General features: G+C 35.1%; 2 protein-coding genes across 3 annotated transcripts in view; both read right to left on the bottom strand.

The window, feature by feature from the left end:
- The window catches only part of TMEM236 (transmembrane protein 236), a 17495-nt gene extending 10452 nt beyond the window's left edge, over nt 1-7043 (bottom strand). Inside the window, exons 1-2 of the mRNA XM_044678924.1 lie at nt 6787-7043; nt 448-520 (exon numbers count right to left, since the gene is read on the bottom strand). Of these exons, the coding sequence (XP_044534859.1) occupies nt 448-520; nt 6787-7043 (330 nt within the window). The remainder of the gene's footprint in view (nt 1-447; nt 521-6786) is intronic.
- A 36261-nt stretch (nt 7044-43304) lies between these two features.
- On the bottom strand, nt 43305-69004 carry STAM (signal transducing adaptor molecule). Of its 2 annotated transcripts, XM_044677732.1 has the most exons (12): nt 68929-69004; nt 68751-68846; nt 67097-67243; nt 60818-60908; nt 55417-55609; nt 53918-54012; nt 51633-51721; nt 49605-49692; nt 48786-48840; nt 47803-47956; nt 45561-45736; nt 43305-44492 (listed from the first exon to the last, which is right to left on the bottom strand). In XM_044677732.1, exons 1-12 carry the CDS (start codon nt 68977-68979, stop codon nt 44267-44269), a joined length of 1461 nt encoding a protein of 486 aa, XP_044533667.1. In that variant the 5' UTR covers nt 68980-69004; the 3' UTR covers nt 43305-44266. The 2 variants fall into 2 exon arrangements, with proteins under 2 accessions (XP_044533667.1, XP_044533668.1); XM_044677733.1 differs by lacking the exon at nt 68751-68846 and having other exon boundaries at nt 68929-68994.
- Between the last annotated feature and the right edge of the window lie 3085 nt (nt 69005-72089).

Genomic DNA, 72089 nt, shown 5'->3' with positions numbered 1-72089 from the left:
TCAAATTTGGGTGATGCTGACAAATCATCTAACCTCCATGACCCTAGGTGTTTTGTTTTGTAAAAAAACAAATGTGATTAGACTAAATATAGCAAATAGGTACAAAAGTTCCCAATGCGAGGGAACAAGATTAAAATGTAATTTGGAAATGTTTGACAAAATAAAGGAAGCTACAGCATAGAATAATGGGAATTGTGGTTTTCTAAGTCAAAATCTGGCCCTTCTGTTTCTATTGAGTTTGACACCAATGGCCCAGATGACTTCCAAGATCTTTTCCCGATCAAACTGTAATTGGAAGGATTTTAGATCAGATTAGGAAAAGTAGTGTCCAAGGCAATATGGTGAGGGGGACATTGAGGCATAGTCAGAGCCTTGCAGCATCCCTTGGTAAGGTCCATATTCTCCAAGTCCAAAGTTAATCTAGACAAGAAAATCAGCCTTACATACCTCTGTGACTGCTATAGAAAATCCAAAGCATGGGAGTGTTGTGAATATTACACACATCATTAGAGGAGGTCTCCTAGCAAAGAAGAAAATAAGTGAATAAGCAAAAGCAATCATGTACAGGATGACCACTTCCTGTTGCATTTTGCTAATTCAAGAGCAGTTTTTCTAAGAAGTTCCTGTTTCCCTATTTCCATTTCCGAAATGTTTCAAAGTAGGGATGGAAACACACACACACACACACACACACACACACACACACACACACACACACACACAATGTGTTCTAGGAGAAAAAAGTGAAAGATTTCCAAAAAATGAACAAAATAAAATATATAAACATCACCCAGTAGAACTTTCAGCCTTACAATAAAAAATAATAAAAAATAAAAAAGTAAAGTGACATTCACTATTGCCATATTTAATAAACAAGAATCTTGGCCAAGAGTTCAGTAGTTGAGACCAACACAATTGAGGATGATTCTTGTAAGCTCACATGATTTGCTTCTGGCTCAAAAATTGATCTTTGGGGGAAATGTGTATTAATAATAAAATAGCAGATTAAGAACTATTTAAAAGTCAAAAAAACTGGTAAGCCAAAAGAATATTGGATTTGAAGTCAGAAGTTCTAAGTTCAAGTTCCAGATCTGGGTTTGTAGTTATTTGCTTTGCTAGATTACCTTGGCAAATCATGTCATTCCTCTAATCCTAAACTCTTTCAGTTGTTAAATAAACTTAATGATAATTATACTACTGGCTTATAGGGTTGTTGTGAGGGGAAAAAAGCCTTAAAAGCTGCAAATCAACAAGAATTTGATAATCAGCCAATTAACAAGTATTTATTAAGAACTTACTCTATGTCAGGTTGTAGGCTAGGCCCTGAAGATATAAAGATAAATATAAAGAAGATCGGAGATTTGGGTAAGAAAAAGCCTTTTTGGCCAGTTAGCCCAACTCTTTGCCTCCTATAGATTAGAAACTAAAGAAACCCAGGGAAAGGAAGTAATTTATTTGAGATCATGCAGGTATTATACAGTCAACAAGTCAACAATCATCTATTAAGCACCTAATATGTGCCAGGTGCTGTGCTAAGCATGGGGAGCTAGGTGGCACAGTAGATAGAGTACCAGTCCTGGAGTCAGGAAGACATCTTCCTGAGTTCCAATCTGGCCTCCAAGCTATGTGACCTTGGGCAAGTCACTTACTCCTATTTAATTCAGTTTCCTTATCTAAAAAATGAGCTGGAGAAGGAAATGGAGCATCACACTAGTTTTTTTGCCAAAAAAATCCCAAATGGGTTCCCAAGAATCAGACATGATTGAACAATAACAATAACATTGTGCAAATCATTGGAAGTACCAAGGCAAAAAACAGTTGCTGCCCTCAAGAGGCTCACAGTTGAACAGGGGAGGCATTATGCAAGGAAGTATGCCTAAATAAGGCATATACAGAATAAACTGGAGACAATCAACAGAGGATAGAGCCTAGAATTAAAGGGGAATAGGAAAAGTCTTTTTGGAGAGCTGAGATTTTAGCCGAGACTTGAAGAAAGCCAGGAGGCTGAAAGGAGAGAGAGCATTCTGGGCACAAGGGACAACTAGAGAAAGGGCCAGGAGCTGAGAGATGGATTGCCTTGTTCAAGAAACAACAAGGTCAGTGGCACTGGATCACAGAATACTTTGGGGGGAAAGGGGAAGAAGTCTGAAAGAGGTCGGGGCAAGTTGTGAAGGGCTTTGAATGAGGGGAAATTTTATATTTTATGCTGGAAATGATGGAGAACCATTGGAGTTTATTGAGCGGGGAGGAGGGTGACATGGTCAGACAGATGTACTTTCTGAAAATTGCTTTGACAGTTGAATGGAGAGAAACTTGTGTCAGGGAGATTAAACTGCCATCTATTGCAGGACTTAAAGAGATGAGGAACTGCCACACAGATTTAGTAATGTCAGAGTAGAGAAAGGGACATATGTGAGAAGTGTTATGAAGGTAAAATGGATGGTTCCTGGCAACAGATATTGTACTGAAAGAGAGTAAAGAGTCGAGGAGCTTTCAAGCCTGTGTGACTGGGAGGGATAGTCGTGCCCTCAACAATCATAAGGAAATTCAGAAAAGGGAAAGGTTGGGGAGAAAAGGATCAAGGGAGGATAATCAGTTTGTGTTATAGACATGTTAAGTTTAACATCTCTACATGAAATCCAATTTGAAATGTCTAATAGGAAGTTGGAGAGGTGAGAATGGAAGTCAGGAAAGAGATTAGAGATGGATAAATAAATCCGATAACCAGCTGCATAAAGATTATAATTAAATCTATGGGAGCTGATGAGATCACTAAGTGAATGAGGCCACCCCAATATTTCCCCCTTCTGAACTTCCCTATTGCTGCTGAGAAGAAAAGGAAATAGAGGCATCTGTTGTATATGGCATTCTAAAAGAGTGTAGTCACTAAAGAGGAATGGGAAGATAGCTGGAGGAGATGGATGGATCATATGAGGGTTTTTGTTTGTTTTTCGAGGATTGAGGGAGACCTGGGTTTGTTCGTGGTCATTATGAAAGCAGCCAATAGACAGGGGGAGATTGGAGAGCCAAAGCGGTGTGGAGTGGAAACTAGTTCCTCTGATTCCAAATCAATTGCTCTTTGCCCTCTAACCTCTCAAAGTCCCAACTACAAAACTGGGTAAATGTGAAATTTATCAAGAATTTTAGACAAGAATTTTCTTGAATGTGAAGGGGGCACAAAAATCTCCAAGATTTATTTATTGAGCAACTATTAGGATATTGGTGGGGGGAGTACTCTAATTTTGGCAGAGAACCTTTCCATTTAAACTGAAAACCAAAGTGGTTTACTACATTATGAGTTTCAGTTCTCCAAACTTGGCAAACTGTCTGACATCCACATGACTGCACAACCTGTTCCATATGCATGGAAATGTATTCTCTCCTCATCCTCACCTTGAGAATTCCCACCTTCCTTCAAGATTCCACTTAGGAGTCACCTCTTTTCTTATTAGTGCTTCCACAAATTATTTCTTTCTTACTTTTCTGTGTAAAACGTATACCTCGAGTTCTAGTAGAATATAAAGTCTTTGCCTTGTTTATAGTGAGTGCTTGTTCAATTGAATATAATAATAATTATTATTATTGTTATACAGTATTTTTTACAAAGCTCTTAAATTTAGTACCATACTTGATCCTCACAGCAACCATGACAGGCAGATATAATTATTTTCCCCATTTTACACTTAAGGAAATGGTCCAGGAGAAATTAGGTGACTTGTCCAGGGCCACACAAACAGTTTCTGAGGTAGGATTGAATTTGGGTCTTTCTGACTTGAAATCCAGGTGCTCAATCTACCAACAGTACCTAGCTATGAATTCAGTCTACATAAGGGAGTCGTGATTCTCTAAGGGGAAAGGACAGTTAAAGCACTGGGAAAATAATTATTCTTGTTTCCAGTGTGTGTTGTATCCTTTGGCAGCTATTACTTCTGCATCATCCTCATTTATACACCAGAACATTAAGACTAAGACATTTGACTTCCTGTTTATTTCTCCAAGTTCATGATCATACACAAAAGTACTCTATTGTTTCAAGGCAAATGTAATCCTGGGCAGCTTGGTGGTACAGTGGATAGAGTGCTGGGTGTGGAGGCAGAAAAGCTCATCTTCCCGAATTCAAATCTAGCCTCAAATACTTCCTAGCTGCGTGACCCTGGACAAGTCACTGAACCCTGTTTGCCCACAGTTTCTGTGACTGAAAAATAAGAAGGAAATGGCAAAATATACTCCAGTATCTCTGCCAGAGAAATCCCAAAGAGGGCCACAAAGAGTAAGACCATGATTGAAACATGAACACCAACAAATATTACCCAAAGTCATCATGCAAAAGTGACCCTTTTCTTGATTTTATATATTACCCATATACATATGTAAGATGCATATTATATATACATATATATATAAAGTCAAAGCAAAAGAGAGTCTAAGAGGTCACAGAATGGTTAGTAAGAGGCTATCGTGGGTGTTTTATTGTCCTTATAAACACGGAAATATCTTTCCAGCTATAAAGTCTCCAGTCACACCTAGCAATAGCAATGTGAAACTTGAAAATCCCAAGTATACTTCCTGGGATGGTCTTCTGAAACAAACGCTCTATTTAGAGGGCTGTCACAATGTCACTAAAGTCCAAAAGAGGCCTTTTGATCAGAAATGAAAGAAAAGCAAAAGTTGCCGGATCCCTGGCCAAGACAAGAAAGAAATAAAAGACGGCTATTTGAATTTCCTGCCTTCCTACTCTCTTCTGGAAATACCTAACCAGCTGCTTCATGATTGCTGATAAAAGGGAGTCACTGGCCTAAAAATCACTGTGATCTGGAAGTTTCTGAGTCTTTTTATTTTTTTCCAGGAATTTGAGTCAGACACTTACTGGGTGACCCTGGGCAAGTTACTCAACCCTATTTGCCTCAGTTTCTTCATCTGCAAAATGAGCTAGAAAAGGAAATGGCAAATCAGTCCAATATTTTTACCAAGAAAACCCTCAAAGGGGGGTCATGAAGAGTCAGACATGACCGAAAATGACTCAACAACAACAGACCTGTGGTATCATCAGTTTGTGGTGAGGAAGCTCCTTTCCTGATGCAAATTGGTACCTTATCAGCAAATTCTAATGTCAGAGAGTTAACTGGGGCACTGAAGTAAACTGATTTGTCTTCAGTGCCAAAGCCAAAATATGTGAGAGAGAGGGCTTAAAGCTAGAAATTCCTGGATCCAAAGTCAGACTTCCATCCCCTGTACTAGGCTGCCTCTCAACATTTTAATACTATTATTTAGTAGAATCTGCTCAGTCAATTCTCAACTCCAATAAGAAATGAGAGTATTGTCAATTCATGTTCATTCATATTTGTAATGTGTCCTTCTTAGGGAAAAGTTATACTTTAAAAAAAAATCTTTATCTTCTGTTTCTAAATCAATATTAAGTACTGATTCCATAAGACCAGTAAGGGCTAGGCAATGGGGTTTAAGTGACTTGCCCAGGGTTTCATAGCCAGTAGGCGTGTCTCAGGCCAGATTCGAAACCAGGACCTTCCATCTCCAGGCCTCCCTTTCTATCTACTGAGCCACCTAGAAGATGCCTTAGAAATGCTATACTTCCTTAATATGTACTGATTTCAAAATGTTGCTGTAACTGGGTAATAAAAGTAATGTGAATTTTAAAAGAAAGAAAAGACATCACTGAAACATTTAAAGACCCACAGAAAGAGCAGAAGGAAGTTCGTAAGGACACTGACAAAAAGAGTAGTTCTATTGCTACCATTTTAACCTTAATATATACTTTTAAAATGCACATAATAAAAATTCAGTTTCATATACACATTTTTAATGTTTTTTGTATATTGAAATGTTCACATTTGTTGATGTTTAAAATAGTAACAACTGGGGACAGCTGGGTGGCTCAGTGGATTGAGAGCCAGGCTTAGAAATGGGAGATCCTGGGTTTAAATGTGGCCACAGATACTTCCTAGCTGTGTGACCCTGGGCAAGTCACTTAACCCCCATTGCCTAGCCCTTACTGATCTTCTGCTTTGGAACAAATATACAGTATTGATTACAAGAAGGAAGGTAAGGTTTGTTTGTTTGTTTGTTTGTTTGTTTTGTTGTTGTTGTTTTTTAACCCTTAACTTCTGTGTATTAGCTCATAGGTGGAAGAATGGTAAGGGTAGGCAATGGGGGTCAAGTGACTTGCCCAGGGTCACACAGCTGGGAAGTGTCTGAGGCCAGCTTTGAACCCAGGACCTCCCATCTCTAGGACTGACTCTCAATCCACTGAGCTACCCAGCTGCCCCCGTAAGGTTTTTTTTGTTTTGTTTTGTTTTTTTAAAGAAGAAAGAGACAACTAGGTATTTTTCCAACATAACAAACCTTTTCTAAAATTTCAGTAGAATGAACTTTTACTTTGAAAAAAGTAGACAACACTAAATACCTGCTACTACATACTAGGCACTGAGCTAAACCTTTAGGTTGTAAAGAAAGGCAAAAGAACCAATACCCCCAATAACAAATCTTGACTCATAACTTGGTAGAAGCACTCCAAGAGTTTTCCACCCAACCTCCAGTTTCCTGGCAGGATATCATTAAAAAAAAAACAAACAAACCCTTACCTTCTGTCTTAGAATTGGCATAAGTATAGATTCCAAGGTAGGAGACAGGTCAGGGCTAGGGTCATACATCTAGGAAATGGCTGATGCCACATTTGAACCCAGAACCTCCTGTTTATATGCCTGATGCTCTGTCCACTGAGCCACCTACCTGCCCCACTAGTGGAATATCTTACCTGGAAACACTTACCATTGTTTTATTTTGGAGCGGAGATGATGCTTTTTGTGTAGCAGAACTTTTACAGGAACCCAAACCAGCAATGCCACCAATGCCACGTAAGCTATGGAAATGGACACGACAAGCCAATAAAACGTCTTCTCATTGGAATTCTTTGTCCTTTGGTAGGCAAAGGCAAACTGTTCTGCCACCACGAGTGTTGGGACACAAAAAGCAGCAAATTCTAAGACTTCATAAACCAAGAGTTTGATTAATTTTCCGGAGACCATTCTGAAACAGGCACCTCTTAGAAGAAAAAGCTTTTCCTCTAGATAATCAGTAATACATATAGAGATACTGTTCTGAACTATGGTCACGTTCTTTGCTAGGGTGCATACACACCACTGATTTTTTATTCTTTTATTGACCTTTATAGGGTTCAATGATCTCACTACTTAACCACAAGGTATCTATGAAAGTGATTGCCAAGATTACTTACCTATGAGTCGCGTAAGGCATGATTTTTGCACAGTATTCTTTTGTATTGGTCAAAAATATTTATTAGCACTTATTATTACTGTTAAATAGTATGGTATCTATAAATAAAACTTACCAAGTTCTTAGGACAATAATTAGCTATCCCACACAAATGTCTTTTGTTTGTTTGTTTTTTTTAATTTTGTGGATTTTATTTTTTTTTACATTTTAACATTTAATAATATTTATTTTTTAGAAAAGTTAACATGGTTACATGGTTCATGCTCTTACTTTCCCCTTCACCCACCCCCACCCCCCGACCTCTCCCCCATAGTTGATGCGCATTTCCACTGGTTTTAACATGTATCATTGATCAAGACCTATTTCCAAATTGTTGATAGTTGCATTGGTGTGGTAGTTTCGGGTCTACATTCCCAATTATGTCCACCTCAATCCATGTGTTCAAGCAGTTGTTTTTCTTCTGTTTCCACTCCTTCAGTTTTTCCTTTGAATGTGGGTAGCATTCTTTTCCATAAATCCCTCAGAATTGTCTTGGGTCACTGCATTGCTGCTAGTACAGAAGTCCATTACATGCTATTTTACCACAGTATATCAGTCTCTGTGTACAACGTTCTTCTGGCTTTGCTTCTTTCACTCTGCATCAATTCCTGGAGGTCTTTCCAGTTCACATGGAATTCCTCCAGTTTATTATTCCTTTGAACACAATAGTATTCCATCACCAGCATATACCACAATTTGTTCAGCCATTCCCCAATTGAAGGACATACCCTCATTTGCCAATTTTTTGCCACCACAAAAAGGGCGGTTATAAATATTTTCATACAAGTCTGTTTATCTATGATCTCTTTGGGGGTACAAACCCAACAATGGTATGGCTGGATCAAAGGGCAGGCATTCTTTTATAGCCCTTTGAGCATAGTTCCAAATTGCCATCCGGAATGACTGGATCAGTTCACAACTCCACCAACAATGCATTAATGTCCCAGTTTTGCCACATTCCCTCCAGCATTCATTACTCTCCCCTTCTTTCATTTTAGCCAATCTGCTAGGTGTGAAGTGATACCTCAGAGTTGTTTTGATTTGCATTTCTCTAATTATTAGAGATTTAGAACACTTTCTCATGTGCTTATTGATACTTTTGATTTCTTTACCTGAAAACTGCCTATTCATGTCTCTTGCCCATTTATCAATTGGGGAATGGCTTGATTTTTTTTATACAATTGGTTTAACTCCTTATGTATTTGGGTAATTAGACCCCTGTCAGAGTTTTTTGTTATAAAGATTTTTTTCCCAACTTGTTGTTTCCCTTCTGATTTTGGCTGCATTGTTTTTGTTTGTACAAAAGCTTTTTAGTTTGATATAATCAAAATCATTTATTTTGCATTTTGTAATTTTCTCTAACTCTTCCTTGGTTTTAAAATCTTTCCTTTCTCAGAGATCTTAAAAGTAAACTATTTTATGTTTACTTAACTTATTTATAGTTTCCCTCTTTATATTCAAGTCATTCACCCATTCTGAATTTATCTTGGTGTAGGGTGTGAGATGTTGATTTAAACCTAATCTCTCCCATATTGTTTTCCAAATTTCCCAACAGTTTTTGTCAAATAGTGGATTTTTGTCCCAAAAGTTGGGCTCTTTGGGTTTATGATACACTGTCTTGCTGATGTCACTTACCCCAAATCTATTCCACTGATTGTCCCTTCTGTCTCTTAGCCAGTACCATATTGTTTTGATGACTGCTGCTGTATAGTATAGCTTAATATCTGGTACTGCTAGGCCCCCTTCCTTCACATTTTTTTTCATTATTTCTCTTGATATTCTTGACCTTTTGTTAGTCCAAATGAAATTTGTTATAGTTTTTTTCTAATTCAGTAAAAAAAGTTTTTTTTGGCAGTTTGATAGGTATGGCGCTAAATAGGTAAAATAATTTGGGTAGAATGGTCATTTTTATTATGTTAGCTCATCCTACCCATGAGCACTCAACGTTTTTCCAATTGTTTAGATCTAGTGTTAATTGTTAGGAAAGTGTTTTGTAGTGGTTTTCGTATAATTCCTGTGTTTATTTTGGTAGACAGATTCCTAAGTATTTTCTGTTGTCTAGGGTGATTTTAAATGGTGTTTCTCTTTCTACTTCTTGTTGCTGTGATGTGTTGGAAATATATAGATATGCTGATGATTTATGTGCATTTATTTTGTATACTGCAACTTTGCTAAAGTTTTTGATTATTTCTACAAGCTTCTTAGTTGATTCTCTAGGATTTTTAAAGTAGACCATCATATCATCTGCAAAGAGTGATAGCTTAGTCTCCTCATTGCCTATTCTGATACCTTCAAATTTCTTTTTCTTCTCTACTTGCTACTGCTAGTGTTTCTAGTACAATGTTAAATAATAGAGGTGATAATTGGGCATCCTTGTTTCATGCCTGATCTTATTAGGTAGGCTTCTAATTTATCCCCATTGCATATGATGCTTGTTGATGGTTTTAGAAATATACTGTTTATTATGTTTAGGAAAGGACCTTCTAATCCTATACTTTCCAGTGTTTTCAATAGGAATGGGTGCTGTATTTTGTCAAAGGCTTTTTCAGCATCTATTGAGATAATTATGTGATTTTTGTTTGTTAGATTGTTGATATGGTCAATTATGTGGATGGTTTTCCTAATGTTGAACCATCCTTGTATTCTTCATATGAATCCCACCTGGTCATGGTGGATGATCCTATTGATCACTTGCTGGAGTCTCTTTTCTAGTATTCTATTTAAGATTTTTGCATCTATGTTCATTAGGGAGATTGGTCTGTAGTTTTCTTTCTTTGTTTTTGATCTCCCAGGCTTTGGAATCAGTACCATATTTGTGTCATAAAAGGAATTTGGTAGGATTCCTTCTTTACTTATTATATCAAATAATTTGTATAGTATTGGGATTAGTTGCTCTTTGAATGTCTGATAGAATTCACTTGTGAATCCATCAGGCCCTGGCAATTTTTTCTTAGGGAGTTCTTTGATGGCTTGTTTGATTTCTTTTTCTGATATGGGATTATTTAGGTATTCTATTTCTTCTGCTGTTAATCTAGGCAATTGATATTTTTGTAAATATTCATCCATATCTCCTAGATTGCTATATTTATTGCCATATAATTGGGCAAAATAGTTTTTAATGATTGCCTTAATTTCCTCTTCATTAGAGATGAGGTCTCCCTTTTCATCTTTGATACTGTCAATTTGGTTTCCTTCTTTCCTTTTTTTTATTATGTTGAACAGTACTTTGTCTATTTTATCTGTTTTTTTCAAAATACCACCTTCTAGACTTATTTATTAATTCAATAGTTCTTTTACTTTCGATTTTACTAATTTCTCCCTTGAATTGTACTATTTCTAATTTAGTTTTCATCTGTAGATTTTTAATTTGCTTGCTTTCTAATTTTTTAAGTTACATGCCCAATTCATTAATCTCTGCCCTCCCTAATTTATTAATATATGCACTCAAGGATATAAATTTCCCCCTGAGTACTGCCTTGGCTGCATCCCACAGAGTTTGGTAAGATGTCTCATCATTGTCATTCTCTTCAATGAAATTGTTGATTGTTTCTATGATTTCTTCTTTGACTAGCTGGTTTTGGAGAATCATATTATTCAATTTCCAATTAGTTTTTGATTTGCCTGTCCATGTATTATTATTTTTATTGCATTATGACCTGAGGTTATATTTACTATTTCTGCTCTTTTGCATTTGTTTCCAATGTTTCTATGCCCTATTACATGGTTAATCTTTGTGAATGTACTATATGCAGCTGAAAAGAAGATGTATTCCTTTTTGTCCCTATTTATTTTTCTCCACATATCTATTTAATCTAATTTTTCTAGGACTTCATTCACCTCTCTTACCTCTTTCTTATTTATTTTTTGGTTTGATTTATCTAGATCTGAAAGAGGAATATTTAGATCTCCCACTAGTATGGTTTTACTATCTATTTCCTTCTTGATCTCTGCCAGTTTCTCCTTTACAAATCTGGATGCTATGCCATTTGGTGCATACATATTGAGCACTGTTATTTCCTCATTGTCTATACTGCCTTTAATCAGGATGGAATGACCTTCCCTGTCTTTTTAAATCATATCTATTTTTACTTTGGCTTTGTCAGAAATCATGATCGCCACTCCTGCCTTCTTTTTCTCATTTGAAGCCCAAAAGATTTTGCTCAATCCCTTTACCTTAAACCTGTGTATGTCCACCCGCCTCATATGTGTTTCTTGTAGACAACATATGGTAGAATTTTGGTTTCTAATCCACTCTGCTATTTGCTTCCATTTTATGGGTGAGTTCATCTCATTCACATTCAGAGTTATAATTATCAGTTGTGTATTCCCCAACATTTTGGTATCCTCTCCTAGTTCTACCCCTTCTTCTTACACTATTTCCTTTTAAACCAGTGGTTTGCTTTAAGCCAGTAACCTTTGTCCCCTCCCTTGAATTACTTCCCTTTTTACACCCTCCCTTATTATTCTCCTCTTTTTATTTTTAAGGCCTAATGAATTCCCTCCCCCTTCTTCTTCCCTCCCTTTTTTGACCTCCCCACTCCCCTGCTCCCCTTGGTTTATCCCTTCTGACTTTCTCAGTAGGGTTAGATAGAGTTTTATATCCCAATGGATATAGCTACTCTTTCCTCTCAGGGTTTATTACACTGAGAGTAAGGTTTAAATATTACCTCTTAATGCTCTTTTCCTCTCTTTCTTATAATAGCATTCATCCCTTCCCCTTCCCATGCCCTCTTTGTGTGTAATAGAATATCCTATTTTTCTTATTCAAGTTTCTCTTGGTGTCCTCTACTATTCACCCCCTTCTTCCCCCACCCCCATATCATCTTAGACCATTTAGTATTCCAACCTCTCCCTATGAATAATTCTTCTAATTACTATTATAGTGAATACTACAATAGTGAATAGAGTTCACTACAGAGAATTACACATAACATTTCTCCACATAGGAAAACAAATAATTAGATCTTATTGAAGCCCTTAAAGAGGCAAATTTAAAAAATATGAGTTTTCTTACTTTCCCTTCTGTTTCTTATTTACTTTTTCATGTTTCTCGTTATTTGGGGGGTTGGATATCAAACTTTCCATTCAGTCTAGGTTTTTTCTGTGCAAATACTTGGAAATCTTCTATCTTGTTGAATGCCCAAACTTTCCCCTGGAAATATATAGTCAGTCTTGATGGTTAGGTGATCCTTGGTTGTAGACCCAGTTCTCTTGCCTTTCTGAATATTGTATTCCAAGCCTTGCGTGGTCTTTTAGCATGGAGGGTGCCAGATCCTGTGTGATCCTGATTGGTGCTCATTGATATCTGAATTGTCTCTTTCTGTCTTCTTGTAACATTTTTTCTTTTACTTGGGAGCTCTTGAATTTGGCTATTATATTCCTGGGGGTTGTCTTTTCAGGGTCTAGTGTAGAGGGTGATCTATGGATCCTTTCAATGTCTATATTGCCCTCTTGTTGTAGAACTTCAGGGCAGTTTTGCTGAATAATTTCTTTTAGTATGGAGTCCAAATTTCTATTATTTGCTGCTTTTTCAGGAAGATGAGTGATTCTCAAATTGTCTCTTCTAGACCTGTTTTCTTGATCTGTCAATTTCTCATTGAGATATTTCATGTTTCCTTCTATTTTATCAGTCTTTTGACTTTGTTTTATTCGTTCTTACTTTCTTGAGAGATCATTGCTTGTACTTGCCCAATTCTTGTCTTTAGAGACTGGCTTTCTGCTATAAGCTTTTGATGTTCCTTTTCGATTTGGTCTGTCCTGTTTTCCAGCTGTTTGATTTTGGTCTCCAATTTGCTTATCAATTCTTTTGATTTGGGGGCATCTTTTTCTAATTGCCCAATTCTAGCCTTTAGAGACTGGTTTTTGGCTATAATCTTTTGGTTTTCCTTTTCAATCTGGTCATTTCTGGTCTTTGATTTACTTGCCCCATTTTCCAAATGTGAAATTCTGCCTTTTAAACTGTTATTTTCTTGCCTGATCTCTTCCACCTTTCTCATAATCTCAGATTTGAACTCTTCAAGACCTTGTGACACATTTTCATTTTTTTGGGAAGGTTTGGATATGGTTAATTGTTTGCTCTCCTCTGCTGTTTGCTCTGTTGTCTGGATTTTTTCTATGTAAAAGTTGTCGAGTGTTAAAGGTTTCTTCTTCATCATTCTCTTCTGGGGCTCCTGATTCTGGCTTGCCATTGTTAGCCCAGTGCCCTCTCAGCTTTATCCTCACATCCAGGATCCGAGTTCTTTATGCTCCTGAGGTCTCAGGTCTAATTGTTCTCAGGGTCAAACCTCCTGGTGGTCCCCTTGCTTGTTCTTCTGCCTGAAGCTCCTTTAACAGTCTCAGAGTGCTATCCACAGTCATGCACCCCTCTGCACTGGGTCCCCAATCAAGGTCCACGCCTGTGCTCAGGATCTGTGTCTGCACCTGCACTCAGGGGCTTTGTTCAAAGTCCACGCACGTTCTTTAGCCTCTTGGGGTCTTAAGTCTTAATGCTTTCAGGAGTAGGCCCTGGAGCTGACAATGACTTAATGGGTGCCCCAAACTTGCTCTAACTCTTTTGCGCTGGCTTTGGCACTATAGGTTGTATGGGGGAGGAGGGAGTTGCTTACCTCACATTTTAGTGAGAGCTATTTCACCCCCTTATAGCATGGAAATGCCCCAATACCACGTATCTTCAATGCTGTGCCCTGGTGTGGGGTCCCTTCGTTCGTCTGGATTTGTTTTTATGTCTTCTTGAGGAGTCCTATATGCGTGGGTTAGGAGAGGTCAAGCAGCTGCTTTTTACTCTGCTGCCATCTTAACCTGGAAACCTGCACTCCCACACAAATGTCTTTTGATTCAAGTAAATTCTGTTATTTCCATTTCACCCTTTAGAAAGCTGAGACACAGACATATTAGCAATGGTTCAATAGTCAATTTTATTGGAATAACCACACCAAGCCTAGGGCAAAAATAAATAAATAAATAAATCCAGAATAAATCCAGTATTTCCAAAAAAAATCAAAACCCCTTAGCTGTCAGATATTTGTCTAAACCCAATTCCTTCTATACTGTCATCTAATTTTCCTAGTACTATTTCCCATTCACTTGCTAAATAGTAAGTCCCCAGAGCTGAGATCTTTGTGTCTATTGAATATTAAGTTATTAGATATATTTACTTCTTTGTGTATCTCATCTGTTCTACTGATTCATCTCATTATTTTTTAACCAATAACAAATTAGTTAAAAAAAAAAACAAACAACACCTTACCTTACATCTTGGAATCAATACTAACTATAAGTTCCAAGGCTGAAGAGCAGCAAGGGAGTAAGTAACTTGTCCAGGGTCACACAGCTAGGAAGTATCAGAGGCCAGATTTGAACCCAGGATCTCCCATCTCTAGGCATGGTTCTCAATTCATTGAGTCACCTAATTGCCACCAACAAATTGTTTTAATAAGTACTATTTTGTAGTATCATTTGAGATGTGGTACTACTAGACTTCCTTCCTTCCCAATTCTTTTCATCATCTCTTTTTAGATTGTTTGATCATTTTCCCCTCCATATTAATTTCAGTATGGTTTTTTCTAGGTCTATAAGGCAATCCTTAGTAGTTTGATTGGTATGACATTAAATGAGTTTATGGATTTTAGACCTTTCATTTTTATTAAATTATCTTGTCTTCATTTCTGTAAACAGTTACATTTATATAATTTTGAGCATCTTGGAGAGTAAGTTCCTAATATTTTATACATTCTCTAATATTTTTCAGTGGAACTTCTCTTTTTATATCTTCCTTTAAACTACAGAAATGCCCATGAATTGAATAAGAGCTGAATAAGTTGAGGTACTTGAAGTGATGGAGTCTTATTGTGCCATAAGAAATATATAGATTATTTACAAAAGACATGAAAAGACTATCAGAAACTGATACAGAATGAAATAAACAAAACCCAAAGAACAATTTCTATGTTGTGTCAATATTTTTAAAATGAGCAAATTTTAGAACTTTTATAAAATGATGAAGAATGAAATGAGAAGAGGGGAATGCTTTATACAAAAGAACTGTCAAAAACAAGCACCTTTAAAAACTCTAAGGACTATGGTCCATATAATGACTATTCATGATTCTAGAGGAGCAATGATGAATAAATCTTATGGTGGTTCTTTGTTATAAGTGATATCTCACAAAATGGAGGGGAAGGAAAATTGATGATCTATAAATGTTGGTAATATGAAGACAAAATATTTCAATAAAATGGAAAAAGAAGCTATAATCTCTTTATATTATATACTATATATATATGTGTGTGTGTATATATATATATATACATATATATATCTTTATATATATATAAAACTTTAGTTTGTTTTCTCACAAAGCCACATTGAACATCTATTGTCCCTTGGACTATGTTATCTGTCCGAGACATCTAGAGAAGACGAAACATGTAAAGGAATAACCACATAACAAGATAATACATGATAAGTATCATGAGAATAGTACAGATAAAATGTTTTTAGGTTTCCAGAAAGGGAGAAATGATTTTTATTCGTTGGAATCAGTGAAATCTTCATAGAAGAAGTGGCATTTGAGCTGGACCTGGAAGAATGGATAGGACTTTAGGAAGCACATAAGTGGAATGGACACAAGTCAAGATGTATTCATTAGTGCATTGTGGTGCTTGATTGAAGCATAGGAGTGAAGAACTGTGCAGAAGGAAACAAAAAGGGAACACAAATAGAAATTTTAATAGCTTGTTAAATTTTACATATATAGGCTGTTTGTGCTGAAGTGACCTGAATTAATTTGGCAGCAACAGGAATGAATAGCAGTCAACAGACACTTAATAAGCAATTCCTCTGGAGGGAATGGATGAAAATGGTACTTTGGAGGTAGAATGAATAGGGCTTAGCCACTGACTGGCTTGGAGAGTGAGAGGAAGAATTCATAGATGGGAAAAGGTTTTGAACTTCAGTGACATGGAAAATGGTGGGACTCTTAACATAAACAGTGGTATCAGGAGAAAGAGGTATGGAAGATTTGTGGTAGAAAGAACATGATAAATTCAATTTTGAACAGGTTGATTTTGAAATGCTGAGAGGGCAGTGAGATACTCCCCACACAGATAAAAATGTGAATCTGGAATTTAGGTGAGGAGTCAAGGTCCAAAATGTAAACTTGGGAGTCACTTGTAGTAATTAAAGCTCTGAGAATGAATAAGTTCATACATCTCATCTCTAATTTCTATCTATATTTTTTCATATATATATATATATATGTGTGTGTATATATATATATATATATATATGTATATATAAATGCTTTCCCCCTTTCCTTTTGTTAATTTCTCTTCCTCTTGATGGTCCATCAAAAATGTGAAAATTTCCATTACATCTCAACTCCCCTTATCCCAACACCTATCCCAACACTTGTCTTTTCTAGTCTAGGCTATTTGCCAATGAACCTTACAATGCATAAGTGTCTAAGGTAAGATTCAATCTTAGTTCTTTCTGATTCCAACATCAGCACACTGTCATGGCTGTTTCTGATGAGATGAATGGGTCTCTTTCAAATTTTTACAACATATTCCCATTGAAGGAGAAGATAGGTTCTACAGACCTGTAAAAACTCCAGCTTTGATATTATTTATCGATATCCAAATCACTATCGGCTGTTTTCCTGTAGTTCTCTCTTTTTTGGCGACCCTGCAATGATAGATCAGAGTAGGGAGTTCCAATGACTATAAGGAAAAGTATGGAGATATTTTCATTAAAGGAGAATTATTTCTCTTATCACCCAAGTCCTGAATCTCCTTTAATGCTAGTAATGCTTCCTTACAGTAAATAGATTTAATCTGTGGCAAAAAACCTGTCAGATCTGATCAGAATTTTCTTACATGCTAAGTGTATGCATGCAATCATCATCCCCTGCCCCCCAGTAAATAGAGATTAGTACACAATCCAGGAAGAAATACCAGTTCTCCACAATTCCAACTGCTATTTCCTTCCCTGTATGTAGGAATTCGGAAATTGAAATTCTCTTATACGATTAGTCAAGTTATCTGTGTTCCTAGGTTTGTTCATTGTTTTCAGCAAATCCTATGAAACAAAATGTACAAGTTGCCAGGAATGTCCTGGCTCATCTGTAGTTTATTTCCTGTGATGATCATTGTTGATGAACTGATAGAACTAGTGACTGAGAATTTGCTTTTAGAATCACAGATGAAATTCCTACAAAACTGAAGAGAGAAATTAGGAAGGTAGGTCTGTCTGAATGCCTATTTTAAGATCTCCCAGTGTTAATTTGTCCATACTTGTGAATACATTTGACCAAATTAGCCCAATGAATCTAATTCAACATCCAAATGGAAATTATCTTTATTTCCTGTTAAATGTATGATCCCTTTGGTAAAATGTAATTTGAGAACCATAATATTGAGGATAATTTTCATTATAATTTCTTGTGCATAATCTAATCATCTCCTCTATTAAATTGTAAACTCCTTGAGAACACGGACACTTTTTTTTTAATCCTCTCTCAATATCTACTACGATGGTGCTTTCCATATACATTTGATAAGCAATTCAGCTCCTTTAAAATGAATTCTTCTATCATTAGTGCTTGTTGTTGTTGCATAGTCATTTTCAGTTGTTATCTGACTCCCCATGACTTCATTTAGGGTTTTCTTTGCATTAAGTGACTTGTACAGGGTCATATAGGTCTTCCTGACTCCCAGTATGATGCTCCATCCACCTTGTCACCTAGCTGCCTCATATCAGTGCTATTTTCCTTTAAAAATAAAATCACAGTACAGGATGTGCTATAGCTGACTCACTTAGAGCTAAATATTAAATTTTCATTGTGAAAACTTACACCTTGGAAACTTACAGAGACTATAAATCCATGCCTGATGTATTGTTTTATTGGTTGTCTAGAACTAAGAGAGACCAAATAAGAGATACAGACCATTATAAGTTGTAAAATGAATAATTTTGATTATATTAAAAGCTTTTGTACAAATAAAACCAATATAACCAAGATTAGAAGTTAACAAATGGTTAACTTCTAATTTGTTAACAAACAAGTTTTTCTGATAAAGGTCTCATTTCTCAATCTATAGAAAACTAAGCAAAATTTATAAGAATACAAGTCATTCCCCAATTGACAAATGGTCAGAGATATGAACAATCAAATTCCAGATGAAGAAATTAAAGTTATTAATAATCATATGAAAAAATGCTCTAAATCACTCTTGATTTAAGAAATGCAAGTTAAAAACAACACTGAGGTACTACCTACCAGGTTGGCCAATATAACAGTAAAAGAACATGATAAATTTTGGAGGGGATGGAGCAAATTTGGGGCACTAATACTCTATTAGTAAAGTTGTGAACTGATCCAACCATTCTGGAAGTAATTTGGAACTATGCTAAAAGGGCCATAAAGTTGAGCACACTCTTTGATCCTGTAAACCACTATTAAGTCTGTATCCCAAGGAGATTATAAAAATGGGAAAGGATCTACTTGTACAAAAGTATTTGTAGCAGCTTTTTTTTTTATGATGGCAAAGAATTGGAAATTGAAGAGATATCCATCAACTGGGGAATGACTGAACAAATTGTGGTATATGTTTGGTGATGGAATCATATTGTGCTATAAATATAAGCTGGATAATTTCATAAAAAGCTAGAAAGATCTACAGGAACTGATGTAAAGTGAAATAAGCAGAACTGGGAGAATATTGTACACAGTAACTGCAATATTATACAATGATCAACTGTGAAAACTTGCTCTCAACTATGCAATGATTTGGGACAATTCTGAAGGACTGCTCCAGAGAAAGAACTGTTGATGTCGGATGGATGAGGATAATAGCACATGATCTTTCACATCAGGGTATTTATGGTTTTATCTGGGGGTTTTGGTTTTGTATGAGTGCACCCTTACAACAATAACTAAATGGAAGTGTTTTGCATGATAATAAAAAATGAAATATTTAAAAAGGAAAAAGGAAAAAAAGGAAAAGGATGGAGAAAATGTTAAAATGTAGATTATAAACTTAAAGTATTTCCTGAAAATGGAGGTTTGTTGTTGCAGAAAGAAAATAATCAGAAGAAAAGTTGATGATTTTTGAAGAGTTTCTATTTTCCTATTGAAGTAAAGCCAAAGAGGCAAAGTGAAAAGAAACAGGAACAAACCGTTGGGAGGTGTCATACCCCTGCAGGGTCTTACTGTTTTTATTAAACTGCTGGCATTAACATAACTTTAGTCTCAGCTGATTTTTGTGATCTGAATTAAAGTATGCCACGGTGTGTTTTCCTAAATCACACAAACCTAGGCAGACTAATTAGAAGCAAAAAGGTTCATATGACCAATAATCCTGAAAAAGAACAAAGTCTGCTGGTTAGAGAATTACATACAGGGAGATAATAGATAGGTACTGTTTCTATTTTTAACTCCAATTTATTGACTGACCTTCGGTATATAGGGTAATTCATGTTTCTTTGAATGCAGTGGAGATTATGTGTATCCCGATGATAGGGTGAGACTTTAGTAGTTTTGGATATCTATACCCACATTTTGACTAATTAGTTGCTAGTTTGCTATAGTTAGTTCTGACAGTATTCAGTCAGTGTACTCAAGGAGCTTAACAACTAGCAGTCTATGAGTATTTGAAATATTATGTGTAGACCAAACATGTAGACACAAGGTTTCTTCTCCCTAAGTATAGCTGTATAAAACAAGGCCTATGTTTGACTTGTTTCATTTTTTAGTAACTAGAAATGGCATCCATTAGTATTATCAATTAGATGGATGTTGACCCCAATCAACAAATGGTCAAGGGACATGAATAGGCAGTTTTCACATGATGAAATAAAAACTATCAATAAGCACATGAAAAAGTGTTCTAAATCCCTCCTGATTAGAGAAATGCAAATTTAAACAACTCTGAGGTACCACCTCACACCTAGCAGATTGGTTAAAATGACAACAAAGGAGAGTAATAAATGTTGGAGGGGATGTAGCAAAATTGAGACATTAATGCATTGCTGGTGGAATTGTGAATTGATCCAACCATTCTGGAGGGCAATTTGGAACTATGCTCAAAGGGCTTTAAAAGACTGCCTGCCCTTTGATCCAGCCCTTTGTACCCTAAAGAGATCATAAGGAAAAAGACTTGTACAAAAATATTTATAGCCATGCTCTTTGTGGTGGCAAAAAATTGGAAAATGTGGGGGTGTCCATTGATTAGGCTGAACAAATTGTGGTATCTGTTGGGGATGGAATACTATTATGCTCAAAGGAATGATGAATTGGAAGAATTCCATGTGAACTGGAAGGATCTCTAGGAATTGATGAAGAGTAAAAGGAGCAGAGCCAGAAGAACCTTGTACAGAGACTGATACACTGTGGTAAAACTGAATGTAATGGAATTTTTTACTAGCAGCAAGGCAATGATCCAGGATAATTCCGAGGAACTTATGAGAAAGAACACTATCCACATCCAGAGAAAGAACTATGAGAGCAGAAACATAGAAGAAAAACATAGGATCGATCATGTAGCTCAATATGGATATGATTAGGGTTTTTTATGTTAAAAGATCACTCTACTGAAAATAAGAATAACATAGAAATAGACTTTGAATAATGATACATATATAATTCAGTGGAACTGTTTGTCAGCTCCAGCAGGAGGGAGGGAAGGGGGCAGGGGCAAATCATGAATCATGTAACCATGGGAAAATATTCTAAATTTTTTAAAAAAGGAAAACAATTTTTGAACCACCACTGAATTCTGATAAACTTTGGTAGAATTACAAACCAAGTAGCTAATATAACCCAAGCTTACTGTTGATATTGGAAGTCTGAACAGAAATACTCTGAGAGTTTTGTATGATTTACTCTTTTGGGGGATAGAGGGGAATAGAAAAGGAACTTTGATTCCACTGGAGGGATAAGAGGCAATAAAGTGGCACAGTGAAGAGAGAACTGGACTTGGAATCAAGAGGACCTGAATTCAGATCTTTCCTCATTCTCTTATAGTATGAGTAATCCTGGGCAAATTACTTACCCTTTGAACCATAGGTTCCTCAATTGTAAAATAAAGGAATTGGATTTGATGGCTTTTAAAGTGTTTTCTACCTCTAAAACTATTATCCTATTACAAATTTTCCTCTAAAAGTATAGGCAAACAATCCATCTATTATTTGTAGTCTTATGGAGTCACATGGGTCATTAAAAAGGTAACTTGCTCCTGGTTGCACAACTTCCATGTCTCAGGGGTAGATCTTAAATCCACATTTTCCAGCTTCAAGGTTGGCTTTCAATGCACTATACAATACTGCCTACATATATTTTATTTAGACAACTGAAAATATTGTCTTTCATGCCTTGAGTTGCACCTTCTACAGTGAAGTAAGCAATTTAAAAGAAGAGGTGATAAACTTTAATGGCCATTGTTATATTTTCCTACCTCTTTTCCTGAAGAGATGATTGTAGTATATTCTATTCTGGAGCATTTTGGGGTCCCCTATATTTTATGCTTTGAAAGAAAACCAAAGATTATTCTTCCCTCCTTGTTTTGAACTTTCAATAAGGATGTTACTAGCCCCAATAGCTTTAAAAATAACACCTATTGTATGCATATTATATTACATATATTATTATATATAAAAAATAAAAATAAGACCTATAATCTCCTCATATCATTTTGTCATAATTTGATTAGTTTGAAATAATTATTCAGATTTATAATTTTGTTAGTGACAATTGAAGGGCTAGTCCTCAACTAGAACAGTGCCAACTAGCAATAAAAGTACCTTAAAGTTTGTGAAGGAATTTCATGTCTCATTTGATCCTCTCAAAAGCCTTGGGAGGTAGAGGAAAAAATATACCCATTTAACAAACAAAGGAAGAAATAAACAGGCTGAAAGAGACTGACTTGCCAGGATCATGAAGGATAGTGTTTGAGGCAGGCTTTAAATTAAGGTCTTCCTGATTCCAGGTCCTGCATTCTAACCAGATTCTCTCCTGATTGATCTACTTGTGGCATTCAGTTGGGGAATGGAAATCTGGCTTCAGCTAGCACATAAAAATTCAGTCAAGGGGTTGGGATTAGGACTGCAGTGTCTGAGAAAACCACCAGAAGGTGGTGTACTCTAACTATTCTTCCCTATTTGATGGAGTTCACTTTTTAACAGGCTGCAGTATCCCCTCTGACTCCTAGAGGGAGCTCAAAGCCTCAATAATCCTCACAACCTGAGCAAAAAATGGGCTGTATTCCGGACAATGCAATGGCAATTCCAACAGGTAGCATTTTCCCCTGCATCTTGGAGATGAAATGTTGATAAAATATAAAAATATATGAATTGCCATCATGATTTTTTTGCCTCCAGGAGCTACCCTTTGAAACGTTCCTTTTTTTTTTTGGGGGGGGGGGTTCTCTTTGCATGGCACCTATAGATTTAGATGCAGAACACAGAGAGGGAGATGGGGGGCGAAGAAAAAGAGAAATCCACCCAGAGGCAAGAGAAACCAAGTCAGACAGACAGACAGACAGACAGAGGCTCCACCTTCTGGGCGCTCCGATATGATGACCACACTTTGTAGTAACTCCGTCCTCAATAGTCCTTAGCAAAAATGAGATCTGAATCCCGAGTATAACCCCTGAAGTATAGCAAATGTCTCAATGATTGTACATCTGCTTATTGCAAAATGGTTAACTGCTGCAAGGGTCCCTGAATCTGTTCTGTAATATCCAGGGCCCACTGGAGCTTCTCAAAAGCAGTCAAAAGCAGAATTCCTCTGGGCTCCATCCACAATCTTTCCAGTGATGCCAATGGCAAATTTTCTGCCCTACCTTTGATAATGCTTTTCCATGTTCTCCCTTAAGTTTACCACTGGGGGTTCATTCAACAAGTTGGGGCTTTCATGGAGAGTTCCTGGCATCGTGGTGCTACCAAAAGATTATGAGCTGAACACTTACCCTCATCTCACTACATGACCAGACCATCCCATCTTTATTGGGAACCATGTTTTACCGATGACATCCTTTACACAGTCTCGGTCTCTCTCTCTCTCAATATATGTATATATTAATTAATAAATGTATTAAGTAATATGATTAATATATTCATTAAAAGTAGTTTATACAGTATGCATACACACGTATATACATATTATATAAACTAGGTATTAGCCACTTAATGAATATGTATATATCCATTATATAATATGTGGCTTATAGACATACTACATATATTTTATATAAACTATATATTGGTTATTTAATGAATATATTCAAATATACAGCATACCTATATAGACTTGTTAGATAATATAAAACTTTAAAATAGCAAAAAAAAAAAAAAAAAAAAAAAAGATATTTCTTTTTCCAGCACTGAGGACACTAACAACCTGTACTTTATACAAGGTGTCTCCAAAAATCTTAGAGCAGTTTTAAACTATTAAAGTTTTTAGGTTTCTACAGAATACTTTGTGTGTAAAGCACTTATCCACATGACAATCCAGTGGAATAGGAAATACATATATTATCACCCCCATTTTACAGATGAGGACACTGAGGCTGAGTAAAGTTAAGTAACTTGTCCAGAATTACACATCTAGTAAATATTAGGCAAACTAATTCTAATTCTAATTCTAAAAGCTAATTCAGGTCTCCTGGTTCCAAGTTCATGGCTTTTATGTATATACATCTCTTTCCTTTTACATGAAACATTTTAAGATGTGGTTCACTTTCTCCTTAATCCTAATCGTCCATTTCTAATGAGGACAATTTACAATCCACTCAATGCTGAAGGGAAAAGATGCCACCAAGTTCTTTGTGCTTTTTGTCCTCAAAAGGTTCGGACTGAAGCATCTACGTGGCTTTGGTGATAGAGATGCTTCTTCTCTGTGAGCAATTTGCCACATACCCATTTAAGGGTTAGCTTGCAGCACAGTGCATTTCAGCATGAATCTCAATAGACTTTAAGTTCTAAAAATAAAATAACAGACAACCATATATTTAAAGCTAGAAAGGACTTGCAGAGGCTAGAGAATCTTCACACCCTGTTTGTAAACGAGGAAACTGAGGCACAGAGAAGTTAAAATTATTTGTCCCAGGTCATACACTAGGTAAAAGAGCTTAGAATAGAACCAAGGTCTTCTGACTACAAATGAGTGCTTCTTTCACTATTCCAGGCTGAAATTCTACATGTTTAAAACCTTAAATCAAAATCCTAAAAGGCTTGTTATATGTAGATTGCTTGGGGAGGAAATTGATCTGGAATTAATTGCTTTGAAAATAAGCCATTTCTCAAGCAGACTGCCTAATGCCTCTATGGTCTTCAATTATATTTTCAGCTTAAACTTTTCCCATCCTATCTCAGCTGTGCCATTTATTGATAAGTGACAGTCTCTTGTGCATAATATACTTTTAACCCCAACGCTCATTAAGCAACTATTTCATGATTATACCAGTCTTTTTCACAAAAACAGGGAGGAAAGTTGTTTCAGATATGCTATGAATAATAGAACTGTCTACACAGAATCATGGGAGGAAGAGAGGGGAGCATTTTAGACAAGGAAATTGCAGCCAGGATATTTCAGGAGGGACAGGGATAAAAACTGGTCCTGGGATGTCACTGGACATATAGGGAAACTTAAATGAGTGTTAGTGGCCACAAGGTGAGTGTGGATGGATCGAAGCGTCAGTAGCCTATTTTCATGCATGCAAAATATAGACTGATATTTCAACAAAGCTATAAATTCACTGATAAATTTATCCCCCCCAATGGCACAGACCACAACTTAACACATTTTCTTTCTTGTCCACATCCTCCCATAAATCCTTAAGAAAATCAACCAAAATACAAGATGTGTTTCCCTTTAGGCCTTTTGATATTTTGTGGGTTCTAGGATAACACACAGACTGTTATCCTTTGTTTCCTCTCTATGACTACCAGCTCACTTCCTTTCTGGTCATACATCACTTGGAAGAGAGAATCTATGCAAAAAAAAAAAAAAAAAAAAAAAAAAGAAGAGATAAGCAATAAATACATGTAATAAGGAAAACCCTCTAGATAGGGGGTTAAGAACTCCTGAGTTCTATTCTTGGCTTAGCTATTTGTTTGACGTGAGTCTAGTTGTTTCATTCCATACCTAAAATTATCTTAGCAATAAAATGGGTATAATACTAACCTAACTCCAGGACTTGATTCTCTCTATTATCCCTTCCTACTCTAAAAATGCTGTGATTTTATTTCCCAAGGTTTTTGAATCAAATGAAATGGATTATTTGAAACGGCTTTGGAAGTATACTTTATCAAGTGTAAGTTATTACTACACAACCCTAGAACATTTTCAAACCTCTCTAAGGGATAAATTATTCAAGTAGCATTGGCCAGCAATATCATTCAAACAAAACTCTTAGATTTTCTATTTAATGAGAATACAACTCATTTCTTTCCTCATTTATCTGACAATTTTACTTAAATCATGCAATACTCTCCTATCCCCACATAGAAGGACCTCAACTGAAAACACTTATTATTGATTTATGAAAATGGATACAATTTAACAAAATTTCCTAAGCTTCAATACTTTATAGTCATAGACATCCACTCTAGAGGGAAGATTTACCAAGAATGTTTCAAGAGAGCTTTGGAAAAATTTTAAGTACTTTCCACATATCAAAAGGAGATATTTAATTCCAAATTTTAGTTTTCCCTTAGGTTTAACATTTTAGACCCTAGGTTTCTACCTAAAACAAAGACCTTCTTTTTAGCATCACTATTTTTCAAGTAATATTACGTGGTTGTAAACCGTGGTATATTACTCCCCAAAGAATTAAAGCTTGCAGAGGATTAAAAGTCACTCAGTTTCAATGGAGAGCCATATAGGTGTGAGCTACAGCACATTAGCAATGAATAGCATAGGAAAGACTGTCACACAACTATCATGATAGGGGTTACTTGAACCCTTTTTTTCCTAGCTAAGAAACCAGCCCTCTATGATGTCACTTTATCGCTTGCTTTACTTTTAGCAGACTTCCAAGAGATTCCCCATGACAACTGCATCTTGCCTTTGTGCTAATTCTGTGGCCATCACCAGGAACTAATACACAGTCTCTTCAGGCACCCTGTAGCATTTTCTCACCTGATGTTTGTCTATTTCCCTTGATTCTCACCCAAATGTTCCTAACCATCCCCTATGACATCTTCCACAGGTTTGTTTAGTTCCAAAGTTGTAGCATCATCCCATCAAGCTCCCCACTGTACCATCTTTCTGTCTTGCCTCCAAGGCCCTTCCTACCCATAGCACAAGACCATCCCCCCTTCCCCATCACACAGGAACATTAACCAATAAGACAATTGTACTGTAGTTTTGGGTCAGTCTTCTGCCTTTAAGTCCCATTTCTCTGGGAGATGCAGTGAGGAAGGGAGACAGGCAGAGAAAAGAGAGCAGATGCCTGGGAGCCATGGAAACATATCTAACAAATTCATTCATTGGCATGAATTGGAGATGATGTCCTCTATAAAGTTCCTTCCATCTGTGGATCTATGATCCCTCAACAGACATTCACCTTATCACTTTTCTACTCATTTGTGTGTGTGTGTGCACGCACACACGAGGCCAAAGATACCCACCTAATAGAGAACTAGAACAGGGCAGATGCTAACAATAATTTTGCAAAGTTGCTTTTCAGTCATGTCCATGTCTTTATGATCCTATTCTGAGTTTTCCTGGCAAAGATAATGGAATGGTTTGCCATGGAGGAATTTCTTCCTCCAGTTCATTTTGAAGATTTGAGGAAACTGAGGCAAAGAGTTAAGTGATTTCCCTAGGATCACAAAGCTAGTGGCTGAGGCCAGACTTAAACAAAGATGAATCTTTCTGACTCCAGGTCCTGTACTCCAACCACTGCTCCACCTAACTGCCCAATGGAATAATAGAATGAACAAAATAGATCCTTTCAAAACTCAAACTATCTTTTGATCTAAAAATGCCACAGCAAAGTAATTAGGAGGATGAAGGTTACCAAACAAACAGAAACCAGAGTTCTTTCAAAATCTTGAGATTTGAAAATCACTAAAATACTCATGTTTCAATTGCATTTTCTTGGATAAAATTCCATATGCCAAGAGACAATGACTTTAGCTTCCAAACTTATCAAATGATTGATCAGACTAAGGCTACAGGGGAAGGTGTCTGTTTCTGGAAATGAAAGAACCCATATATTTTCAGTGATCTGCTTCAAGCACAAGGGATCTCAAGAGTGTTAGTACAGCCTAAAGTTAAACCTTAAGGCTTACAATTGTACTAAGCCTTTTGGAATACCCTATATATTTCATAATTCTGAAATAATACCCTTAGTTGTTAAATATTAATTAACTATATGAAAGCTCAAATGTAGAACATATCAAAAGTATTCTTAATTTTGATAACGGCCTTCCTCTAAGGACTTTAAATATATTTCTATAAATCTAATCTCTTGTGTAGAACAGTAACTCCTACCACTTTTCTCGATTCTGGGCAACCCTTGTTCATGTTTTTCAGCCAATTCTTCATGGCACATCCACTGGGTAAGCTGGTAAACCTCCTCTTGCTCATTCAATATTCTGGTATACAGGTGCAAGAGCTGGATTGTCTATATGTTGTCCACATGCTTTCTACTTCTCACATTTCATGAGCAGCCTATCCCTTTTCCAGTTATGCATATCATTGACGTCTTAAACCATTTTTCATAAGTGAGTCAGAAATTAACAATATGCTGTGGCCACCATGTGTGCCTGTTGGGTCACCTATAATTCTTCTGAGACTGGTGTTCTATTAGATTTGTGTGAAACAATAGAGTAAAAGACAAGTTTTTCTGACACATTTGGGATTACCAAATAGAGTTTATGAGATGAAATTCAATGACTCCAATTCTAATCTGAACATATGGTCCATTTTCAGAGCCTATCTAAAACCTATAAATTAGTGGACTGCCACCTAACTGAAAGAGGAAACTGGGTAAAGTGGTTTCCATTTGCTGTTTTTTAAAGTGTAAGTGATTAAGCCGATCTCTTCTGAGCAAACACTGATCTCTTGTGGGAGGGTTTGAAACAATTATAAAATGTTATTTGCAAGGAATAGCATTTGAAGATCTCACCAAAAAGGAATTCTTTTATTTAGAGGCATTCTTTAGTTCAGGACATCCTCCATGACAATGGTAATCACCTTAGGTGAACCTATTATTGTCCTATTTGATGTAGATTCCCAGTGGAACACTGTGTCATAGTTGATCCAGAAGAGATGAAAGCTGTTCAAAATTCTCATTTGACAAATGAAGAAACTGAAGTCCAGGTGGGTGATCTTTCTAGTCACATCTGTCATACAATTTCTAAATATAACTCAAAAGTCTGAACATGTAAATAAAATGTGGCAAATAACATGTAAATAAAATGTGGCATATAACCAAGGTTTATTTTCACTAAGTTTGAATAGGCTTTAGTGAATGGTTAAAAATTAAAGCCAGAGTAGAGAATAAGTTAAGTTTTGGTATCAACAAGGGCCCTTCCAAAATCAAGTACTTATTTCAACTCTCTCTTTCTCTCTCTTATACACATACACACACATGCACAGAGGCAAAAATCTGTTACAAAAGCTCCTCCTAGTTGAAAGAGCATGAAAATTTGTACCAAAAAAGTTGCAAAGAAAGCTATTATTTACACAAAGTACTAGGGAGCAAAGCATTTCTCAGAAATTAAACATTACTAAGTGGCATACATATAATTCATTGAACAAGAGTATAATACAGCAGGATATCTTTTAAGAGAAACAATAAATTTGCATGAACTTTTCTTGACATTTACACTAATGACTGGCATCCCACAAAGAGGGCAGATGAGGGGAACACACAAGAACCTGAGCACAAATGGAGGTCTGAAGGAGTCACGTAATCACTAATCCAGGTACACAACACGTTATAGATGCCTCAGCATAGGAAATCTTTCCCATCTGCTGATTTTCTTTCCTCCCAGTGAGTTGAAGGAAGACACATTTCAAGTTTCATCCTAATTCTTCCCTTACTCCAGTGCTGGTCTAGGGTAAGGTTTCCCCAGCAGTGGCAAAAGAGAAAGCGATGATATTCAGGGAGATCACATTTCTTATTAACATGTTTATTTTGAATCTTGAAGATTACATTGGATCTTTCTGCATTTTTGCCATCTGAATTATCTAATTCCAGAGCTGCTAGAAACTCTGCATGGTTGGTATATGCAGGATGAATTGTATAGAGCTGGGGCTACTGATGAACATGGCTGTAGAAATCTCCATCTAATATAGTACAAGGGAAGCACAAATTTGGAGCCCAGAGTTGGGTTTAAATGCTGGCATGAAACATCTCTGAACCTCAGTTTCCTTATATAGCAAATCAAGTTGAATCGAATTTCCTCTAAAGTCCCTCCTAGACATCATATTCCTAGTGATTAGCTTAGTAGCTAACGCATAGTAAATGGTTAGAACAGGTCTGGCTAATGTAAAATACTTTATAACATGAAAAATTATAGGCATATAGTTGCTTTATCGTAGTTCACTTATCTCAGCTTCAATGTATCACGGGTTTTTAAAAAACATATATCTAATTCTGTATCACGGAGTTACACTTACAGCGACACACTATTAGCTGATGGAATGAAAGGCAATCAACTGCAGGGCTGTGTTCTGTTTCCTGGGCATTGATTGGCTTAGTGACTGTAGGGTAATAAGTGTGGAAAAGATTTATAAGAAAGTGGGAAAGGCTTATAAAACCTTAAAACATATATAAATAATAAAATAAATAAAATACTGATCGAGGGGGTCTTTGAGACCTAACTCCAGCAATACGTGAAGGATTACTGTAATTACAATTTGGCTGCTGTAAAATGCACCATTCACTATGTTCACTTACTGTTCATCTACAACTTAATCTTCTAAATCTGAAATGTCATACTTTAATATGCATTTACTTATAATGGCATTTATTTTTCAATCATTTATGTGTATAAATATCCTTTAGAAGGATACTTAGAAGAACTGAAAGTCTTTTAGCTTCAGTCTTCTGATAGAAAAAAGGGAAAAGACCCCCACAATTTAACAACTGACAATGATCAACCACTTGCTGAGTATCAACTTGTTTTAGTTTTTTCCCAGTAGTTTTTGTCAAATAGTGGATTTTTGTCCCAAAAGTTGGGTTCTTTGGGTTATCATACACTGTCTTGTTGACATCACTTACCCCAAGTCTATTCCACTGATCCTCCCTTCTGTCTCTTAGCCAGTACCATATTGTTTTGATGACCACTCCTTTATAGTATAGCTTAATATCTGGTACTGCTAGGCCCCCTTCCTTCACTTTTTTTTCATTATTTCCCTTGATATTCTTGATCTTTTGTTATTCCAAATGAACTTTGTTATACTTTTTTCTAATTCTATAAAAAAGTTTCTTGATAGTTTGATAGGTATGGCACTAAATAAGTAAATTAATTTGGATAGAATGGTCATTTTTATTATGTTAGCTCAGCCTACTCATGAGCAATCAATGTTTTTCCAACTGTTTATTTAGATCTAGTTTTAATTGTTTAGAAAGTGTTTTGTAGTTGTGCTCCTATAATTCCTGTGTTTGTTTTGGTAGATAGATTCCTAAGTATTTTATATTGTCTAGGGTGATTTTAAATGGTATTTCACTTTCTAACTCTTGCTGCTGAGATGTGTTTGAAATATATAGAAATGCTGATGACTTATGGGCATTTATTTTGTATTCTGCCACTTTGCTAAAGTTGTTGATTATTTCCACTAGTTTTTTAGTTGATTCTCTAGGATTATTTAAGTAGACCATCATATCATCTGCAAAGAGTGATAGCTTAGTCTCCTCATTGCCTCTTTTAATACCTTGTATTTCTTTTTCTTCTCTAATTGCTACTGCTAGTGTTTCTAATACAATGTTAAATAATAGAGGGGATAATGGGGATCCTTGTTTCACTCCTGATCTTATTGGGAAGGCTTCTAATTTATCCCCATTGCATATGATGCTTGTTGATGGTTTTAGGTATATACTGTTTATTATTTTTAGGAAAGGCCCTTCTATTCCTATAATTTCTAGTGTTTTCAATAGGAATGAATATTGTATTTTGTCAAAGGATTTTTCAGCATCCATTGAGACAATCATGTAATTTTTGTTTGTTGGCTTGTTGATATGGCCAATTATGTGGATGGTTTTCCTAATGTTGAATGATCCTTGCATTCCTGGTATAAATCCCACCTGATCATGATGGATAACCCTCTTGATCACTTGCTGGAGTCTTTTTGCTAATATTCTATTTAAGATTTTTGCAACTATGTTTATTAGGGAGATTGGCCTATAGTTTTCTTTCTCTGTTTTTGGTCTGCCTGGCTTTGGAATCAGTACCATATTAGTGTCATAAAAGGAATTTGGTAGGACTCCTTCTTTGCTTATTATGTCAAATAATTTGTATAGTATTGGGATTAGTTGTTCTTTGAATGAAAACCTAGAAAAATTAGAGTTAATAGATGTATGGAGAAAAATAAAACTTTCTTTTCAGCAGCACATGGAACATTCACAAAGATTGACCGTGTACCAGGGCATAGAAACATGGCAAACAAATGCAAAAAAGCAGAAATAATAAATGCAACCTTATCAGATCACAATGCAATAAAAATAGTGATTAGCAAAGATACATGGAGAGGCAAACCAAAAACTAATTGGAAATTAAATAATATGATTCTCCAAAATAGGTTAAAGAACAAATCATAGAAAGAATAATTTCGCTGAAGACAACGACAATGATGAGACTTTTTACCAAAGCCTATGGGATGCAGCCAAAGCAGTTCTAAGGGGAAAATTTATATCATTGAGTGCATATATTAACAGATTAGGGAGGGCAGAGGTTAATGAATTGGGAATGCAACTTAAAAAACTAGAAAGCAAACAAATTAAAAATCCCCAGATATGGAATACTATTGTGCTAAAAGGAATAATAAACTGGAGGAGTTCCAGGTGAACTGGAGAGACCTCCAGGAACTGATGCAGAGCGAAAGGAGCAAAGCCAGAAGATCTGCAGGAGAGGAAACATAGAAGATAATCAATTGCTTGAATGCATGGGTTGAGGCGGACATGATTGGGGATGTAGGCTCAAAACGACCACACCATTGCAACTAACAACAATATGGAAATGGGCCCTAAACAAGGACACATGTTACAACCAGTGGAAATGTGCGTCGGCCATGGGTGGAGGGAATGCGGGGGGTGAAGGGGAAAGTAGGGATATGAAGCATGTAAACAGGTTAAAAATGAATATTAATAAATGTTTTTAAAAAATCCCCAGATGAAAACTAAATTAGAAATACTAAAAATCAAAGGAGAAATTAATAAAATTGAAAGTAAAAGAACTATTGAATTAATAAATAAGACTAGAAGCTGGTATTTTGAAAAAAACAGATAAAATTGACAAAGTACTGGTAAATCTAATAAAAAAAAGGAAAGAAGAAAACCAAATTAATGGTATCAAAGATAGCAATCTAGGTGATATGGATGAATATTTACAAAACTATAAATTGCCTAGATTAACAGCAGAAGAAATAGAATACTTAAATAATCCAATATCAGAAAAAGAAATTGAATAAGCCATCAAAGAACTATTTGGAACTATGCCCAAAGAGCGCTAAAAGATTGCTTGCCCTTTGATCCAGCCATAGCACTGCTGGGTTTATACCCCAAAGAGACCATAGGGAAAAAGACATGTTCAAAAACATTCATAGCCCCACACTTTGTGGTGACAAAAACATGGAAAGCAAGGGTATAGCTGTCAATTGGGGAATGGCTGAACAAATTGCAGTATCTGTTGGTGATGGAATACTATTGTGCTAAAAGGAATAATAAACTGGAGGAATTTCATGTGAACTGGAATAACCTCCAGAAATTGATGCAGAGTGAAAGGAGCAGAACCAGAACATTGTACACAGAGGCTGATACACTGTGGTACAATAAAATGTAATGGACTTCTGTACTAGCAGCAATGCAATGACCAAGGACAACTCTTGAGGGATTTATGGAAAAGAGGAAGAACTACAGGAGTGGAAACACAGAAGAAAAACAACTGCTTGAATACATGAGTTGATGCAGACATGATTTGGGAAGTAAACTCTAAATGACAACCCTAGTACAACTATCAATAATATGGAAATAGGCCTTGATCGATGACACATGAAGAAATCAGTAGAAATGCTCATTGGCTACAGGGGTGGGAGTTTTGGGGGGGGAAGAGTAAGAACATAAATTATGTAACCATGGAAAAATTTTTTTCTAAAAAATAAAAAAAAAACAGAACTAACTACATTTCTTTGACTATCCTTGATACAAATTTAGAAAATATGACACAAATTGCTCATATGACTATTTGGGTTTAAGAAATGCAAAAAAAACCAATCTGAATGATTATGAAATTTCAGATTTTTTGCATTCAAAGCAAAAAAGCTAGCTTTATTTTACAAATAAATGTTTTTGGTCAAATAAAAGACTTTCTTATTAACCAAGTAACATTATGAAGTATGTACACATGTAGAGTAAAACTTAAAAACTTCGCTACAATTATACTATAAACCTCAAGAAAAACTACTACAACATATATCTTTTCAATTCTTTCAACAAGGAAATGAGAAAATTATTAGTCAGAATCCTAGAACAACCCTCATGTACCTACCAGAAGGCTCCTAACTTCAAATTCACACAGTGTTTTATTAGGGGAAAACACATTCAATTGTTTTTTAAATATAATTTAGATGTAATTCTGGGGGCACATATCAAATAAAATAAAATTTTCCTGGTCTTTTCACATTGCTCATTTGAACCTTTTTGTTTTTTGGTCAAAAATTAGGATTTTATTGATGTAAACATGACAAATTCATTCTACCACTTAACATCTGAGGAGAAAACTAATACTTGGAATCCAAGTACTCTCGTGTCAGAGGCATTCTGGTTACTTAAATATTAACAGGTCTTAAAGGATGGCAATTTTGACTTGCCTCAGATTGAACAGGAAGATTAAGGTATTGGGTTGCCCAGAGGATATTTAATTCCAGTGCAGCTAATGACATCTGATGAAAACTTATACGTCTTTCTTTGAATCCTATAAATATGAAAAATGATAAAAGCTGGTATAATAATATATATTAGTAATTTAATTAAAGCCATGTTTATAGATAAAGTTATCAGACCACGCGCTTGTAAGCATTCAAAACTGCCGCCTCCATTACTGTCTCCGAGTCTGCTAGCCAAGAGCCTATTGGCCAAGAGACCACTCCCTCCTAACCCAGGAGATCATAAACCCTTCCCTGGGTCAAGACGTAGGCCTTCCCAAGCCCAAAAACCGGAAATGGAAACCTGTTGGACCATGTTGGATCACGGGAAATGTAGTTTTGATACATTTCCCATGTCCATAGAAATATATACACTTTTAGATGGCATTTCCCAAATTTCACTTTTACAATCCACACATATTACAAAGAATATTATCTGTCAATAAAGCTGAAAATGGAGCAGCAAGGTAGCACAACAGATAAGAGTGCTAGACCTGTGGTCAGGAAGACTCTTCTATCTTCCTGAGTTCAAATCACTTGCTAGCTGGTGACTCTGGGCAAGTCACTTCCCCTTTTTGCCTCAGTTTCCTCAAATCTTCAAAATGAGCTAAAGGAAATGGCAAACTACTCCACAATTTTTGCCAAGAAAACCCCAAATGGGGTCATGGAGAATGAAACACGGCTGAAATGATTGAACAACAAAGATGAAAACACCCATATAAAATATAATTGTTTTTAAAAAATCAGTACTAAGAATATGAGACATTAAGCCCTACAGATAAGATATTAAAGTATCTCTTCCCTAAGGGGTCCATATTTGCCAAGGTTATTCAAACAGAAATTAAAAGATTGAGAGCATTCCCAGACTTCCCAACTGAAAATTTAACAATGGCTCTAGCCTGGTTCCAACATACCCCTGATTATGACATCAGTCTTCTCCTCCACATTCCAGTGAAGAATAATTGCTACTTATCAATCAATAAAACTTTTATACAATGATTATTTGTCAACTACTGTGCTTAGCATTAAGTTATAATAAAAAGTCCAGGTCCTTAAGGAGCAATAATCTATTAAGAATTCAGTTGCTAGGGGGCAGCTGGGTAGCTCAGTGGAATGAGAGCCAGGCCTAGAGACGGGAGGTCCTAGGTTCAAATCTGGCCTCAGCCACTTCTCAGCTGTGTGACCCTGGGCAAGTCACTTGACCCCCATTGCCTAGCTCTTACCACTCTTCTGCCCTGGAGCCAATACACAGTATTGACTCCAAGACGGAAGGTAACGGTTTAAAAAAAAAAAAAATTCAGTTGCTAGCTCAGTCATCCTTCCTCCCCAACTAAAATGCAAACATATAATTAGGTACTTTAATATAGATGGAAAAGATCTATAAAATGCATAGTCCTATGTAGGTAACAGATTAATAATGTGATACAAAGAGTCATCCATTACTGTAAGAAAATTTTGTTATATAAAATGCTTTCTTCTAGTAGCATTAGATATTGAGGCGTTTTTTGGTACTTAAGTCGCATTCAACCTGCATGCCTGGGGAGTATTTTAAATGAAAACATGTAAAAATTCCTTTCCCCCAGAAACAAAAGTAGAAAAATAAATGTATCTTGGTTTGAGAGTCTGAATAAATCACTGAAGCATTGTTATTTTCTGCACAGAATGAGAAATAAGAAAGGATCTTACAGGGAAAGTAAAGAAGGCCCAAACTGAAAAACTTTATCAGTTTTTTGGATACAGTTTATTAGTCTTCATTGTTTTATCTGAAGAGCTACAAGCTTTCTAGAATAACAGACACCTATACTGAAACAGAATAAAACAAAACTTCTCTGCTATAAAGGACAGCTCTCTCAGAAAGATAGTGGGTAGAGATAAAGAACTTTGGCTGATGTAAAAAAATATGGTATAACTATATTTTTTAAAAGAAAAATAAAATGTAATGAATGAAATATAATAAAATAGAAATTATTTTATGGATCATCCTATCCTTAACACTGTTTTCCCCTACATTAATACAGGTATAATTGAGAGTTCCTTGCAGAATTATAAAAGGATACAGACTACAAAGAAATGACTATTTGTCTTTATTCACATTTGATTTGTATCTAATATTTCAAGTATAGCAAACTTCCATCATAAGATTGTTTCTAGTATGAGCAAATAGGAAGATACTCTTGTTACAAAGAGTCAAGCTAGTGAGTCATTTACATAACAGGCATAAACTGACCCACAGTACAAAAAAATTTCTAGTCTTTTAATGTATTTAGTAAGTATAGTCTTCCTTTGTCACAATTACTTTTTAAATCTCCCTACACTAGCTGATATTAGAAAAATTTATTCCTTGCAATAATCTGTAAAAATAAAGTTTATTCTCTAAAACTGGTATAGAACATCATGTGAGTAGAGCAACTAAGTAGCAAAAATACAGAAGTGACTTCTATGGGGGTTAATTCAGTTCTTTTTTGAAGATGGTCAAAATTCAATTCTCAACTAATAAAAATTATCAAATTATTATTACCTTGAGGGGCAGCTGGGTAGCTCAGTGGATTGAGAGCCAGGCCTAGAGACAGGAGGTCCTGGGTTCAAATCCGGCCTCAGACACTTCCCAGCTGTGTGACCCTGGGCAAGTCACTTGACCCCCATTGCCTACCCTTACCACTCTTCCACCTATAAGTCAATACACAGAAGTTAAGGATTTAAAATAAAAAAAAAATTATTATTACCTTGGCTGGTATCAGAGGTAGGTCAGAATAACATATCATATATGACCTCACATAGTAAGATTATTTTGGATTAAAATATTTCTAGACAAGCTAGTGCTTTTTAAAATTCTTTATGTAGAGGAGGTTGTATACTGAGGTAAAAATACTTTAAATAGGTAGGTCTAGTTCAATATTTTAAGAGTTACAGACTCTTACAAAATTTTAAGAGTTATAGATAGGAGATCCTAAGTTCAAATCTGGCCTCAGACACTTCCCAGCTGTGTGACCCTAAGCAAGACACTTAACCCCCATTACCTACCCTTACCACTCTTCTGCCTTGGAACCAACATAAAGTATTGATTCCAAGATGGAAGGTAAAGGTTTAAAAGAAAAAGAAATGATAATGTAGTAACTAAACCTTCACAGATATCCAATGACTTGGCAAAGATCACACTAATAATATTTATTATGTGTAAGGTTTTCCAGTTTAACTCATATGCATTCATATTTAAGTTAAATGCAAGTAAAAGACAGCATTTCCTCCCCTCCCTCTCCAAACTTATTTCAAGAGCATAATATAAGGTAGTGTTATGAAGAAACAAAAATTATTTTAAACACAGCAGAACTTATACATGCAAATGTTTGTTTTTCCCTTCAAAGTAAACACTTTGCATACTTATTCAAACTAAACTGACACTGATAAAAACATTTTTAAGAAACCTGCTTTTGAAACTGCCTTCAGGAATATTCTGTTGTCTTCTACATTGGAAATGGACACTGGGTTTCTGAAAATTGTTGAGTCACTTAGAATTAAGTCTGAGAGGGGGCAGCTGAGTAGCTCAGTGGATTTAGAGCCAGGCCTAGAGACAGGAGGTCCTAGGTTCAAATCTGGCCTCAGACACTTCCCAGCTGTGTGACCCTGGGCAAGTCACTTGACCCCCATTGCCTACCCTTACCACTCTTCTGCGTTGGGGCCAATACACAGTATTGCCTCCAAGATGGAAGGTAAGGGTTTAAAAAAAAAAAAAAAAGAATTAAGTCTGAGAAGAGGATGAAAATCACCAGAGTTGTTTTATCGAGTGGCCAACTAGTTTAATGGTAGTGATGTGGCCAAAATGTGTACAGAATACTTTAGTGATTATTTTAAAGAAGTCAAGATGCGTTTCCTTATATAAAGTCTATTCTAGATAGACTCTGAGGCTCCTTCCAACTCTTTTATTCTGTGGCATTTAAGTGGAAAAAAAAATTCAATCACAATCTTTTAGTCATAACAAATGAAAATTCTCAGAACAGCAACTTGGAGAGCAAGTCAGATAATTACTTCAAAGATAACATAATACATTAAGAATATATTAGAGAGTAAACATGAGGAAGTCAGCAAAACCTCTTACTAAAGGAGACTATACATCACAGGACACAGAACACACACTGGTAAAAATATCCAAGAATCTTATGGTATGTATTAGCCCAAGGTTCTCTTTACAATGGCTAAGGACTGTGATAACTGATAAGGCACTTTATCAAGACATTAGGAAATAGCAAGTACCCAAACAAGTTATACAAGAAGAATATGTATATATCTATTCAAAATAAAAAAACAGATAAGAAAAAGGTGCTAGAAATAATGTGGCTACTACCAAAGAGAGCAGATTCATTTAAAGAGAATATATCAAGGATCTTTACCTTCATAATAAAATGCTTATAGAACGCACTTTACAATAAAAGCATCAACTAACAAACAAAATCTTTTCCACTGAGGCAGACAGTGGGGCCTACAGATACGGCACCAGACTTCTCTGTGCCTCAATTTCTTTATATGTTAAATGAAAGAGTTAGATTTAACAGCCTGTAAGTTTCCTTCCAGCTCTAAATCCAGGATTCTACATACCTTAAAGAACATTATGGACTTAAGGTTTACTTAAAGAGAAGTTACCCAGATAATTTATGGAATTGCGTCTGATTTTATCAGGTATTGTTAATTCTTTGTTTTCAAAGAGCACCAGTGACCAAGGGATGATGTCCTGAATTGCAGGTGAATTGGATTTAAGTAAAGCAGAGCCTGGACAAAAGTCAGATGACAGGTGATGGCCCGGAATGCAGTGGATGGCTTTGGTGTCTTCAGAATGACCACACTCTAAGAACCCCACAGCGCCTGCTTCAGTGGCCTACCCAGCCACTGGAACAAATTGTTTTCATCTGCCTATCCTAACAGAGGAAGTATTCACAGGTGTAGACAGGTTTGAGGCCTGTGGGTTATCCTACACCTGGTTTTGACCATCTGCTGAAACATGCTAAAACTTTTTGGAGCCACATGTGAGCCTTGGGGGAAAGATGAACATCAAAATGTCTGAGCAGTGTAAAGGGAGGATTAATATCTCTGAGGGGGAGCTTGCAGAGCCCTTTTTTCAGTGTTCAATTAAGTTCATTCATTTATTTATTTTAGGAGATTTTCCCATGGTTACATGATTCATGTTCTTTCCCTCCCCTCCTCCCACCCCCTCCCATAGTCAACAAGCAATTCCACTGGGTTTTACATGTGTCATTGAGCTGAACCCTTTTCAAGACTGCTCATCCACCTTTGGATTTCATCTCTGTAGGAAAAGCAAATGAATAACTCACTTGGAACCTGTACTAGAGAGCAGCCAAAAGCATGGGAGGGTTAAGGGACTTGTGCTGTGTCATACAACTAGTAGACATCAGAGATCGGACCTCAACTCACATCTTCCTGAATCCTAAGCCACATGGGCTTTTAAAATTTGAAGAACTCATTTAAAAATTATTTTTAAATGTCACAAAATCTAATACATAAAAAATGTTTAAGAAATAACATCAATTAGCTGGATCAGACTCAAGGCTTGAATCCTACCCGACGCAACCTTAGCAGTGAAAAAGGTCTTCTGAACTCCTGGTAAACATCACCAAGGTATTAAAATTCTCAAGTGCTCATTCCGAGCAAGGCTTTTACTTAAAAATTCACAAGCTTAGCCTTCTGGTTTCTCAAATGACAATCAAAAGCAAAACAATAGTGTTGGAGTAAGAGAACAATTAACATAAACTGAGTAAACAGAAATAAAATTTCAAAAATAGATCAAGAATTAGGCTGTATTTTATAGCAAAGGAAAAGCAATGGCTATTCATAATAACCACTTGGAATCACCAAGAAAAGGTTAAATTATGCTCAGAACCACCTAAAATACAGTTTAGAAATAGTTCTATCAAGGTTGACTAAAAAGAACAAAGAACAAATTTCAGTTATCTAGAAAATTCACTAATTGTAAAATTTACTTAAAACCTCATGATACAGTTCAAGTGATTTCAATATATGATCTAAGTGAGGTAATAATATACTTCTTACTAGTACAGCATCACATTTAGAATGTACAAAAGACTATGCATCTGGGAAAATTTTACAAAAAACAGATTAAAACATTTAATATGCACTTACTAGGTACCAGACAATCAACTAAGCTAATGCTTAAAGACACAAAGAAAGCCAAAAATAGTCTCTGCCCTCGAGGAACTTACATTCTAATGGAGTAAATCAAGCATAAAGGAGAACCAGAACTGAAAGGGGACAGCAGAAGGAAGGGCAGTTGGGGAAGAGAATGTAAAGGGAGCACAGCTGGGAGATTCCTGAAACAGTGGAGAAGGCGGGTAGTTATCAAATGAGAGATCAGGACATTCACAGAGGAGGTTTCTTCAGGATGGCAAGATCACTGTTCAGGAAGAAGAAATGAAATCTAGAGAACAGAAACAGGAGGTAGGTGGAATACTGCTGAGGCCTGTTATTAATTATCTCAAAAGAATACACTAGAGAAAAATAAGACACTCAAATCTGAGATATACTATTTCACTTATATTCTATAGGGAAGAGATTTTGCCAATTAATAAAAATCCTTATGATCAAGTGGATTGCAGAACTAAAATAGGGGATATCTTGGGATACATACTTTCAGGAAATACTTAAAAATTGATTTCTAGAGTAAAAGTATCTTCATTCTAAAGACTATAAGTAATTAGTTCAACGAAGAGGAGGATTTCAAAGAATGGGGACTAATGGTGAAAAATTTGCAGAAATGACTGCTTTAAAAAAACTAAAGAGCAACATAATTATATGCCACATATATTAGGTAGATATATTAAGCAAATTAATAAGAAAAACAATAAAACAATTCCATGTACTAAACATTGGTTAGAATACAAGGTTGGGTTCAAATCCAGCCTCAGACACTTCATAGCTATATGATCCTGGGGACTCCACCCCCCACTAGCCCTTACCATTCCTCAGCCTTGGAACAATATTGATTCTAAGACAGAAGGTAAGGATTTTTTAAAAAACACAAGGATTAAAATTTCCATTGATAAGCCAGTACTTATAAAATTTTGGACTTAGATAAAAATCAGAGTGGACACTTAGACACTTCCTAGCTGTATGACCCTGGGCAAATCAATTGACTCCAACTGCCTAGCCCTTACAACTCTTTTGCCATGGAACCAATATTTAGTATTAATTCTTATAGAGAAGTCTAAAAAAAAACTAAAAAACTGCGATGTTCCATTTGGGCTGCCAAACAGATGCTCTCATCTGGCAATAGTGCTACTGATGAATTACTCAATCCAGAGAATTATATTTAATAATCTTTCTCAAAAGGTTTTACTTAGGAGAGGGGCTGTTTCCACATGAATCTCTCTCAAATTTTATAAATTTGGAAAGATAGTATTTGCTTTAAAGAAATCCATTTAATTGACAATTCAACTTACACTTTTTTTTCAAAACTAGCCTATCAGATAAGAGATATCTTAACTAAAGGATTTATAGTTTTATACGTAAGTTTGATACACACGGATTTCTGAAGCAACAACAACAATAACAACAATTTGATGTTTTGAAACATCAAAAATTAAGTTACTTGAACAATTTTATGCAAACTATTTGGAAGTTAATATTTGAAATTTTCATGGTAAGAGGGAAACCAAAAAGAGATCATGAAATATTAAAGATGAAAAAAGAATCTAAATTTTCTGTGTGAAATATATTTTGCATTCAGATTCTTAATAAATGCAATAAACAAGAGAAAGATCCATATTTTTAGCTTTAAGTATTTACCATTTAAAATATATCTGTCCCAGGATGTACAATCATATGGAATACAAAAACCTACTACTCTAATGAGGACACAAAAATCTGTATTGAGTCTGTAACTTGTCTAGATATTTCCATGTGGAGATGAAAGATTATAGGATATGATCACTGGCTACATAAAACTTGAAAGACATACCCAGTAAGTAATGAAGGCAATACTCATAGATAGCTAACTGGAATTCATCAGAACACACACCAATAAAAAAAAAGAACTATTGACTTTGGGCACGGTTTATCAATGGTGCTAAATTATTCAAGTTATAAAAAAGAAAATATATTTTGGGCATCAATGTTTGTCAAGAAGAATAATGGAAACAATATGTCAAAGATAAATAATGAATAAATTTAAATAAAATATGTCATGAGGTCAACGTAATGTCAATCTATCAAGAGCACAGCACTGTAAGAAAATATTTAAGTTTAAGACCATCAAAAATTTCAAACATTCTAAGAATAAAATAGTAAATCTGTTGAAATATTAGTGAATGATCTGTCAAGTGATGACAATATATTATAAAGTATGCAAAACAAATACAATGATGTTCTGATAGATGTGAAAATTTGCTAACTTGGCTCATTTAACAATGTATGCATTTGAATATTGTTAGTGACATATATTAGTGCATAGTAATAGAATGTAGTACAACAAGAGTAACCTCAAATATTTAAGAAGGGTTAGTATATTATCAGGACCAGTTTTTCCAGCTCACTAAAAATAAAATATTCGAAAGCATAAAATCCTCAGAAGAATAAAATGACATTACTCATAGGAGAAACAAAATGAGATCAAAAGGAATAAAGAATCGAGAGAAAGAATCTTAAAAAACCAAATTCAAGGCAAAGGTTACTAATAAATACACAAGCTGCTAAGCAAATCTATAATATAAATTACTTTGAATTATCTATTTTCTTCTCTTTTAATGAGTTAAAGAAGATATTGTTAAAGCAAAGAAACAGATTGGAAAGAGGATAAAAGAGATGAATCAACTTCTCAATTCCAAAAGCTGTTTACAATTTCTCAACTTTCAAAATTCTTTAACCTTTAAATAATTACAAGACACGTGGAAAATGTAGTGTATTTTATGTTTTCTTTCCAGTTTAAAAATTTCCATTCGTTCCCCCTTGTCTTTGGTGTCACTGCCACCAATAAACACAGAATACAGTTCAGAAGTCTAGTTACATATTTTCACTAAGAAAAATACCCCACCACATGTTTTAAACAATAAGATGTAAGGTATGAGATTCTACTTAATTGATCTCATGGTCCCATGATATGTTGAGTATTAAAATATCAGGGTGAAATTTAATAGCTGGTTAAAAGGAGGGTTATCATTTGCTATGACCTCATTGAAAATTTGGCTAAATCATCTTGATAAGACAGTTAACAGTAATCAGAGGCTACAGAAAGCCATGATACATTTACATTGTTTACAATTAGTGAAACGTAGGTTCAATTAGTGTGAAACAAAATATAGACAACATAAAGCTCCCAAATATTGTTATAACGTTTCATTCTCCTGGATTTTAAAAAGATGTTGCAATTCTCCATAAGTCCACATAAAACTCTCTGAAACATGGTAGTTTGCTTATGACTAAAATAAAATAGTAATGTAAATTAATTTAAGTGTTAAATATATTCACATGATCACCATTGCAATTCAAAATGGTCACTAATGAATCACACACACTATATGTACATAACATATATATGCCACAAGTTTTGCAAGTTTGGGTTTTTCACAGACCAGCCAATTTTACCAGACATAAATAATATTGTACCAATTTTCAGGCATTTTGAAAGGAATTAAATGTCTTAAGTAGTTTCATTCCTCTGCAAAAAAAAAATGAAAATTCCCTAAAAAGTCAGTGCAAATTGAACATAGTTCTACCTTCTTCAATCACTGCACTTGTTCACCAAGATAGATTCCTATTAAATGGAGGATAAACAAATCTTAAGATTTTAAAGGAAAGAACTCATAACATTGTCAGCTGCACTTAGCAGAGGTTAGTCACAATTAGGAATCTCATTTTCAGGTCCTATAGAAGAGCCTTCTGGGAATATGTCTGCTGTGCTTGAGGTGGCTGTTGATTACCAGGTGGCTGAGGCAGTGTAGAAGATGCTAAATTATAGTTTGGCACCTGGGACATACTAGTTCCAGCATTCTGGTATATTGTGACATCAGTAGCAGCAGCAGCAGGAGGAGGACTATATACTGAAGCCTGGTTGGGGTAGGTATTTCCTTGCACAGAACTAACCATTGTGCTGAAAAAGAAAAGAAGAATCTAAATTACATAAATATCTAGTTATGTTATAGTTAAGACAGAGGATATAAAACAGTACTAAAATACTAGCTGTGAGATCACATCAGATGATGAGATATAATTTACATTTAAGCTTCCTTTCTAAATCTTCAAGAATTATGGTCAATTCAAAGTACATGATGGTCAAAAAGCTTCTAAAATTCCCTACCAACTTAGTCCTCAATTTATTTTCTCAACAACTGTTTATTAATGAATTTTAAAATTAACCTCCAAAAACAGAAACAAAAAAAAAACATGATATTTTTAAAATAAATATAATGCACTTTTTATGTTATGAAAATTAAAACAATTTTGGCTTAGCATATAGTTCCCCTCAATACCTATTATACAGATTTAAATACTTTAAGGTCATTTCCATCTATATAATAGTAAGGTGTGCATAAAGTATTAGTAAGTCATACAATGTATTTTATATCAGACACGATGTATTCCTCAAAAAATTTCAACTTTGAACAATACAGGATCTTTTCCAAAATAATTATTATTAAAAGCAGGGCTGTTTTACCCTGACATCAACTTGATCAACAAGTAAGGTTGAAATTTCCATCAGTATTCTATATTAGATCTATTTTAGAAAAAATACTAAGCTGTTAACGCATGTTAATGGTATGGCTGGTAAATCATTACAGAGTATAACAACTGCCTAAAAGTACCTTTAGAGAAAAATTACTGTACTTATTTATTTCAAAGAAAATATGCAAGTAAATATCATGTAAAGAAAAGAAATCAAAACAAAAAGAATGTTTTCAGGCAATACCCTGAATCAACAATTATGAGTGCTTTGATCCAAAGCATATATATTCTCAGATCCAGATTTCAGAAAGACTTTTATCAAACATTTTCTCAAGGGGAACAACTAATTTTTTCTCAATGGAGAAAATTTCTGAAAGGGCAACAGAAATTTTGATACTTAACACAATCTGATCATTTGAATGCATCTACCAAACAACAAATAGAAAATTTAAATAAATTTTCCTAGAATTCATTGAAAACAAAACATTCAAATTACTTAGGATAAGAAGTCTGAGCTTGCTGACTAGGAAGTGCTGGGTTTGCTGATGGTGGAACTGCTCCTTGGCTGAGAGATGATATTTGTTCTGGAGGAAGACTGTAGCTTTGAAGATGGCCCATTTGGGCACCTCCTGCCACCAAATAAGCACCACTTTGAGGTTGCCCTGGATATACCTAGAAAAATCATATATAATGTTAAATATCAAAAGGGTCCATTGTAATGTTATAACTTAGTAAGCCACTTACTCCTTTAAAATATCAGAAAGGATTTTAATCCTTTTTAAAATCTTTTTTTCAAGAGATAAACAATTTCAAAAGGAGTCAATGTGTTCTGACATACAACTTATTTCCCTTTTTCAACAGCTATTAATTGGTAGATAAGAGGTATGCTGTAGATACAGTTTATCTAGAATTTAGCAAAATACTTGATGAAATACCTCACAATAGGGGGCAGCTGGGTAGCTCAGTGGATTGAGAGCCAGGCCTAGAGACAGGAGGTCCTAGGTTCAAATCTGGCCTCAGAAACTTCCTAGCTATGTGACCCTGGGCAAGTCACTTGACCCCCATTGCCCACCCTTACCACTCTTCCACCTAGAAGCCAATGCACAGAAGTTATGGGTTTAAAAAAAAAAAAAGGAAATACCTCATGATATTATTAAAAATATAGAGTACAATCAGGTGAATTCATAACTGGTTGAATATCTGGTATCAAAGTGTATTCATTAAAGGCTCAGTAACATCCTTATTGTTCCAAGAATTTCTGCTATCAAATGTTTGTATCAGTGACTTGGATTAAAGGTATTGTTTTTCTAAAGGTCTGAAAAAAAAAGTCAGAGTGCCGCAGACACATAGCTAATTCTGGGTTTCATGTGACAAAATTTTTTTCATTAACACAAGGCTGAAGTCTCTTACCTTCATTTATAACTACCTGTGTGACAAGGCTGCACAAACATCTTTCCTGATCCCTCTCTGACTAAATGAGACAGTGGAGTAGTGGGAAGAACCCTAGATCTTGAGCCCAAGCTCAAGGGCCCAGGCTCAAATTTAGGTCTACCTACCTCTAAGGTCACCTGCATGAACTCAGCTAAGTGGCCTGGCTTCTCTAGATCTGAATTTGCTTATCTACAAAACAAGACGGCCTAGGGGACATCTAAGAGCACATTACTTCTACACTATAGAGCTACAATCCAATCTAATTATTTCTTAGAAAATACAAATATTACACTATTTATTTTCCCAGAAAACTTCAGAAGATCTTTAAGATATTACATGAAAATTCCCTGTTTCAAAACAATATCATTCATTTGCTCAAGTCACCAGGATGTCCTTTGGGTAGCACTTTCAGTACAGATACTCTAGTTTGAGAAGATACATTCTAAAAGAAAAGCAGGACTTCAGGTATTTTTTTAGTCAAAAATTATTTTTATCTAAAAAGCCCTTCCCTTTAAATACACATAATGTTTAACTTCTTTTGAACATATCTAAGAAATTTATTTTTGTATATTGGAATAAAATTAATGTTAAACACTAGTCTATTACAACGAGAAAAACTGTTTATACCAAATTTTAAAACAGGTAAAATATTTCTGTGAAATATAAACTTAGCCTCAGCATATGACTAGGTCTCAACTAATATGAATAATTAATCCCATTAAATGATTGAATGTATTCAAATTCATATAATTCAAAGTTATAATTATGTAAAATATGGAAACTGGTTGCAGCCCAATGGAAATAAGCAGTGCAAATTCAAATAACATGACCACTTTAGGGGATTCATTATTCACAGTAATAAGGACAGCTATAAACAAATCTATAGCACAGGAAGGGTGCTTTTTTGGCAAAGAAGAGTTTTATTTATCTTGCAAATTCCAAAGAGGTATTTTTAATTGAAACTCACAGCAGCTAAGTAAAATCAGAATAATGCAGTTAGTGACTCATCTTTCTACAGACTAAGACCATTCTAGGAAATCAAAACATCTGATTTAAAACATTTAACAATTGGCATTTCTACTTGTGATACTCAAAAGTATCAATTTAACTTTTTATGACAATTCCTTTTCAGATTAAAATGTTAATCTAGTCTAATATTTTTATACTCTGGAGATTAAAGGGCAGGTGATAATCCGCTGAATAACTGTTAATGATAAAAAAAAAACAAAAAACACCCTTGAAACACTTTATTAAGCAATTTTAAAATCAGACAGAAAAAAGCAAGCTTTAAAAAAATTTAACCTTACCTGAGTACCAGAAATGCCAGGTGACTGCATATAATACTGTTGGTTCTGTAATTTTGCATACATGGAATACATTGGGTCTTCATTCATCAATTTGTTATATAAGGAAAGAGCCTCCATCACTTTAACATTGAGTTCTGAAAGTTCTGAATGTTTTCTGCAATATCACATAGCAATTAACTATAAATCAAGTTGTATAAAAACTAAGCTTTAAATGATAAACTCAAGAATAGTAATAGGATGCTGCATCATACAAGTTAGCCTAGAGTTTTTATATAGTGGCAGAGAATCCTTGGTCTCATTTCTGGTTTGAGTTACCCAAAGGTTCTGTATTATGGTAAGGAAAATTCAAAACTATAGGAACCAATAGGAGACTCGTCGTTTATGGAACATCTGCAACTAAACTGAGGGTTTCCCTAATTATTTGTGGTTCAATCACTTATGGAAACAATGACCAAAGTAAAATGGTCTCTTATTAGCAAACACAACATTCTTAAGTGATTTCTGAAGGGCCAAGATTACTGAAAGTTAACTTAAGTCTTCACTTTAATAAGTAAATGGGTTTGGTAGATTTTCTTCTTTAAGTCCCAAATGGATAAAGTAGTGTGGCAGTGAGACTTGGAATCAGCAGAGGTTGGATTCAAATTCTTACTCCAAGTACATAATAAAAATATGAAAATGGACAAGTTGCTTAATATTTCTGAGCCTTAGTTTTCTCACCTATGAGATGGGGATAATTCCTATAGTATTTGATTGTGAGATTAACTGAGAATGTTAACATTCCTTACAAGCCTTAAAGTCATATATGATGTCAGTTACTATTATTTTGAGTCCCTTTCACTACATTTTGTAAAGATTCAATAGATTTAGGTAAAGAGTTTGATCACTTCATATGCTATAATGTAAGTGGGTATGATACTACCCAATTTAGAGACAGTATTAAAAGGAAGAAGCATAGTATACATACAAAAAGACATGCTCTTTACCTGTCAATATCTTCCAGTTTTTCATCAATAAGTGGTCCCATTTGGTGACAGATTGCTAAGAATACAAGTTCGTTAAAGATGTCATAAAACACATATCCACATTTTGCTACACCCTTCCTCCATCAAGGACATAAGTTCTAGAGACCAAGAACTTTTTCATTTTTAATCCAGAGACCCACAACACAGTGAGTGGTGTGTAGAACGTGCTTTCTTTCTTTCTTTCTTTTTTTTCTTTTTTTTTTTTTTACCCTTGTACTTCGGTGTATTGTCTCATAGGTGGAAGATTGGTAAGGGTGGGCAATGGGGGTCAAGTGACTTGCCCAGGGCCACACAGCTGGGAAGTGGCTGAGGCCGGGTTTGAACCCAGGACCTCCTGTCTCTAGGCCTGACTCTCACTCCACTGAGCTACCCAGCTGCCCCCTAGAATGTGCTTTCTGAATAATTGATACCCAAATTTTTTTTACTAAATTGTCTAATTCTGTAATTCTGAGCAGTAAAAATACCAGCCTGGGTGAGATCTTAATCAAAGAAATGAAGCAAGACCTACAAAATGGCAAAGCACAAAACCCGGAAGCCTCTTAGATTTGTAAATTAAATAGCCTGAAACCAAGGATAAAAAAATTTCCTTGAATTAAAAAATGGATAAGAAAATATAATGGGCCCAAATTATACTTAAAACAAGATTGAGGGGATACTCTCAAGAAAAAGACAGTCTCCAACACCCTGATCACCCCTACTAGGAGAGTGACACAAATGCTAATGATCCTCCCCAGTCCCAGCCATGGGAAATAGCTGCTATAATGGGAAAAGAACATTTACCTTCCAAATGAAGCAGCTCTGGCAGATCAGGCTGGTCATCATTCGGGTCCGCACTTTGTAACATTTGCAGAAGCTGGTCCATTTTGTCCTTTAGTGTTAAAGTAGTTAGTCTACAGTCACAGTGGGTTCTTCCCATTTGTAGTAAGCAATCTTTGACAATCCAACTTTACAGTGCCCAAGAATCCTCACTTTGTGACTCCTATGGAGTCACTTCTAAGGAATTTTACTGCCTATCTCAATCTGGTTTTAAAGGCAAAGAGGTAGCAGGATGATTAGAGGACCACTGTTCTCTATCAACAAAACTCTCTCTTAAACTCCTACATTTAAAAAGTTATTAGAAAGATAGTTTTGAACACACAATTTAAACTGCCCATAAAGAATACTTTAAAAATTTTATAACTGGAATATTTTTCTTTTCCTACGCATAGTTTAAAAGGATTTCAGAACTGTATATCAAGACGATCTTAAGCCATAAAGATATTTAAGTGGATCACCAAATTCTAAGTAAAAGAATTATTTAGAAGTATCTTTTGATAAGATCACATAATCTTAGAGCTGATGGGATCTTATAGATCATCTAGTCCAATCCTTTTCTTCCATAAAAGAGGAAATTAGCCCACAGAAATTAAGTGACATGCCCTATGCAATACAGATAATGAGTGGCAGGACCAAAAAATACTTCTTAGGGACACTGAACAATTTAATGAATGACCTCGAATTTTAATTTCGGTAGCGGACATTATGTTTACATTCTTTGAAAATCCAAAGGATCAAGGTATCTTAAATAATCTCTGTTATTACCACTAGAACAACACAGAGGACAAAGAATCACCACCCATTTTACAATTTATTTTTCAAAAAAGTTTAAGAAATGAAGTTCCAAGTTAGAGCATATATTCTCTTAAGAGTTCAACAAATAGTTTGATCTCTGAGATACAATACATGAATGCACAAATTTATGCTCTATCAAAGAACCTCCAATAGTGTTGCTATTAGTGCACTATTTGGTTAGGATAAATGAATCACTAGCCTGATCCAGCCTGGCATTTTTAACACAATGAGATTAGGCTTTTGCTGACCCAGCATGATTTCTCTGTTTCTTATCAAGCCATCAGTCTAAATTGGTCCTATGGAGACAAAGTGATATGGAGTAAAGTGTATTGGAATTAGTCAGCAGAAACCTATCAATGAATCCTTCCTTTCACACTTAAAGTTATGTGATCAGGGACAAAATGCTTAACTTCTCTACACCTCATATTTATTACCTATAATATGGGGATAATACCTATAGTACCAAAATTACACTGACCCTCACTGTGTTAGAACACTTAAATGTAATAATGTATTTAAATCATTTTGTAAAAAAAATGTCAGCAACTATTCCCAGAGTGTACAAAAATTCCTAAGTCTCTAGACTAATTCCCTAAACCCAGCATGCACAGCCTGCATATATCTTGAAATTTTAAAAATTGATGAAGGTTATGGAAGACTTAAGGACAAATCACCAGTGATAATGGTAAAACCATATTAGAATCCTAATCTTGCTTTTTATTTATGACAAGAAATTGAAAAAATGCATTTCAAAAATGTCTGAAACACATAAAATTAAACTTAATTTTAGAGAATTAACATTGCATTTCCATCATAAGACATGTATTCACATGCACTGTAAAGTATAAATTTAGGGAGAGGGGGGTTAATAGACTAATAAAATAAAATCCATTCAATTAGGGATGGTAGACAAACTATAATAATCATCAAGAAAAGTACATTTGATAATTATGGAGGAGAAAATACATATTAACAAAATATTTTCTGGGCATATGTTTTCCATTTTTACTAATATCTTGCTCTAATTTTTCTAATAATCTAATGGCAGATACTCTTCTTATGACAGAAATATTTCTTTTCAATAATATTTATCAAAAATATATTACTTTTAAGAAAAGTTTTCATTATGCATAATTACTTTATTGATTTAGTTCCATTTTAAAACCAAAATAGTCATGAAGATGTTAATATACTTACTTCATCAATATATACTGGTTCAGGCTCAGGCTCTATTGTTTCCACCTGAACCTCATCACTGAATTGTACTGTCTTCTTCTCTGTTTTAACTATAATGTACAAACATTTTTAAAATGTATAAATTACTAAATATTTTTGGTTACATAAAAAATAGTAACTTTTCAAAAACTATTTGAAATTCCATCCCACGAGACCACTAGGTTGAAGAGAGGTTCTATTTCTTTCGTATATAATCTGATAAATTGTAACAGTTCACTTTTTCTTTTTAATAATTATAAAATTCCATGTTCAAAAGTCTTTAACTAAAGAAAATATCTCCAATTCTCTTAATAGTCCTTCAGTAGTAGTTTGCTTCCTTAATTTCAAATTTATATCAAGCAATAAGGTAAAATGATAAACACAGATAATAAAAGGGATGACTGTTAAAGTTTTTTTATTTTATTCTGTTTTCCCATAAATGTTAGATTAGAAAAAAACACAACCCTGAAATTAAAAGGATTAATAATAAACTAGTATCAAAATTTAATGAGAAAAAGCAGTATCAAATTATAATGATTTTTAAAAAATACTCATCTTTTCATGAAAATATACCATTAACAGATAAACTGACAAAAACAATATTTAAGGAATCAAATGTTTTAAAAACATACTCCTATACTAGAAAGTACTAAGTAATTGCATTAAATGTACCAGGAAGAAAAAGAACCAAATAAAACCCCTATCTAACCACAAGACTGGATGAAGAGTATATGAAAAGTCCATCTAGAGTACTTTCAGTAGGATATGGTAATAATGTCCTAATCTTTCTGCCCTATATTTTTGAGACAAACACATTTTGTGTTGAAAAAAATGACTCAGTAAAATTGCCTAAAAGCCATTTGGCATTTCCTGGAAGTAGGAAGTTCATACTGCTCCCTTCTACCAGCCTAATGCTTCTGTCAAAAACAATCATTACATTCACTGGCAAATGATACATATATAGTTATTTCCCTTATATGGTGGTGCTTAAAGTACTGAAAATACAGTTGTCAGGAATACATGTCCTTACTTATACTATAGTAATAGTTTTCTTCTGGTCTTAAGAATCAGATCAGCTGCTACCCATCAGTGGTGCCATTTCTCTATTTACCTCCTCTGTGTCTTCCCTGGTTATAGCTCTCTCTCATGCATATATAAATATACAATATAAAATATAAAATTAAATATTTATATATAAAATAAAATGTTATAGTTGTCCTGTAGAAAGTAAGTTCCTTGAGCAGAGAAAACTGCTGGTTTTCCCCTGGATTCCCAGTACACTACAGGGTAGAAAATCAATAAAGCTTTGATGAACTGAATTTATTCATATTACAAAAGTACAAGCATCCAAAAGGAAACTGATTATGAAGGAAGACTTTTCTCCCCTGCATGCACAAAGTCATGAATATTCTTTGTTCTGTTCTTATTTGTGAAAAAGGGAAAGTACACATATTTCAATATGAGGCACACAAAGTAGGTGCTTAATAAATGCTTGTCTCCTTTGCAACTAAGCTGATTATAAAGCATAACTTTGTGCCCTTCAGTTCATGCTTTGGCTTGCTCATTTTAAAACATAAGTTGCATGTCAGGTAGCCCTCAGGAATGTCCTTCCACTAAAATGGGTCACAAGGTAAACAGTCACATCAAGAATATGCTGATTCCTGCATTAGGATATCAGGCACATGGAAAGTAAGAAGTGATTTCAGGAGTTCCAGATTATAGAAGAACCTGTTTATCTGCTTAGGGCTATGACATACAACCCAGCATGAGCTCTATGTATGAAAAATGGAACTGGGAAAGAAAAACAAAATGAAACACTGCATATTATATAAAAATGGCCAAACTGAGCCTCAAAAAGATGGTGAAAAATGCAGATTCCTCCCTTCTCAGCAAAGGTGGGAGACTACAGGTATAGAACACTACATGCACTATCAAATTTAGATGTTGTCCTAAAATTAGTATGTTCTGAAAAAAAACATCAGCATATATTTATAGGACATTATCAAGTATAAAATTGGGATGGCAATGCATTGGATGTTTGCCTAAAAGGGACGACGGCTGAAGCTTTATGTGGTAATACCTGACCCAGCACAAGTCTCTATCCCTATAAATTCCAACATATGGTTACTTCTGGTTGGTTACTAAGTACTCAGAATTTTCTTGAAAAAGAAAAATTCTAATAGTTAAAGAAATAATCAATAAGCTTTCATTGTATACAAGATTATTCTGTGCACTTCAGCATTCTTAATACACAGTTTGCAACTCACTCATTTCTGGTTCAGCACTAAGGTCGGCTGTCACAAAATTGGAGGGAAATAATCCTATGCCTTGATGTGTTTCACCTTTCCACCAGTTGGGATCACTAAAATTAGAGGAAAGATTTTTTAAGCATATATTAAAACATTAAACATTGTGGCAGAATGTCAGCTCTATGTGAAATAAATGTGTTTGAATAAAGAAATTACAGCTATAAGGAAACAAATTTTTTTTAAATAAAAAAGAACAGAATATCCAACATATAAGTTTTTTCTATAAAGATAAGCGTACTATCAGTAGTAGCAGATCCAACTGCAGAATAAGGCTATGTGTGAGGTGCTGTTAAAACTTTTGTTGATAAATAATTTAGTTAATGAAATCTGTTAAACGTAATATTTGACAATTACATTCAATTAGATTATGCATAACAGGTGAGATATATGTAAAAAAAATTTATATATATATATACACACGCACACACACAAAATGCACACACTATATTTGTCCAGATTTATGATTTCACTAATATAAGACATATATGAATGAACAAATGAATGAAAATAAATGTAAATGAAAAAGCACTTATTAAGTCCCCAACCATTAGTGAAATAACAGAAAAGGCTAGGCAGTCTCTGTTCTCAAGGAGTTCATATTTTAATTGGAGTAGACATCAGATAGAAGGAAGTTCTGTTGCAGACTATTCAGAAAATCCAGTTAAATTTTAAGAGTGGAAGAGGCAAGTTATACCAGTAGTTTAGAGGACAATGCAGGGAGAAAGGAATTCTGTAGATCATAGAAGAGGCAGAGCTGGTAGCAAGGATGGAAGGATCTTAAATGGCAGAAGCAGCACAGATCTGCCTAGGGAAGGGCCTGCATTTCATAAATACACTGGTGACTCCCAGCTCACCAAAGCCAAGTGAGCACTAGTAGCCTGGATGGATGGTGTAAAAGTGAAATTTGGGAAATGTATCAAACTACATTTCCCGTGGTCCAACAGGTTTCCGTTTCCGGTTTTTGGGCTTGGGAAGGCTTACGTCTTGACGCAGGGAAGGGTTTAAATCTCCTGGGTTAGGAGGAAGTGGTCTCTTTTGAGAGTAGGCGCTTCCAGGAAACAGGAGACAGTAATGGAGGCGGCAGTTTTGAATGCTTACAAGCGCGTGGTCTAATGATTTTATCTATCAGCATGGCTTTAATTAAAATACTAATTTATATATTTATACAAGCCTTTATCATTTTTCACATTTATCAATGGATGGATGAATTCTGAGTGGCTTCAGCTTGGAGAAAGGAAGAAAGGAAGAAAAGGGGCATGGGGGAGGGGAAGAAAAGGAAAATTTAGCCTTAGAGAGTTGTCTGGGGCACTAAGAGATTAAGTGAATTGCCCAGAAATGTTTTCTTAACTTTTATGCCTGTTCTTTCTAACAAGCCACTCTGCTTCTCAATAAAAATACAAGATATTTTTAAGTCCAAAATACTCTTTTGTATATATAAAAATGTAAATAGCCATTACCTGTCATCAAGAACTGTAATGATTTCTCCAGCTTTAAATGTTAGCTCATTATCTTCAGCAGCTTCAAAATCATAGATAGCACGAACTTTCCTACCCTCATGTTGGTGGTTAGTCATGAGGCTTGATGTGTTTGGGTACAAACTGGAAAGTGTGGTTGGCTGTTGCCTTTGTTCTTTCAATGATAATTCAATGGCTGAAAATTTTAAAATAAAAAATATATGTTAGTCTTATATAGTCTCCACTTCTAAGCATACTGAAAGGTCATTTGAATTAAAAGTACCCTGCAATTTAGAGCTTGAAGGACTCTTAGTTCCAACCTTTGCCTTTCAAAGATGAGTAAACTAAGACAGTGAGGGATCATCTGACTTGCACAGTGTCACATGTAATATAAGCAAAAGAATGAGGACTACAATTCAATGCAAATAAAGAATTTTGCAATATGCTGTTATGCTCTTCCAGAAAAACAAATAACTTAATTACTATGCTTAAATTCTATCATGATCAGTTCTTACAATGTTACATCATTTTACTTCATTTAAATAACTAAAAATTCACAACCAGCCACAAAAGGCACGCAACTTTCAATATTTACAGAAGTGTACAAATGAAGTTACCTTGCAGCATCAAAAGTCAAATTCTCCTATCAAAGTTTTTTGGCCTCATAGTGTAATTTAAAAATATTCTCCTAGAACTCCCTTTTCACATTTTTTCCCTAGATCAGATAGTGAAGGATTACTCAACAAATTTAAGATTTAGAAATCTAAAACTGTAGTTACTTGACACATTTTTGAAAGAAGACTCCACTTGCAAGAATAAGTTACTTGGGTCTTTTAATACTGTCTAGAAAACTAAAGTTATGATAAAAGAAAATATGTCATTTAAAATATTCTAAATTTTTAACAAACAATACAACAACTACTTAAGTGGTATTGGGGATAAACAATTCATTCACATTTACAGTGCAGTTGAAATATTTGTACATTGTGTTAAATTCAACTGTGCACCTAGAGTGATGGTTTTTACATGTCCAACACTTCAGGAAAGGGTCAGAAAGGCCAAAAGCTAATTGTTTTAAAAATCAGCACTGGAAAGTAAAATTTTCTCACAGTTTAACTGCTTACTCAGCTCTTCATCCTCTGCAGTGTGACAACTGGCTAGTAGGAAAGGAATTTTCCCTTTAAGTTACATCCCTCTAGAATAAAGTAATGGCATTTCTGGGTAATTAAAGGTGATGAAGGCAAGAGTGAAGACAAAAAAGGTAGCAAACTTTTGGCAGGAAGACATGAAATATATAAACTTTGCAAGAAAAAGTGCTTAGCCTCTATAATGAACCATAAACTCTCAATGGAGAGGAACAGCATTCTGCGGAAAAGGAATTCAAAACCAGCTAATTTAAGCAATATTCAAGGGTAATTTTGACTGCAAAGTCTAGAAAACACTTTCCCTATAACAGTAAAATTTCTTTTCCACCATGGAGATGACTAAACTAAAGGTCTGAGAAGTTATGGGTCTGACCATTATGACCTAGCAAGTATATAAAGTATGATCTGAATTCAATTTGCTTAATGGGATGAAATTCAACACTCTCATCTACACCACCCTACCTCATTTTGGGGCTGTGTTAGCAAGACAGTTAGCAAGGTCTTTTTGAGAACTGAGAAAGGCTGGACCCTTTTCTTCTATGCCTGCAGTCACAGTTATTCCATACATGATTTTCTTTAGTTCTTTAAGCTACTTGTAATTACTGAATTTTCTTCATAAAAAGTTGGGATCAATTATAACTCCTATGGGATTCATCTGCTCATCAATTCTGTACAGTGGCACTAAAATGGAAGAAACCTATAAATAGTCTAAAGTATAGAAATAAAGATGGAGAGTGAATGAATCTTCTCTGGCTGTCCAGAGAGAAAGGAAATGGAATTCCTTCCTTTCCCACTTCTGGCTTAGGCTAAGTCAACTAAAAGAGAAAATGTCATGGTTTTGATTTTATGATAATCCTTATAAGATGATTCTTAAAAGCAGAGAAAGATGAAGTACATGACTCAGGACCATTCACCCCTAGACTATGGGAGTCCTGAGTACCAAGAAGGAGGTGGTCCAGAGAGGCCTTCTAATAGCACTTCTGATGTCTAAGAGAAGGAACACCTCTAGTGAGAGGAGAAAGATGTAGTCTGGAAGGAATATGATCTATCCATACACATTTCTGAGGGAGCAGCTACTCCCTCACTAAAACCTCCAAAACATGCCTTGAAGCCCACCTCTGGCTTACAAATTTATCACAGTTGAAAATTTAAATAGAAAAAGAAAAGATAAATGAGTGCTTTGTTAGGGTAATAAATATTTCCCCTAATTCTTGAAATTAATTAATGCCTTCAAAGAAAAGCATCAAATTTTAAAAATGTATTTTCTATAATTTGATTTCTATAATATCTATATATTTTCTAATTTCTTGTAACAATTCTCACAAGTATTGTTATATGTATTTCAAAGATAAGGAAAAGTTAAGGAGATGGAAGTTGGAAAGGCTAGGAGCACAGTTAGAAAGTACCACAGGCAAGATTTGGACCCAGTTCTTCCCAGATGACCAGCATAGTAAGCTCTCTTGTTTATCACACTGTTTTCCTCATACCATTTAACCAAAATTCTTACTTGCATATTATACTAAAACAAATTTTATCTGATACTTCTCTACAAATTTTAGGAATGAAAGAGAAGAATTGTAAATTAAAAGTGAATAAACTTGGAAAGTCATTTTCTTAATAATCCTCTACAATACTCTTCCAAGGAGTAAAACTAATGGAAACACACCCCTAACTTTTAGAATATATATAGGTTGAGTTAATAATACCTAATTCCGAATTATGGACCTATATTCAAAATATTCTAAGTGGGATGTTGGAGACCTTGCAAACACATTTTAGAGCTCATTAAGTTCTCAATCCAGCCACTAGATCCTACTTAATCCATAATACTCCTAAAGTAAATAACAATAGTATAAGTTTAGCTACTTTTTTTTTTCTTTTCTTTTTTTTTTTTAAACCCTTAGCTTCTGTGTATTGGCTTCTTGGTGGAAGAGTGGTAAAGGTGGGCAATGGGGGTCAAGTGACTTGCCCAGGGTCACACAGCTGGGAAGTGTCTGAGGCCAGATTTGAACCTAGGACCTCCGATCTCTAGGCCTGACTCTCAATCCACTGAGCTACCCAGCTGCCCCAAGTTTAGCTACTTTTAACAACTACTTCAGATACTATTTTTATGGAGAAAAAATATGATGGCTTCTATAGTAAGCCAAGAATACACTTCCTCCTCCCCTGACTTTGTAGGAAGTAGGGAGTCAGGTAGTAGTCAGAGAAATACCTTAATAAGCTTCTAAACTTTCACAGCTATATAAGACAAAATACTATTCAATAATTTCCCAAGCATTTCAAACCAAGAAACAAGGAAAAGTTATTTACAATTTACAATTCTAATATCATATTCATGTATTAAGGTCACTGCATAAAAACAGCCTCACTTATCACTAATCTTGACTGAATAACATAATTTAAAGATCAAAGAATATGTGTGTGCATCCACTATATATTTTTCCCAATACAGTAGAATAAAGCTACATCTTACCAGAGGTTAAGTTCTAAAGTCAGCCTATAAAGGAAAAAAATCAGTATGGGTCAAAATTACCTTTGACAATCCTTCAAATCGCCTATGATAAAATAGTAAGTACACAGACACCTGCAAAGAGTTTCTTTAAAAGAAAGCAGTTTATAGCCAAGAGAAGATAGATCTAGGACTGTTGCTTTGGAAACGCATTTGAACAAATTTTATTTTTTTTGCAACACCTACTTAAACTATTGATTATAAGAGAGGTAAGAACCAGGGTTTCTTTTGGAGCAGAAGAAAACAAAAAAAAAATAGATAAATTAACAATAAGGGGGAAAAAATAGTCTTGAAAGTGCTTCACACCCCAACTCAATCATAGAAACTGATCTCACATAATAGTTTCTTCCTTGGTTTCCCCATGAGACAGACACAAGGATTTCTAGGAAACATGGCAGGGGTCTTCTAGATAACCAAGAATACTAGGAAGGTTATATTCATTTAGCTCTTCCAGCCTAGGAACAATGAACAGAATGTGGGTAAGATGAATAAGAGATTCAAAGAACATACTCAGTTCAGTAAGATCTTCCTAGTTCAAGAGGCATATGAGAATTAGGGTTAGCTGAGAGAAAAGCAGATTTACCTATGGCATCTTGAGTTCACTCCAGGGCATATGCTCATCAAGTGGAAAGGTTGAGAACAGTCTAGGTCAGCGTTGGTGAAGTATTGGCACATGTGCCGGCCGCAGAATGGGGGAGCTACTTCGTTGCCCTCTTCCCAGCACCCAAGGACATTTTTTGCATGCTCCACCCCTACTCAAATCAAGCATTTCCTCCTTCTCCTCTCTCAGGTAATTGGAGTGGGGGGCAGCCCTTACAGACAAGCTTGAATTTGCCCTCTGGGCACTTAAACTTCCACCAATATTGGTCTAGATTATTTTAGCTGACATCTGCCTCTGACTGTTTTCCCTCTTTTCACTCTCTACATAGCACATGCAGGTGAAGTCATAAAAGTTAAAAGTATTTACACTGCACATTTGTATGGGGTGTTCAGGGAAGACTAGCACCTGTGGTGTGAGGGCTTGCTGAGCCCTTTTCAGGAGTGCTCATCCACCTTTGGTGCCCATCTTCCACCCAAATTTCACCTGTGGCTCCAAGAATTTGTAGCATAAGCAGAAGCCACAGACTGGTAAAACCATTTTAGCAGATGGACTATACCAGGTAGAAAGGTAACCAACAGGCCAAAAACCTATTGGTGAATTAGGGAGATGTCTAGCCCAAGCCATGTGAAGATATCCCTTGGCAGAACGAGTGAATGAAATAATTTGTTCAGTAATGAAAGCAGCTGAAGCAGATGCTGTGGAGGGCTTAGTCAATTAGACATCAAAGAAGCCAAAGTGATTCACTGCATCCAGAGTCACCCCTGGTTGCCCTGACTTTTGACTTGCCATTGGACTTCAAGGAATCTGGAAAAGAGTGAGGCCAAGGACTCTGTACAACTCTGCCTCACTTAACTCCAATTCATGTGCAAATCAAAACATCATTCAGTGATGTCACTGATCCTCTTCTAAAATGAAGGCTAAACAACAGATTATGATGCAATTATGTTTTATTTCTATAACTAGCAATATGTAGCACTGGTATTAATTTTTTAAAAGAAAAATGCATTCAATAATTCCACAAAAGGCTTAATGATTTTAAAATAAAACTAATAACTGACCCTGAAGTTTCACATGAACTAACAAACAGACAGGCTAGGTCTTGATATGAAACAAGGACATTATCAATTAGCAATAATATATTGTACTCACCTTTTGCTAGATCTTCCTCTTCCTTTTTGGTGGCCACAGTACCAGGATCCTTGGCCACAAGAGCTGGGCTTGCTTTTGCTTGTTCTGCAGCCTAATCCAAAAACATAAAAAAAATGCTATGCAATTGTTTTAAAGCTTTTTTTTTTTTAATGTAGTCAACTGCCTTAATGACTATCAGGATTTTCCTACCTATCCTTAACAAAACATTTACAAAGAAGGAACCAACAGTGATTGGCATCCACATTGTAAGGAATGGGAGATCAAGGTTGTGGGCAACAAACTAGAAGCAACTCTCAAGGACTAAAAGGAGTTTCTCTACCACTTTGTGTATTAGGAAGATTTGGACCAAAAGTGCCAACTAAAATTGGCTTATGTACATCTCAAATGGAAAAGCATTTGTTTTCACATATTATAAAGCTGAAGGAAATTTTACCCAACAGAATTTTCTGGAACGCTTACATCTAAAATCATTCTCTAATTCTATATACATAAAAATGTATTACATATAGGATTCTTTGATCCAGCCCCTAAATAAGGAAAGGACCCATATACATAAAAATAAATATGCACTTTTTGTTGTAGCAAAGAACTATTAACAAGGTGAGCATCCATCAACTAAGGAATGGTTGAACAAATTATGATAGAGGAAAGGATTCATTAAAAACCTAGAGAGAGTTATATGTATTAATGCAGAGTGAAGAAGACAGAACCAGGAAAAAAAATTTATAAAATGACTACAATACTCTAAAGTAAAACAACTGTGAAAGACTTAAGAATTCTAATAAATGTAATGACCAATCATTACTCCAAAAGATTGATAATGAATTATGATTCCCATATCAAGAGAGGTAACACTCTATAAAAATAGCAAGAGACATGACTAGCATGTGAATTTGTTTTGTTTTACTATACTTTTTTGTTACAAGGAAGACTTTTATTGGGGAGAGGCAGGAAATAACAGTGTTGCAAAAAAAGAAGAGTGAAAGAAAGAGGAGGAAAGGGGAGAGGAAGAAAAGAGAGAAGAGGAGAAAAGGAGAGAGGGGAGCAGAGGAAGTGTCAATGAAATGTGAAAATTACATAGAAAGACATTCTAAAGGAAACAAAGATAAGTAAGAAAAGTTCTGGTACTTCTGTGTTAAATTTCAGATACTCTTAAAAAACAAACTGTACAAAATGGAAATTCATTGTATACTATCTCTTCTAAGTCTTTGTATATGAAAATTATTCTGTTTGTTGATGCTTATTAAGTTAATCATAAAAATATTTAAATATATTACATATCACTCTGTACATCAAATGATTTAGCATATTACATTTAATGTGATTTCTTCAGAAAATAATTATAAATTTGCTAAGTTAATTTTCTCTGAAAAGTTTTTAACTTTCATTACAAATAGAGTTTCATGTTGCTAAACTTTACAGAACCAGGAATCTCTTAGATTTTGCCAAGTTTATGTGAAGTAGGATGCAAGGACAGCTAGTAAACTAATTACTACTTACTCGGGGAATCAAGTTCCAAATACATACAAAAGTCACAAAGGATTGTTCCATTGTCAAAAAGAACAAAGATTATCTTGTGAAAACTGCCAGCAGTGCTGACCCAAAATGCCCAGCATTTGGCTATAGTTATTGCCCTACACTAAGACTTAACTGCTTAATAAAAATAACCTATGTCAAAAGTGAAAGGCTGTGATCTGCTAAGTATGAAAATTCCCTCCACTGACCTACATCTTCCTAGAAACCTGTCACAAAGTTGGTAAACATCAGGAGGGATCTGAACCCAGATTGTCTTCTTGACTGCCAAGTCCAGCATCATATTCACTTTATTACACACTAACCTTTAAAAGTATGCCTTACATAAATTAGGTATAGGTCAACATCTTACAGAGCACACATAAGATCCAAATGGATAAATGGCTTAGATATAAAGGGTAACAATAAAAATCAGAAGAGTGAGAAAAAAATTACCTTTTAGATTTCTGAAGAGGGGAAAAGGTTCATGATCAAACAAGAGACATAAAGGATCAGAGAAGTAAAATGGATGATTTTGAATAAAGTTAAAATGATTTTGAAAAAATAAAATTAATGCAGCTAAAATTAGAAGAGAAATATAACTGGAGAGGGAAAAATCTTCACAGAAAGTTTCTCTGATAATTGTTTAATGTCCAAGATGATTTAAATTTAAAAGAATAAGAGTCATTTTCCTCAATTGATAGTCAAAGAATTTAAACTGGCAGTTTTCTAAAGAAGAAATCCAAACTATCAAGAGCCATATAAAAAAACTCTTCAAATAATTAATAGAGAAATGCATTTATTGATGGTGGAGTTGTGAATTGATCCAGTCATTCCGGATGGCAATTTGGAACTATCCCCAAAGAGCTCTAAAAGACTGCCTGCCCTTCGATCCAGCCATAGCATTGCTGGGTTTGTACCCCAAAGAGATCATAGATAAATAGACTTGTACAAAAATATTTATAGCTGCACTTTTGGTGGTGGCAAAAAACTGGAAAACGAGGGAATGCCCTTCAATTGGGGAATGGCTGAACAAATTGTGGTATATGCTGGTGATGGAATACTATTGTGTTCAAAGGAATAATAAACTGGAGGAATTCCATGTGAACTGGAAAGACCTCCAGGAACTGATGCAGAGTGAAAGGAGCAGAGCCAGAAGAACATTGTACACCGTGGTAAAATAGAATGTAATGAACTTCTGTACTGGCAGCAAAGCAATGACCCAGGACAATTCTGAGGGACTTATGAGAAAGAACGCTACCCACATTCAGAAGAAGAACTGCAGGAGTGGAAACACAGAAGAAAAACAACTGCTTGAACATATGGGTTGATGCAGACATGGTTGGGGATGTAGACCCGAAATGACCACACTAATGCAACTATCAATAATATGTAAATAAGTCTTGATTGTTAAAACCAGTGGAAATGTGCATTGGATATGGGGGCGGTGGTGAAGGGAAAAGTAAAAACAAGAATCATGTAACCATGGAAAATTTTTCTAAAAAAATAAAATATTTAAATTAAAAATATATGTATAGAATTGCATTTAAATAACTCAAAGCAAGTTTCCCTTTCAAATCTATCAGATTGAAAAAGTCAAATTTTGAACAGGCTACAGGAAAACAAGCTGATGTTACTGTCGGCAAATTTCTTAATTGATCCAGCCAAATCTGAAAAGCAATTTGGAACTAAACTCTAAAAGTTAAAAAGTGATTATATATACCCATTGCTACCCACTTCTCATGAAACTAAATCCCAGCCCCTAAAGACTCCTCTACCTTATTCTTTATTTATGATGTATATGTTTATAATACTTTTCTACATTTACCTATCTGCCTTCACTATGAACCCCACTAAATTGTTTCCCTAATACAGCCAAAGCTACAGTTTTTAGCTAAATGTGAAAAAGATACACAAGCCTTCCAACTGTCAACAATTTTATATACTAAGTCAATGCTCAGCTTTGTGATTTACTTGCTTCTTCTATAGGAATGAGTAAAAATCTTAATTCTACCTTTTAGCCTATACTTCCCACCAGGACCCTAGACCTTAACTTTCCATCTAACAATTTTTATTTCTAAAGTATTTAAATTGCATAAAACCCTTAATTTTGCTTTGAATGATTCTATAGAGATGTTTAAATAGACAAAAGAGCTCCAAATTGATTTTTCAGTGTGTAATCAGAAATATAATTTCATTAGTTATTTCACTTTACAGTAAACACACTAGAAAAGGGAATCGCTTTTACAATAATTTCAGCTTATGTACAACCATCTTTTACAAAGAATGAAGAACTTGATGAGATCCTCCAGCTTAAGTCAAACTATGCCAGTACCAAAGTGAATGAAGGGAAGAATGGCAAAATATATGAATCAGTATTAACAAACTGAAGAAGGCAAAGGATTGTAGAAATGGAATCTAAGGCCATCAACTGGGAAATGGCTAAAGAAATCGTGAAATATAAATGTAATGGAATATTACTGCCTAAAAAGAATTGACAAAGGAGATGATTTTAGAGAATCTTGGAAAGTATGAATTGGTAATACAGAGTGAACAAAAAAAAAAACAGAACAAAAATTTATAAAATAATATTGTAAAGAAAATACAACTCTTAAAAATTTACCAAAAACAATGATCAACCATATCTCCAGAAGACCTGAATAAAGCAATGATCCACCTCCTAGGAGAGAAGATGATAGACTCAAAGTACAGAAGAAGACATAACCCTTTAGATATGGCCACTATGTGCACATGCTTCTCTTAACACTTTATTTTTGTTACAAGGGGATTTTTTTCCTGTTTTTTTCCTCTCCCTTACTTACCTTCTTTCTTAAAACCAATACTGTATATTTGTTCCAAGGCAAAAGAGAAGTAAGGGTAGGCAATGGGGGTTAAGTGACTTGCCCAGGATCACATAGCTAGAAAATGTCTGAGGCCAGATTTAAACCTAGGACCTCCCATCTCTAGGCCTGACTCTCAATCCACTGAGCTACCCAGCTGCTCCCTTTTTCCTCTGTTTTTAATGAAAGACGAGGTGAAGAGGAAGGAAGATTACCAATAGTGACACTGAAAAAAAAAAGAGGGAAATATGTACAGAAGGAAAAAGAAGGAAGTTCGGAAGAAAAGACAAAGAAAATTTTGAAAGTTAACATTCAGAATTCAGAAATTAGTGATATGAAAATGAGACTCATATAATCTCCCTTTTGTATTCTGTTATGTATAAGTATATGATCAGTTTTAGGTGGTTAAGTTTAGGGAAAAAATTTTTAAATAAAGAGAAAGAGGACAGGATCAATGACAACGCAATTTTATAAAGATAAAAAAATAAGTTCACATCAGATGGCCTCAAGCTCATTAAATAGGGGAGAGAAGGATCTAAAAAGAGTTCTAAAAAGTAGAGAACAGCAATTGTGGGATAAACTAAAGAAAGGAATAAAATTTTTTTCCAACAAAAAAGGTGTTTCAAAACCCTGGAAGTCATTTAACATATTACTTCCTAGAGAACAGCAAAAGTTGAAATAAAAGTTGATACATTGAACCTACAGAAAACAGAGTACTGGTTAGGTTTCCGTGACCATCAAAATTGTAATCTTTCAATAGATTGTTGAAAATACACTTTTCTACATATAATTCTTTATAACAAAATATTAATTCTGGTAACATTCACTTTTCCTAATATAGCAACCATGAAATAACCTATAAAATGTAATAATCAGAATAAAGTTAACATGCAAAATCATTTTTTCTCACTAGAAATTCCCTGGAATTGTGACTTTTTTCTGCTAACGTTTTAATTTTTTTTTTTAATTTTTATTTCAGACAATACTATACTGCCGCATACTTCTCTACCTTGGCTGCCCTCTGAAAACATGGGAGAGGTTGCTTGATTTTAATTGCTGCCATCAGAAAACACCAAGACTTGATGAGGTCTAAACATCATTTCCAAAACTCCCTCTGACACTCAATGCACACAGGGAGCACTTTATTCTACAAGGGTAGGGTGAACAAGATCAGTGAAGCACCTAGTAAAATACCAGATACTCCACAAACTTGCTCACATCACACTTTTTTTTCCCCTTTACTATACATAGCCACAAATATGCACAGCTACCAACATGAAAATGAGGTTACTAATAAAATCACACGAATACTTGAAATTGCAAAACTTAAACCCATGAATGTTGAGGATTGACTATATTTACTGCAAAAGACACTATTAAAGAATTTTTAGCTCAAACCACTTTTAAGAATTCTAACGGATTCACAAACCATAACTATATAGCAAAGAAGGCCTTAGAAGTGCATATCTGGCATATTATTTCAATTAAAAATATCATGGTTTTAAATGCTATATGTGCATATAGAAATTATAATAATAAAAATAAGGTTTTGAAATTTATGTAGCCCCAAAAAGATGACTACAAAAACACTTTTTTTGGGGAAGAGGATGAAGAGTGGGAAAAAGGGATTCAAATTGGTCTTAGAATCAATACTAAGTATCAGTTCTAAGGCAGAAGAGCTGTAAGGATTAGGCAATTGGGGTTAAGTGACTTGCCCAGGGTCACACAACTTGGAAGTGTCTGAGAACAGATCTAAAACCAGGACTCTCTCATCTCTAAGCCTGGCACTCTACCCAATGAGCCACTTACCTGCCCCTTAGGTTGATATTCTAATGCAAAATTTTAACACTATAAATTCTGTTTTTCTTTTAACAAATAATTTATCGTAATCAAAGATAAGTATACAAAACAATGTTTTTTAGCATACCTGTGAGCCGATAGCTGGAAATGTAACTCCTTGTTCCTTAAGATTTTTTATCATGGCAGATATTAGACTAAGTTGTGGGTCATTTTTAAATTCATCTGTCCATTCCACCATGAGAGCTTTTAACTTTTCGCAAACTTTTGGATGACCCTAAGAAATAGAAATGGCATATTAATGAAAAAGTAACAAACTCAGTGCTATATGGTACAAATGCTTTCCATCATACAGAAGATGGAGAGAGCTACAGTTTCTTTTGACCAAGAAGGCAGCTAGGTGATAAGAATACTTGACTTGGCATTAAGACCAAAACTGAAATCCAGGCTCAGAAACTTACTAGCTATGTGATCCTAGGTGAGTCATTTAACTCCTGTTTGCCTCAGTTTCCTCTTTTGTAAGACATATAACAGTACCTAAATCCCAGAGTTATGAAGATGAAATAATATTTGTGAAACACTTTGCAAACTTTAAAGGATTATAGAATTAAATAGATTATGTTGTTAAATCTATTAGGGAAACAACAGACTTTACATATTTGAAATGCTAGAGTTGCAACCAAATTCTTAGTAACTAACCAATAAAAGTTATTAGGATAAATGGATTTAAATTTTATAACTAAAACTGAACAAAATTCTTCAACTCAATCTGTTCTCTCATATTTCATCTTCTTCAGACTTCCTAGTGCATCAGGTACAGCCAACTTAGCCCCGGAAACTACCTTTTCGCCCCTTTGACGTCCACACTACTTTATCTGACTAGCTTGCCTCCTCACCTTCTAAGGGCACTTTTTCTCATCACCTTTAATGATTCCTCAATTTGGGGCCCAAGTCTAGTTTTCCTTTGTCATTCTTCCATCTTCCTGCATGACTCTAAGTACTACTTTCTATGCTGATAATTACCAATTTTGCATCTCCTGGCACTTAACAAAGAGCTCCACTTAGATATTTATCACTCAAAATTTAACTTCTATAAAACTTTATTCACCATGTTCTCCTCCTTCCCCTCCAAAAATGGTGTCTTTTCTAAACTTCCCCATTGCTGTGAATAATATCACCATTCTTCCAGTATCTTAGGTAAAATAATTTGGTGCTGATATTTTCCTTTCCTTCTCTTCTACATATCATCCAGTTAATCACTATGTTCTGTAGATTCCCCCTGCAATTTTTGAAATTTAACCCTTTCTTGTTTTCAGAGCTATTGTGTAATCCAATCTTTTATGACCTCAGAGATAAATTACTTTTATAGCCCTTAGCTAGTATCTCTTGCCTTTATAATGCCAGCAATTTAATATATTCTGAACAATGCTGTCTCATTATTCTTCCTAAAATGCAATTTTGAAGAATTTATGCTATTTAAGAACTTTTAGGATTATACTGTCTATTGTTTATCAAATTATATCCAGGTTCTTCATTCTGTTCTTCAATTCATTCTATTAACCAGTTCCAATTTTTCTCTCCCAACTAATGCCTTATTATTCCTCAACACAATTCTCCCAAATATCTTTCCCTCCCCTCTTCTGTCTCTGTCTGTCACACACACAGATACACACATACAAAATCAGTCCTGTCTCCTTAGGCATGCTATACATACCTAAATTTTATTTATGCTATTCTTGCCACTAAACATATAATTAGACTATCATCACATAGTTGTCACTTACCTTATTTAACACGTTGCTTACTTCACTAGCAAAATCTCTTGAACATACTTCTAAATGAAAAATTTTGCCACAGTTCGATACACACGCTCCTAGAAGCTAATCAAGAAAAAGTAATGAGCTTAAAGAAGTTTAATCTTAGTAGATAAATCCATAATATAACTACGAAAGAAATACTTACAGTCAGTGCTTGCATAGCTACATGAGGATCTTTATGATTCACTCTCTTCATAATAGATCGAAGACAGTCTTTAGGCCTAAAAATTGAGAAAAGTAGCACTTAGTCACCCTAATTTACTTTTTTCTTCTTATAATATAGAAGGATACAATAACTTGTCATACAAAAGCCAGTATTTGATGCATCTGGGATGTTTAAAACCTCTTGTTTAGAAATCTCTTTAAAATACTTTACCAAAATTGTCAGGATCTCTTAGCAAGAGAGCTAAGTTGGGTACTTTCAGACTTTGAGATAAATTGTTCTTTATAAACTTAGATACGTTTAAGCAAGCATTCAGTTCAGCTTTAAATTCTCTAGAGCACAGCTTGTTGTTTTTTTTTTTTTAATTTTAAACCCTTAACTTCTGTGTATTGACTTATAGGTGGAAGATTGGTAAGGGTAGGCAATGGGGGTCAAGTGACTTGCCCAGGGTCACACAGCTGGGAAGTGTCTGAGGCCGGATTTGAACCTAGGACCTCCTGTCTCTAGGCCTGATTCTCAATCCACTGAGCTACCCAGCTGCCCCCTACAGCTTGTTACTTTAAAGAGAAAGTGAGTTCCTCTTCCATTTGGTTATAACTTATGTCATCTGGTTCCATTGATAATAAGTGTCAATATGTATATTGTTCAAATTCTCTCCCCCAGTATATCAATTCACAATGGTCACTGGAAAAGGATTTCACATTTTAATTGCCAACAGTTAATGCTTATGTTTTTAAATTGTACAGTTTTGGGGCCAAACTTCTTCCCTTCTCTAAAACAATTTATTTTAACACTAATATATTCTCCCAGCAAATAATATGGCTGAAAAGAATATAGACTATTGCAATCTTCAACATGTAACTAGTTCTGTGACATCACTGAAGTAGACACTCATTTCTAATGATTCTGATTGCGAACCATTCATGACTACCCCATAAATTCAATAAAGTTTTCCACCTAAAACACTGGGGACTTTTCTCATTTCTTCTATTTGGGGTATATCATTGTAAGATATGAATATCCATTGCTTATTCTTTACTTTCCCTCCATGAGCAACCTCTTTTCTTCTTGAGAGTAGAACTAAATCCCTAATGAAATTCTCAAATCAATTTATTCTCCTTTGAATCTTATGATGAGTAAAAAAATTTGGTTTTTTTAAAACAGATTACTTCCTCAATCATCCCTCCCCAAATGTCCAAACCCTTCCTGAACAAATTGGTTCTTTCTTACTGTTTTTCAATGATGCCCAAGTATCCTGCATCCTTTAAAAAAAAAAAAAAAGGCATCCACTGCACCCCTATCTCTTCATCTTATGTTTACTCTTTTTTGTAGTTTATTTATTTAATTAATTAATTTGGAGTATTTTCCCATGGTTACACGATTCATTTTCTTTCCCTCCCTTCCTTCCACCCTCCTCCCGTAGCCAAAGAGCAATTCCACTGGGTTTTAAATGTGTCACTGATCAAGACCTATTTCCATATTATTAATATTTGCACTAGAGTGATCATTTAGAGCAGTGGTTCCCAAACTTTTTTGGCGTACCGCCCCCTTTCCAGAAAAAATATTACTTAGCCCCCTGGAAATTAATATTTTTTATTTTAATAGCAATTAATAGGAAAGATAAATGCACCCGTGGCCATCACTGCCCCCCTACATCGCTGCAGCACCCACCAGGCGGCAGTAGCGCCCACTTTAAGAATCACTGATTTAGAGTCTACATCACCAATCATATCCCCATTGAACCAGGTAATCAAGCAGTTGATTTTCTGCTGTGTTTCTACTCCCACAGTTCTTTCTCTGGATGTGGACAATGTTCTTTCTCATAAGTCCCTCAGAATTGTCCTGGGTTATTGCATTGCTGCTAGTAGAGAAGTCCATTATATTTGACTGTGTCATCCGTCTCTGAGTAGAATGTTCTCCTGGTTCTGCTCTTTTCATTCTGCATCAATTTCTGGAGGTCATTCCAGTTCACATAGAATTCCTCCAGTTCTTTATTCCTTTTAGCACAACAGTATTCTATCACGAACAGATACTACAATTTGTTCAGCCATTCCCCAAAGGGCAGCCCTTCATTTTCCAATTTTTTGCCACCAAAAAGAGTGCGGCTATAATTTTGTACAAGTCTTTTTCCTTATTATTGCATTCAGGTATAAACCCAGCATGAGTAAGGCTGGATCAAGGGCAAGCAGTCTTTTAACACCCTTTGGGCACTGTTCCAAATTGCCTTCCAGAATTGTTGGATCAATTCACAACTCCATCAGCAATGCATTAATGTGCCAATTTTGCCTCATCTCCTACAACATTTATTATTTTTCCTTTGCTGTCATATTAGCCAATCTATTAGGTATGAGGTGGTACCTCAGAGTTGTTTTGATTTCCTTTTCTCTGATTATAAGAGATTTAGAACACTTTCTTATGTGCTCATTGATAGATATGATTTCTTCATTTGAAAATTACCTAGTCATGTTCCTTGCCCATTTATCAATTGGGGAATGGCTTGATTTTTTTTGTACAATAGATTTAGCTCATTATAAATTTGAGTAATTAGAACTTTGTCAGAGGTTTTTGTTATAAAGATTTTTTTCCCCAATTTATTGCTTCCCTTCTAATTTTGGTTGTATTGGTTTTGTTTGTACAAAATCTTTTTAATTTAATGTAATCAAAATTATTCATTTTACATTTTGTAATATTGTCTATCTCTTGCTTGGTCTTAATTTCTTTCCTTTCCCATAGATCTGACAGATAAACTATTCTGTGTGCACCTAATTTACTTATATTTTCCTTCTTTTTATTTAAGTCATTTACCCATTCTGAATTTATCTTGGTGAAGAGTGTGAGATGTTGATCCAAACCTAATCTTTCCTATATTGTTTTCCAGTTTTGCCAGCAGTTTTTGTCAAATAGTGGGTTTTTGTCCCAAAAAGTGGGATCTTTGGGTTTATCATACACTATCTTGCTGAGGTCATTTACCCCAAGTCTATTCCACTGATCCTCCCTTCTGTCTCTTAGCCAGTACCATATTGTTTTGATGACCACAGCTTTAGAGTACATTCTAAAATCTGGTACTGCTAGGCCCCCATCCTTTACATTTTTTTTTATTTCCTTTGATATTCTTGATCCTTTGTTCTTCCAAATGAACTTTG

The sequence above is a fragment of the Gracilinanus agilis genome, chromosome 5 (genome assembly GCF_016433145.1).
Source record: "Gracilinanus agilis isolate LMUSP501 chromosome 5, AgileGrace, whole genome shotgun sequence".
Classification (NCBI taxonomy): domain Eukaryota; kingdom Metazoa; phylum Chordata; class Mammalia; order Didelphimorphia; family Didelphidae; genus Gracilinanus; species Gracilinanus agilis.
This window is presented reverse-complemented; position numbering and strand designations above follow the sequence as displayed.

Excerpts from the sequence above, each read along its gene's own strand:
- STAM (XM_044677732.1), bottom strand. The coding sequence starts at position 68,979 with ATGAAGAGAGTGAATCATAAAGATCCTCATGTAGCTATGCAAGCACTG. Across the intron at positions 60,909-67,096 it reads TTCCAGCTATCGGCTCACAG|GCTGCAGAACAAGCAAAAGC; the intron begins GTATGCTAAAAA and ends TTTTTGGATTAG. Across the intron at positions 51,722-53,917 it reads TAGTGCTGAACCAGAAATGA|TTAAAACAGAGAAGAAGACA; the intron begins GTGAGTTGCAAA and ends TGTACATTATAG.